This window comes from Heptranchias perlo, chromosome 2 (genome assembly GCF_035084215.1).
Source record: "Heptranchias perlo isolate sHepPer1 chromosome 2, sHepPer1.hap1, whole genome shotgun sequence".
NCBI classification, from domain to species: domain Eukaryota; kingdom Metazoa; phylum Chordata; class Chondrichthyes; order Hexanchiformes; family Hexanchidae; genus Heptranchias; species Heptranchias perlo.
Genome location: NC_090326.1, coordinates 31,309,100 through 31,370,047, shown reverse-complemented (window position 1 = coordinate 31,370,047; position 60,948 = coordinate 31,309,100). Strand labels below are relative to the sequence as shown.

Sequence of the window (60,948 nt, the reverse complement as noted above, 5' to 3'; positions counted from 1 at the left end):
TGGATGAGTGCAGCTCCAACAACACGCAAGAAGCTCCACACCATCCAGGACAAAGCAGCCCGCTTGATTGGGCACCCCATCCACCACCCTAAACATTCACTCCCTTCACCACCGGCGCACTGTGGCTGCAGTGTGTACCATCCACAGGATGCACTGCAGCAACTCGCCAAGGCTTCTTCGACAGCACCTCCCAAACCCGCAACCTCTACCACCTAGAAGGACAAGAGCAGCAGACACATGGGAACAACACCACCTGCACGTTCCCCTCCAAGTCACACACCATCCGACTTGGAAATATATCGCCGTGCTTTCATCGTCGCTGGGTCAAAATCCTGGAACTCCCTAACAGCACTGTGGGAGAACCTTCACCACACAGACTGCAGCGGTTGAAGAAGGCGGCTCACCACCACCTTCTCAAGGGCAATTAGGGATGGGTAATAAATGCCGGCCTCGCCAGCGACGTCCACATCCCATGAACGAATTTTAAAAAATTATAAAATTGATCGCTTTGTCGGTCTTCTGGCATCCTTCTAAAACAAATCTTCCTAAATAACAGATTAATAATGACCAAAAAGTTGCCTCTGAAGTCATTGATGTGGAAAACTATAAAGACCACATTAATGTAGAAATACGTGAACAGTTACTTGACCATAAAAAAGAGAAAAGCATGATGGGTATTTGACCAATGTTAACTCCTTGACTCTCATACATGGGGTAGTTACAATTTCACACTCACACACACAGAAAGACACAATTGTCCTTGGTACGTTGATAATTAAGTTGGCTGTCCAGGTGCTTGGTACTGTCTGGCCTCCCCCCTCCCCCCATGCAGATAAGGGTATTGCTGGCTTATAATATAATGAGAATACAGTTTCTTGAGAGGCCATGTAGCCTTGATTCTGACTTCAGCCCTACTGATTAACCAGCTTGGAATTTAGGGAGGTTGTGTTCTCATGCCTGTGAAGCCTGCTACATGCCAAAACAGGAATGAGCTATGGAGTCCAGAGGAGGCAGGCTCCCTGTGTCGAAAACTTAATTACCTATTATACACAATGCATTAACTCCAAACACTTAATTTAGACAAGTAAGAATTTATTAAGAAACTTGTACAAGTTGGAAGGTAGCTCAAGCAACGGTTGAGACTACGACTTCAATTCAAACTGTGGCGGGGTAAAACTGATAGGCGTTTAGTACCCTGTGTCAGTACATAGCTCAAGTAATGGACTTCCAATTGTCTAACCTATGCTTTCTTTTCTATGATTTGTTTTACATTCCTTTCTTATCAATTTTTTTTCACTGTAGCATTGTCTGTGTGTAAACTTATATTTCAGTCAATTGTAGCCTTTGGCACTTCTGAGTAATTGGGTCAATTTTAATAATATAACCTATACCAATTGTTACCTCATGTTCACCTGTGTAATGGTTAGCCTCAAACAGTTCTCAACCGACTGGGTCATTTCTATCTGTTTGAACTGCTCTTGGCATGACAGTCTGGCTTCTTGGGATGGAAGGGGTTAATCTTAACTTGCTCTTGTGTACACTATATTTTTTGCACACTATTTTTGAGATTTATTTTAATCATAGTGTTTGATCAATCACAATAGCACAAAATGCTTCAAAGATCAGTTTAATTTATAAGTAGAGATCATCCTGCAACTGTAACTTGTAATTCTCTAAATCTGTACTTTTTTTTTTACAATTAAACCTCATTTTGTCTTGGTGAATTGAAAACAGATGTTGGTGTCCTTGGAAGGGTTAACTTTTTAACAAACCGACGGAGTCAGATATCAGATTCACGCAGCGTTCTCAGCATACGTCAACGTAATTTGCACATAAATTCTTTTTAAAAATTCATACCGGGAAATAACATCTCCCATCGTACATTTTAGTTTATATCAACTTTTGTTTTAGGTACTGATCAACCTTCACATTGCTTCATAAGTTTTATAATTTGCTGTCCAATTAATTTTTTTTTCTACATACTTTTAGTGGGTGTGATTATAATCAACGCTCCGAGCTGTTCCAGCTTTCCGACTTTTCCTATCACGGTGATACCAGATAGCTTTTTTTTTTAATCTGTCCCATTAATTTTTTTTTTAAACCTCTTTTTTAAAACCACAGCCAATCACAAGATAAAAATTCAAAATGCCAATTTTTTAGAAGATCCCATGTCTGGAATTTAAGATGCTCACATTTTATAAGAACCAGAATTTAATAGGTCACTTAACCTCAATAACTCCAATTTTAATTCAGCAATATCAGAATTAAACACAAGACAAGACAGATACATCACACAAAAGAAGAAAACACGTAAGACGCAGTAAGAGGGGGCGTGGCCCACAACACCGACAAAAAAAAACACTGATCAAGACAGGCTTTTTAAAAGGGACAGTACACTAAAACAACAGAACCTTTCTTTTTCGGGCCTCTGTCTTTTAAACATTTTTCTAGTCACTTAATTCTATCCATTTTTAAATGTACCGTCTTCGGGAAAGGGATATTTCTTAGTTTTGGTCAAACTATCAACTCGTCAGTTGCCTCCCTCCCAAAGTCTCTGTACATGTAAGCAGCAGGTGTTCCCTTTGGAGGGATTTTGCTAGCGTTGGCGCCCATGGCTTATAGTTTATACAATCCTCCACACTGTAATTACACAACAATCAAGACCTATCTTAACTATCACAATTCTATATTGATAATTCAACTGATTGGACAAGACGGTGTGTGAAAGAAACGTCTGCACTTAGTTGAATCAGCTGACTTACGCAAGATTTTTTTTAAAAAAGTGCTCCTTCCCTTGAGCACTATCAGTGTTTCTACCTAAACACTTAATTCAGGTAAACCAGAATTTCACACTTTTCCGAATCCACGACATCCACATCAGTCTGCGTTTGTCGCCACTACAGACTTGCAATTTCACACTTTTCCGAATTACGCAACATCTAGTCTGCGCTTGTCCAAATTACAACTTCACACTAAGAATTTTTAAACAAGTCTGTAAACTGGTTTACCTCTTTTCTGGCGCCTCTAATCACTAGGAGCTGACAGTCTATCGGTCCCATACAGCAACCTCAACTTCAGTCTAGTATCACCGGTATCACAGATCTACTCCGTTATTGCTCTCTCTCAGCCCGTTACTACAACACCGCAGCTGACAATATCGAGTAATCTGTCGCGCGTCACACTCTGTCCCCTTTTTCTTTCCTTGTCTATACAAAACACATTTCCTATGATCGCCTTCCAATTCCTAAAGGCAAACAGAAGAATTAGTCATGTCAGTTAATGCATTTACTTGTCCAATCGCTGTGTTTCTGGGTTCGTACAGACAACTTGTATCCGTACTGACCGGAGATCACAAGCGATCTCGGTGGAACCTCCAAGAAACTGTCGAAAACTTAATTACCTATTATACACAATGCATTAACTCCAAACACTTAATTTAGACAAGTAAGAATTTATTAAGAAACTTGTACAAGTTGGAAGGTAGCTCAAGCAACGGTTGAGACTACGACTTCAATTCAAACAAAGAAACGTTTATCTTTTATACACTTATTTCAGTAATGTCTATCATTGAATATGGGCGTACACGTACACTCTCAGTGGTCAAGTGGTTAGTCAATCAAAAATAGGGAACCTGCCTCCTCTGGACTCCATAGCTCATTCCTGCTTTGGCACGTAGGCTTTGCAGGCATGAGAGAACCCTGCCTCCCTAAATTCCGAAGCTAGCTGATCACAGGGATGAAGTCAGTATCAAGGCTACATGGCCTCTTCAAGAACTGTATTCTCATTATTTTATAAGCCAGCATGTCCTTATCTACAGGGGGGGGGGGAGGGAAGGCCAGACTGTACCAAGCACCTGCACAGCCAACCTAATTATCAACTTACGAAGGACAATTGTGTCTTTCTGTGTGTGTGTGTGAGAAATTGTAACTACCCTATGTATGGGAGTCAAGGAGTTAACATTGGTCAAATACCCATCATGCTTTTCTCTTTTATGGTCAAGTGGCTGTTCATGTATTTCTACATTAATGTGGTCTTTATAGTTTTCCACACCTGCTTGATTGACTAACCACTTGAACCAATGAGAGTGTACATGTACGCCCATATTCAGACATTGCTAATTGAACTATATAAAAGTTAACCGCTTCCTCTGCTCAGCGAAGAGGTGGTTCTAACCATTGTCTTAGAACACAGCTTCCACTTGTACAAGTTTCTTAATAAATTCTTACTTGTCTGAAAATAAGTGTTTGGAGTTAATGCTTTGTGGATAATAGGTAATTAAGTTTTCCACAAGGCATGTCCAATGATCAAGCCTGTAAATACTGCACAGATTCAGATGACCTAGAGGTAGAAGCTACAGTATTAGGATTACAGGTTAAGAATACTTTGAAAGTACATTAGAAGGGTTATGAACCATCACTTCTAGAATTTACAATATTGGCTGCAAAATAGATATGAAGACAGATGTAGAAAACATCGAAATTGGCTGATGATGTCTACTGGTAGAGAAAATCTTAATCAAACCAACAAGTTTTGTGTATCTGGGAGGCTTGACTCCCATGTAGACCAAAAGGGCACTTGAACTATTTTCCCCAAGGTCAACAGTTGATCTCTGCTGGAGCTAATTCATACCCGATCATTGTTATTTCACCCAGTGGAAAAAACATCATTTCTTGAGATAGATTAAATATTTACTGTTTTCCTTTCAGTGTATTGTGTTTGAAAATGGTGGAAAACTTCAAAAAGTGTTAAATGCCAGCAGTAGACGCTGTTCCTGCAATTTACTTGGTTTTCCATTACTTTTAAAGCACGGCGCAGTGATCACTGAGATTACAATGCAGCAGAAAGGGTTTATTTATATTATTGTAAATTATTTATATGATGTACTATTTACACCCATACTGTGCTCCTGGCAGTTAAAAAATAAGGCGATTGAGAAGGAATTTGATTGATAAAACATAGTAAGGGTTTAGGAAAAGGAGAGCAAAGAGAGAGCACAAAATGCAACACTTAATTAGAGAGTGCGCTTTGATATGTGAGGATGTTAGATAAAACAATCTTCCAAATTCGTATGAATAAAGAAATTTGCCCCACTGGGGAAATAAATCAATGAAATCTGAACACAAAATTGACAATCCGCCATTCGATTTCAGGGCTTTTACCAACAAACACTTGTATGGAAATTCAAACTTTAAAACCCGGTTGAATTCAATTTCATCGATGCTCTCTTCCCCCTTCTCTTACTTAGTAAAATTAGTTTAGGCGAAGTGCTGATAAATACATAGCTACCTCCTAGCGAAGCTGCTGTGCCAGGGTTCTGTGGAAACCGTCGCGTTCGGTGCGCTGCGAAAAACAGCTAAAGGAGCACGGGTTACACATTTATAGGAGCGACCAGGAGGCTATTCGACCAGATCTGATTCACATAATATGTTAACTATTTTCTTTCCTGATCCTATTTGTATGAATACGGGTCCACGTATTTTAGTCTAGTTTTTCTAGAGTGAGAACTGGCATATAGCTAACTAAACTCTGGAAAGTGAATCTGAGGATAGACTATCCAGGGACTGTCCAGAGTGAGAGCATTACATCTGGGGGTTCAAATTAAGAAAGGGCCAAAAGGTGAGAAAGTGTAGTGAGTGCTGGGAATTTCCTTTCATTTAGTTAGTGGATCTCTCATAGTTAGAAGATACATGAGAGCTGGAGATTATACCATCCAACACTCAATACAGAGCTGAATTAAGATTTGTTGGGAACCTGGGCACCAAGAATATTCGCACCTTGGGTCTTTTGGAAAGCGCATTCCCCAATTCTCAGCACACCCTCCCTCCCAGAAACGTGTTCCGAAAGGCGGCGATGTGCCGGAGGGGAGCCTGGAGCAAGTCAAGCGATGCCTCCTGCAGCGTTCAGGGGCTCTGTACTGGCAGACAGTAATCAGCGGGATCCCCCACATTTGTTAAATGTGTAAATTCCTCAAGTCAACGTTAAACCTGCTGCCTCTCCGCTCTCAGCCTGCCCGAGCTGCGCCCTCTGTATTTGAGGTAAAACCCACTGAGACTTCTACGTGCCCGTGAGCACGGCGTCACACTAGACAATTCTGGCGGGGCCGCATATTTGGGAGTATGGGGAATGGTCCGTCCATTACTCCTCCCCTTACTGAATCGGATAGATTTTGGCCTGTAGCACCTGGGGAGGATTGCATGCCGTCAGGGTTTCTTCCATTAATTTAAATGGAAGGAAAGTTCATTATGGGAGTATGAGCCAATCTCCCAGATTTTCCTCCCTGTGCTGTGCCCAAATTATACTTTACACTGTGGGAAAAGTGCCTTAAAGGTGCCCAGTGGTGTCCTAAAAATGGTGTTTGCAACAATCCGGCTGAACACTGGGAAACGGTAAGAGTTAGTGCGAACAACCATGGGTGTTTCAAGATATCTGGGCAAAAGATCTTTCACAATTAGCATCTGTGTCACATCAAGCTAGGCATACTCAGGCTGGTCAAGGTTGAATGGAGAATTATGTAAAGGTAAGAAAGGCCTCGAATGACCTAAAGAAGAGCTATGCTAGGCTGGTACTATCTTGGGCCATGATTTAAGACCACAGAAAGTGAAAGGAGTTTTCACAACTGGAGCTGGGAGTGAGCTAATGCTTATCTGGATTGTCTTACCACAATTATTTAAAACCAGGCAAAGAGTTTGCAGATCTGGCTTTTCTCAAGTAATTAAAATCTGTTCATTATAAATTCTTGACATGTGCCTGTCTAAGGTATTGTCACCAAATAAGGGAATCCTTGCCATGAGGTGTATCATTCCAATTAGTCAGTATGTAAATAATTGATATCAAAGGAGTTCACTTTGAAAATCAAAGGTATCATAGATAATGTCTTTGACACAAAATAGCAGGGAAGTTGATCAAAGAAGCCAATGAAAAAATGGAAATAATACTTTTGTGAGAGAATGATTGAGATGATTCAGAGAAACTCAAAAACTCTACCAGCAAGAGGTAGGCAAATAATTCAGCATATCACTTGTATATAAGAGTTATGTTTCTGACAACAAGAGAAAGGTTAATGCTGTCAGAGAGAACAGACAGCGGAAAAAGGCTAAACTCCTATGATGACAGACAGAAATTCATAATTCTGATCTCTTGGGAAGAGGACTTGACATTCCAGAAGGAAGTGAGATCATCAATCCGACTACACTGACTCAGGAGGATGAGGTTATATAAGATCTGGGAATCTTTTCTAATGCAGTGAGCTTTTAAGCAATAAGCTGAAATAACTAGACTTTTAATATATCTGATAAACTGGCTATTCAAAACTATTAACTTGTCAGCTGTACATGGGACGTTTTACTGCGTTAAAGGTGCTATATAAATGCAAGTTATTGTTGTAAACTAACCTTGCTGACTATATCCTAATCTTGGAAATTGAGTATAATATAATCTTTTAACAAGTAGAGCTTAGCTGTTGCTGAATTATTGTGATGTACTAGAACTGCCATTCTTTTCTTCTCTGAATCTAACACTCTATCTTTCAGTCTTCTATTTCACTTGTTTTTTTTCTCTCTCTCTATGCTTATCACACACATTTTCCATTTTGGTACCTATCTTTATATTTCTCATTCTTTTTCAAACCCTTTCTCTCAGTCTTTTGTGCAAGTCTCCCTCCTTCCACATGTCTCCTCTCTTGCATGTCTCCCAATTTCTCTGTACTCAATTTCTATCTCACCTTTTTTAAAGTTCAATGTACGTAGCGAGATAGTACTCTAACCTGTACATAGCGAGGTAGCACACTAACCTGTACGTAGCAAGATTGTACACTAACCTGTACATAGTAAGATAGTACACTAACCTGTAGATAGCAAGATAGTACACTAACCTGTACTATGTCAGAGGTTTTTTTTATTCGTTCATGGGATGTGGGCGTCGCTGGCGAGGCCAGCATTTATTGCCCATCCCTAATTGCCCTTGAGAAGGTGGTGGTGAGCCGCCTTCTTGAACCGCTGCAATCCATGTGGTGAAGGTTCTCCCACAGTGCTGTTAGGAAGGGGGTTCCAGGATTTTGACCCAGCGACGATAAAGGAACGGCGATATATTTCCAAGTCGGGATGGTGTGTGACTTGGAGGGGAACGTGCAGGTCGTGTTGTTCCCATGTAACTGCTGCTCTTGTCCTTCAAGGTGGTAGAGGTCGCGGGTTTCAGAGTGCTGTCGAAGAAGCCTTGGCGAGTTGCTGCAGTGCATCCTGTGGATGGTACACACTGCAGCCACTGTGCGCCGGTGGTGAAGGGAGTGAATGTTTAGGGTGGTGGATGGGGTGCCAATCAAGCGGGCTGCTTTGTCCTGGATAGTGTCGAGCTTCTTGCGTGTTGTTGGAGCTGCACTCATCCAGGCAAGTGGAGAGTATTCCATCACACTCCTGACTTGTGCCTTGTAGATGGTGGAAAGGTTTTGGGGAGTCAGGAGGTGAGTCACTTGCCACACAATACCCAGCCTCTGACCTGCTCTTGTAGTCACAGTATTTATGTGGCTGGTCCAGTTAAGTTTCTGGTCAATGGTGACATCCAGGACGTTGATGGTGGGGGATTCGGCGATGGTAATGCCGTTGAATGTTAAGGGGAGGTGGTTAGACTCTCTCTTGTTGGAGATGGTCATTGCCTGGCACTTGTCCGGTGCGAATGTTACTTGCCACTTATCAGCCCAAGCCTGGATGTTGTCCAGGTCTTGCTGCATGCGGGCTCGGACTGCTTCATTATCTGAGGGGTTGCGAATGGGACTGAACACTGTGCAATCATCAGAGAACATCCCTATTTCTGACCTTATGATGGAGGGGAGGTCATTGATGAAGCAGCTGAAGATGGTTGGGCCAAAGACACTGCCATGAGGAACTCCTGCAGCAATGCCCTGAGGCTGAGATGATTGGCCTCCAACAACCACTACCATCTTCCTTTGTGCTAGGTATGACTCAAGCCACTGGAGAGTTTTCCCCCTGATTCCCATTGACTTCAATTTTACTAGGGCTCCTTGGTGCCACACTCGGTCAAATGCTGCCTTGATGTCAAGGGCAGTCACTCTCACCTTACCTCTGGAATTCATCTCTTTTGTCCATGTTTGGACCAAGGCTGTAATGAGGTCTGGAGCCGAGTGGTCCTGGCGGAACCCAAACTGAGCATCGGTGAGCAGGTTATTGGTGAGTAAGTGCCGCTTGATAGCACTGTCGACGACACCTTCCATCACTTTGCTGATGATTGAGAGTAGACTGATGGGATGGTAATTGGCTGGATTGGATTTGTCCTGCTTTTTGTGGACAGGACATACCTGGGCAATTTTCCACATTGTCGGGTAGATGCCAGTGTTGTAGCTGTACTGGAACAGCTTGGATAGAGGTGCAGCTAGTTCTGGGGCACAAGTCTTCAGCACTGCAGCTGGGATGTTGTCGGGGCCCATTGCCTTTGCTGTATCCCGTGCACTCAGCCGTTTCTTGATATCACGTGGAGTGAATCGAATTGGCTGAAGACTGGCTTCTGTGATGGTGGGGTATCGGGAGGAGGCCGAGATGGATCATCGACTCGGCACTTTTGGCTGAAGATGGTTGCAAACGCTTCAGCCTTGTCTTTTGCACTCACGTGCTGGACTCCACCATCATTGAGGATGGGGATGTTTGCAGAGCCTCCTCCTCCCGTTAGTTGTTTAATTGTCTACCACCATTCACGACTGGATGTGGAAGGACTGCAGAGCTTTGATCTGATCCGTTGGTTGTGGAATCGCCTAGCTCTGTCTATAGCATGTTGCTTCCGCTGTTTAGCATGTATGTAGTCCTGAGTTGTAGCTTCAACAGGTTGGCACCTCATTTTTAGATACACCTGGTGCTGCTCCTGGCATGCTCTTCTACACTCCTCATTGAACCAGGGTTGATCCCCTGGCTTGTTGGTAATGGTAAAGTGAGGAATATGCTGGGCCATGAGGTTACAGATTGTGCTGGAATACAATTCTGCTGCTGCTGATGGCCCACAGCACCTCTTGGATGCCCAGTTTTGAGCTGCTGGATCTGTTCTGAATCCCATTTAGCACGGTGGTAGTGCCACACACCATGTTGGATGGTGTCCTCAGTGCGAAGATGGGACTTCATCTCCACGAGGACTGTGCGGTGATCACTCCTGCCAATACTATCATGGACAGATGCATTTGCGACAGGTAGATTGGTGAGGATGAGGTCAAGTAGGTTTTTCCCTCACCACCTGCCGCAGGCCCAGTCTGGCAGCTGTGTCCTTCAGGACTCAGCCAACTCGGTCAGTAGTGGTGCTACCGAGCCACTATTGGTGATGGATATTGAGGTCCCCCACCCAGAGTACATTCTGTGCCCTGGCTACCCTCAGTGCTTCCTCCAAGTGGTGTTCAACAGGGAGGAGGACTGATTCATCAGATGAGGGAGGACGGTAGGTGGTAATCAGCAAGAGGTTTCCTTGCCCACGTTTGACCTGATGCCATGAGATTTCATGGGGTCCGGAGTCAATGTTGAGGATTCCCAGGGCCACCCCCTCCTGACTGTATGTCACTGTACCACCACCTCTGGTGGGTCTGTCCTACCCATGGATGGTGCTGGAAAAGTCTGGGACATTGGCTGAAAGGTATGATTCTGTGAGTATGGCTACGTCAGGCTGTTGCTTGACTAGTCCGTGGGACAGCTCTCCCAATTTTGGCACAAGTCCCCAGATGTGAATGAGGAGGACTTTGCAGGGTCGACTGGGCTTGGTTTGCCTTTGTCGTGTCCAGTGCCTAGATGGTCTCTTAAGGATCAACAAGGTCATCTATGTGCGGAACCACAAGAGATGGGTGAGATCCTAAATGAATATTTCACATCGGTATTTACGGTTGAGAAAGGCATGGATGTTAGGGAACTTGGGGAAATAAATAGTGATGTCTTGAGGAGTGTACATATTACAGAGAGGGAGGTGCTGGAAGTCTTAACGCGCATCAAGGTAGATAAATCTCTGGGACCTGATGAAATGTATCCCAGGACGTTATGGGAGGTTAGGGAGGAAATTGCGGGTCCCCTAGCAGAGATATTTGAATCATCGACAGCTACAGGTGAGGTGCCTGAAGATTGGAGGGTAGCAAATGTTGTGCCTTTGTTTAAGAAGGGCGGCAGGGAAAAGCCTGGGAATTACAAACCGGTGAGCCTGACATCTGTAGTGGGTAAGTTGTTAGAGGGTATTCTGAGAGACAGGATCTACAGGCATTTGGAGAGGCAGGGACTGATTAGGAACAGTCAGCATGGTTTTGTGAGTGGAAAATCATGTCTCACGAATTTGATTGAGTTTTTTGAAGGGGTAACCAAGAAGATAGATGAGGGCTGTGCAGAAGACGTGGTCTACATGGACTTTAGCAAAGCCTTTGACAAGGTACCGCATGGTAGGTTGTTACATAAGGTTAAATCTCACGGGATCCAAGGTGAGGTAGCCAATTGGATACAAAATTGGATTGATAACAGAAGACAGAGGGTGGTTGTAGAGGGTTGTTTTTCAAACTGGAGGCCTGTGACCAGCGGTGTGACTCAGGGATCGGTGGTGGGTCCGCTGTTATTTGTTATTTATATTAATGATTTGGATAAGAATTTAGGAAGCATGGTTAGTAAGTTTGCAGATGACACCAAGATTGGTGGCATTGTGGACAGTGAAGAAGGTTATCTAGGATTGCAACGGGATCTTGATAAATAGGGCCAGTGGGCCGATGAATGGCAGATGGAGTTTAATTTAGTTAAATGTGAGGTGATGCATTTTGGTAGATTGAATCAGGCCAGGACCTACTCCGTTAATGGTAGGGCGTTGGGGAGAGTTATTGAACAAAGAGATCTAGGAGTACAGGTTCATAGCTCCTTGAAAGTGGAGTCACAGGTGGATAGGGTGGTGAAGAAGGCATTCAGCATGCTTGGTTTCACTGGTCAGAACATTGAATACAGGAGTTGGGATGTCTTGTTGAAGTTGTACAAGACATTAGTAAGGTCACACTTGGAATACTGTGTACAGTTCTGGTCACCTTATTATAGAAAGGATATTATTAAACTAGAAAGAGTGCAGAAAAGATTTACTAGGATGCTACTGGGACTTGATGGTTTGACTTATAGGGAGAGGTTGGATAGACTGAGACTTTTTTCCCTGGAGAGTAGGAGGTTTAGGGGTGATCTTATAGAAGTCTATAAAATAATGAGGGGCATAGATAAGGTAGATAGTCAATTTTTTTTCCCAAAGGTAGGGGAGTCTATAACGAGGGGACATAGATTTAAGGTGAGAGGGGAGAGATAGAAAAGGGTCCAGAGGGGCAATTTTTTCACTCAAAGGGTGGTGAGTGTCTGGAACGAGCTGCCAGAGGCAGTAGTAGAGGCGGGTACAATTTTATCTTTTAAAAAGCATTTGGACAGTTACATGGGTATAGAGGGATATGGGCCAAGTGCAGGCAATTGGGACTAGCTTAGTGGTATAAACTGGGTGACATGGACATGTTGGGCCAAAGGGCCTGTTTCCATGTTGTAAACTTCTATGATTCTATGGTCCATCCAGTTTTATTCTTATTGTGACTTTTTTTAGCGAGATTTTACAACTGAATGGCTTACTCGGCCATTTCAGAGGACAATTAAGTATCAACCACATTGCTGTAGGTCTGGAGTCACATATAGGCCAGACCAGACCAGGTAAGGACAGCAGGTTTCCTTCCCTAAAGGACATTAGTGAACCAGATGGGTTTTTACGAAATCCGGTAGTTTCATGGCCACCATTACTGATACTGGTATTTTAATTCCAGATTTTATTTAATTAATTGAATTTAAATTCCCCAGCTGCCGTGGCAGGATTTGAACTCATAACTCCAGATTATTCGTCCAGGCCTCTGGATTACTTGTCCAGTAACATAACCACTATGCTACCATACCCTGAAGATACTGATCCATCGATTGGATCAGGTGGGAGAGGCTGCCCGGGAGCTACTGAGTGTTGTATGGCTGAGACAGAATGTGGGACGAAGGCTTAGTAGGGAGGAAGTGAGAGGTCGGTGGGACCTGAATTTGTTATGCGAGATAAAGGGGCCATGGCATGAGAGGAAGTGGGAGGTAGGGGGACCAGAGCCTACTTGTAAGAGATGAGGTCTAGGAGACAGGCATTTGAGGCTTGGGAACAGAAATTTTCTTTGAACAATTTATGAAGGGAGACTGTAGTGTAGGGTATTTAAGAGGCAGGAAGAGGGAAGGCTCTGGGAACATTGGGGATTCTGAGAGCAAGTGTGGTTTCATCAGAAAGCACTGGGGTCTGGGAGCACTCTAGGTTCAGGTGTCACTGGGAAACTTGGGACTGAAAACACTGGCAGAAGGTTTTGGCAATACTTGACAGGGGTCAGAGGGGGCGAGGGATTGGAAGCAATGTGGAGGCTGGGTGGTTCTGAAAGATTTGAGGGCTGGGCTTGGGAGCACACTAAGAGTTGGTGGTTGCATTTGGGATGGAATTTGAGGCAATTCCCCTGACACCTCCTGCAGCTGCTTCTGCTAAGCCTTCATTCTCATGGGATCGATTACAGCCTCCCCACATCCTTTTTCCCGTGCCTTTCCCTGCCACAAGCCTGCAGCCCTAGCCTGAGCCAATCTTGCACGTCCTCTGCTGCATCAGGATTGGAGTAAATGCTGTGGTTTTGCTGTGGGATGGAGGAGTCCTTGGATTTGGGCTCAGAGGTGGCTGGACCTCAATTCTCTTTGGAACAATTCAATTAAATTTAAGCCTTTCTCTCCAAAATTATCCAATTATGACGAATACAATAACCTGTATAACCTTGTATAAAGTACAGGTTAGAACTAGCCGCAGGAAACTCAGTAGTTGCAGTTAGGTTGCTAATGTCCAGATGCTTTACAAAAATCATCACGGCCCAGGTGAGCAAACTAAACTCTAGGATTAGCCCACAACCCAAGATCAGGCCAGAGAGAGGGAAGGGACTGTGGGGAAAAAAATTGCAACTATTTATAACAGTCCACAGGTACATAAATAGGGAATTTTAATTATATTTCACTGATTTGTTAAATTGTCTATATCCTTTATTGTTATAAATGTTACTTTTATCAGTACATAATGGGCTTCGTCCACATTTAAAGTGACAGACCAAAATGCTTGGAAAAAAATTGTTCAAATGATTTGATTGGTTTTGTGGTAGTCATTGGGTGTCTGACTGGTAGCTTTGAAAACTTAAAAATAATTTGGTCATTGATTGGTAGCCTTTCCTACCTGTCCAGTCAATGGAATTACATAGAATGTACAGCACAGAAACAGGCCATTCAGCCCAACAGGTCGATGCCAGTGTTTATGCTCTACTCGAGCCTCCTCCCCCCCCATTTCATCTAACCCTATCAGCATATCTTTCTATTCCTTTCTCCCTCGTGTTTATCTAGCTTCCCCTTAAATGCATCTATGTTAGTCGCCTCAACTACTCCTTGTGGTAGCGAGTTCCACATTCTAACCACTCTATGGGTAAAGAAGTTTCACCTGAATTCCCTATTGGATTTATTAGTGACAATCTTATATTTATGACCCCTACTTCTGGTCTCCCCCGCAAGTGGAAACATCTTCTCTACGTCTACCCCATCAAACCCTTTCATAAACGAAAAGACCTCTATCAGGTCATCCCTCAATCTTCTCTTTTCTAGAGAAAAGACCACCAGTCTGCTCAATCTTACCTGATAGGTATAACCTCTCAGTTCTGGTTTCATCCTAGTAAATCTTTTTTGCACTTCTCCAGTGCCTCTATATCCTTTTTATAATATGGAGACCAGAACTGTTTACAGTATTCCAAGTGTGGCCTGACCAAAGTTAAAACATAGAAACGTAGAAAATAGGAGCACGAGTAGGCCATTCAGCCCTTCAAGCCTGCTCCGCCATTCAATATGATCATGGCTGATCCTCTATCTCTATACCATATTCCCGTTCTCTCCCCATACCCCTTGATGCCTTTTGTGTTTAGAAATCTATCTAGCTCCTTCTTAAATATATTCAGTGACTTGTCCTCCACAGCCTTCTGTGGTAGAGAATTCCACAGGTTCACCACCCTCTGAGTGAAGAAATTTCTCCTAATTTCAGTCGTAAATGTCCTACCCTGTATCCTGAGACTGTGACCCCTCGTTCTAGACACCCCCCCCCCCAGCCATGGGAAACATGCTCCCTGCATCCAGTCTGTCTAGCCCTGTCAGAATTTTATATGTTTCAATGAGATCCCCTCTCATTCTTCTAAACTCGAGTGAATACAGGCCGAGTTGACCCAATCTCCCCTCACACGACAGTCCTGCCATCCCAGGAATCAGCCTGGTGAACCTTTGCTGCACTCTCTCTATGGCAAGTATATCCTTTCTTAGGTAAGGAGGCTAAAACTGCACACAATACTCCAGGTGTGGTCTGACCAAGGCCCTTTATAATTGCAGTAAGCCATCCTTGCTCCTGTACTCAAATTCTCTTGCAATGAAGGCCAACATACAATTTGCCTTCCTAACTGCTTGATGCACCTGCATGTTTGCTTTCAGTGACTGGTGTACAAGGACACCCAGGTCCCTTTGTACATCAACATTCCCCAATCTCTCACCATTTAAATAATACTCTGCCTTTCTGTCTTTCCTTCCGAAGTGGATAACTTCACATTTATCCACATTATACTGTATCTGCATTGTATTTGCCCACTCACTCAACTTGTCTAAATCGCCTTGAAGCCTCTTTGCATCCTCCTCACATCTCACCATTCCAACTCATTTTGTGTCGTCAGCAAACTTGAAAATATTACATTTGGTTCCCTCACCAAATCATTAATATATATTTGTGAATAGCTGGGGCCCTAGCACTGATCCCTGCGATACCCACTAGTCACTGCCTGCCACCCTGAAAAAGATCCCTTTATTCCTACTTTCTGTTTCTTGTCCGTTAACCAATTTTCAATCCATGCCAGTATATTACCCCCAATCCCATGTGCTTTAATTTTGCACACTAACCTATTATGTGGAACTTTATCAAAGGCCTTCTGAAAATCCAAATAAATCACATCCACTGGTTCTCCCTTATCTATTCTACCAGTTACATCCGCAAAAAACTCCAATAGGTTTGTCAAATATGATTTCCCTTTCATAAATCCATGTTGACTTTGTCTAATCCCGTTGATATTTTCTAAGTGTCCTGTTATCACATCCTTTATAATAGACTCTAGCATTTTTCCTACTACTGATCTTATGCTAACTGGTCTATAGTTCCGTGTTTTCTCTATCCCTCCTTTCTTAAATAGTAGGGTTACTTTTGCCACCCTCCAATCTGCAGGAACTGTTCCATAATCTAAAGAATTTTGGAAGATGACAACTAATGCATCCACTATTTCCATGGCTACCTCTTTCAGTACTCTGGAATGCAGATTATCAGCCCCTGGGGACTTATCGGCTTTCAGTCCCATTAATTTCTCCAGCACTATTTATTTACTAATACTAATTTCCTTTAATTCCTCCTTCTCACTAGTCCCTTGGTTCCCTAGCATTTCTGGGAAGTTATTTGTGTCCTCTTCTGTGATGACAGAACCAAAGTATTTGTTTAATTGCTCTGCCATTTCCCTGTTCCCCATTATAAAGTCTCCTGTTTCTGACTGTGAGGGACCTACATTTGTCTTCACTAATCTTTTTCTTTTTACATACTTGTAGGAGCTTTTACAGTACACTTTTATGTTCCTTGCAAGTTTACTCTCATACTCTATTTTTCCCCTCTTAATCAATCTCTTGGTCCTTTTTTGCCAAACTCTAAATTGCTCCCAATCCTCAGGCTTGCTACTTTTTCGGGCAACTTTATGTGACTCCTCTTTGGATCTAATACTATCCTTAATTTCTTTTGTTAGCCATGGTTGGGCTGCTTTTCCTTTTGTGTTTTTGTGCCAGAAAGGAATGTATAATTGTTGCAATTCATGCATTCATACCTTAAATGTTAGCCATTGCCTATCCACCGTCATGCCTTTTAATGAAGCTTCCCAATTTATCATAGCCAACTCATTCCTCATACCTTCGTAATTTCCTTTGTTTAGATTTAGAATTCTAGTTTCAGATTGGACTGCTTTACTTTCCATCTTAATGAAGAAGTCTATCATGTTATGGTCACTCTTCCCTAAAGGACCCCGCACAACAAAATTATTAATTAACCCCTTCTTGTTGCAGAATACCCAATCTAGGATAGCCTGTTCCCTGGTTGGCTCCTCAACGTACTGATCTAAAAAACCATCTCGTACACACTCCAGAAATTCATCCTCCACAGTATTATTGCTAATTTGGTTTGGCCAGTCTATATTTAGATTAAAGTCACCCATGATTACTGTAGTACCCTTGTTACACGCATCTCTAATTTCCTGTTTGATGCAGTCCCCTACATTACCACTACAGTTTGGAGGCCTATAGACAACTCCCACCAGAGTTTTATACCCCTTGGTGCTCCTTAACTCCTCCCAGACTGATTCTACATCTTGATTTTCTGAGCCAATATCCATTCTCACTATTGCTCCGATTTCATCCTTTACTAACAACACCACCCCACCTCCTTTTCCTTTTTGCCTGTCCCTCCTAAATATCGAATACCCTTGACTATTCAGCTCCCAGCCTTGGTCACCCTACAGGCATGTCTCCGTAATCGCAATTATATCATATCCGTTTACACCTATTTGCGCTGTTAATTCGTCTACCTTATTACGAATGCTTCGTGCATTCAGATACAGTGCCTTTAGATTTGTCTTTTTAACATTTTTAAACATCTTAACATTTTTTTGTACTATGGCCCTATTTGTCTTCTGACCATTTTTTCTTACCCAGACCCTATTTGTTAGTGCATTCTTTTGTTTGTAGGCTCTGTCCCTTCCTTACACAATCTGGTTATCCTTACCCCAATCACTTTTCTGCACTGTTTCTTTGTCTTTTCTCTTTAGCATTCTAGATTTCTCTCCACCAGGGCCCTCATCCCCCCCCCCCCCCCACTATTTAGTTTAAAGCCCTATCTACCTCCCTAGTTATTCAATTCGCTAGAACTCTGGTCCCAGCATGGTTCAAGTGTAGTCCGTCCCAATGGAACAGCTCTCTCTTTCCCCAGTACTGATGCCAGTGCCCCACGAATCGAAACCCACTTCCCCCACACCAATCTTTGAGCCATGCATTCATCTCTCTGATCTTATTTACCCTATGCCAATTTGCTCATGGCTCGGGTAATAATCCAGAGATTATTACCTTTGTGGTTCTTCTTTTTAATTTAGTCCCTAGCTGCTCAAACTCTCTCAGCAGAACCTTTTTCTTAGTCCTACCTATGTCGTTGGTACCTATGTGGACCAGGACAATTGGATCCTCCCCCTCCCACTCCAAGTTCTTCTCCAGCCCAGAGGAGATGTCCTTAACCCTGGCACCGGGTAGGCAACATAGCCTTCGGGACTCAAGCTCCTGGCTGCAGAGAACAGTATCTATCCCCCTAACTATACTGTCGCCTGCTACAACCACCTTCCTTTTTACTCCCCCCACTTGAACGGCTTCCTGTACCACGGTGCCGTGGTCAGTTTGCTCATCCTCCTCACAGTCACTGCACTTGTCCACAAGGGTTGCAAGAACCTCAAATCTATTGGACAAGCGCAGGGACTGAGGCTCCTGCAGTACTACCTCCTGGATCCCCGTACCTGCCTCACTCGCAGTCACACTCTCCTGTCCCTGACCACGTGTCAATTCTAAAGTATTTAATCTAAGGGGTGTGGCTGCCTTCTGGAGCAAAAGGTCCAGGTAGCTTTCGCCCTCCCTAATGTCTCGCAATGTCTGCAGCTCAGACTCCAGCTCCTCAACTTGGAGCCGAAGTTCCTCGAGCTGCTGACACTTACTGCAGATGTAGTCGCCCTGGACAAAAATGTCTACAAGCTCCCACATATTGCAGCAGCAACACATCTCCTGTTCTCCCATTATTTTATTTGTTTAATTAATTAATTTAGTGTTAATCAAATTATTTACCTCGTTTAATTTATTAATTAAATTAAGTTTAGTTTTTAAAATTTAGTTATATGCTATATATTAACTTAAAACTTAGCCCACAGTCGCTACCAATCACTTACCCGTCTCACCTGTGACGTCACACTGCAGTTTTCTCTTGTTGCAGGTCTGATGCTGCTTTTATCCCAGTTCTCGGGCTGCTGCTGCTCAGGTTTGCCGCCGCTCTCCGGAAAAAGTTAGGAAAAGCAAGGTAAAGCAGCACCTCCTTCCCCCACTTCACCAAACTCCCACACTTACAAACTCTCAAGTTGTTCACTCCGTGCCCGCTGCACTCAGTTCTATACAAAGTTTAACATAACTTCTCTGCTTTTCAATTCTATCCCTCTAGAAATGAACCCCAGTGCTTGGTTTGCTTTTTTTAAAATGACCTTATCAACCTGCATCGCTACTTTTAGTGATTTGTGGATCTCTAACCCCCGATCCCTCTGCTGCTCTACCCCATTTAGACTCATTATCCAAGCAGTATGTGGCCTCCTTATTCTTCCTACCAAAATGTAATACCTCACATTTATCTATATTGAAATTCATTTGCCAATTACACACCCATTCTGCAAATTTATTAATGTCTTCCAGTATTTTGTTACAGTCCTCCTTGGTATTAACTATATCCCCCAACTTTGTGTCAGTGTGACAGGGCATTTATTGTCTTTATATCTGTAATCCTTACAGTTGACCGTCAATAAAGAGTTTAAGTCTCCGTGGCCTTGAAAATAGACCATGGGATGCTTGTGAACAATGTAAACTCCAGCCCAGAGCATCTATCGGCAGACCTCGTGCACATGGGCTCTCTGCAGCCATCGGCTTCATGGATGCCTAAAACTGATTCTGGTCTGTAAGAGATATATCTCTAACCAGTCTTAACCTGAAAGACACTAAGAGCAATCTTTGCTTTTGTGATGTGTGGAGATGAGAGCCAAAAGTTGGCATATGTCCGTGAGATGTAACTAACTGAACAGCACCAATTTGGATTTTGATTCCTGGGGCATGATTTTGACCTAGAGCCGGGAATTGAGTGGGTGGGTAGATATTCTTGTGGGAAACCTGAAAGTGAGTTGAGTGCGTGGGAATCTGCAATTGCAATTGAAGGTAATTATTTTTGCTTCCGGGTTTTCCACATGACAGCCGGCCTGTTGGGAGGGAAAGCAGCTGGGAATCTGAGGGGGGGGGGGGTGCAGTGATTGTGGTCTGTGAAGGAAATCCGGGAAAGGTGGGGGGGGGGTCTGATGCCGTGGAGAACATGGAGGGGTGGGACCGTGGAGAAGATCGCAGGCCGGGAGGTGATCGAGTCATCAGAAGAGTTGGAGTTCGAGAGTCATCAGAAGAGTTGGAGGTGGGGAGGGTGGTCTCTAATCGTGGGGGGGATGGGGATCGATCATCGGTGCGGGGGGGGGACGGACATCGGGCGGGCAGTGAGCGGCTGATGGCAGGGGTCTGATTGAGGCAGGTAAGCTTGTTGGACCTGGAGTGACCACTCCTGCTCCTCCTGGCCCACAAGCAGTGTAATAAAGGCACTCAGCTGATGGATCCGGCCCCTCTTGTCTCCTTTTCACTGGTGAGATTGAGAAGCCACGTGCAGTTAAGGCAAAATTTGTTTCAGGTTCAGAATCCACAAAAAATTACCTACTGTAGGTATTTCAAGTAGGTAAATTGCCCGGTTAACGATCCGCCCATAGGCATTAATAGGGGATGCAACTTTGGGGTTTCGGCTGCATGAGTGCATCCAATCTGGGTTAAACCCAAAACTGGGTGCGTTGAACCCAGATTGTGGTCCTGTTACTAAAATCTACAATTTTGACCACCCACCCACCTGTTCTTTGGGGTTAAAATTACCCCCCTGATCTCTGGGGACTTTGAAAATCAAACAGTTAAATTACAGCAACATGACAAGCCATATAATGATGACTTAAAAGATTCGGCTTATTTTATTTTTGCAGTTCAATCCAGAATCAAATATTGGCAGATATGTGAAGCAAAACAAACCATCTGAATGGCTATGGTTTTAGTGCATGGTAAAATTCCACATTCTAAAATAACCATTAGCCACCAATATGTAGGGAAGGAGGGCTGATCAAATTAATCCAGTTATCCAATAGTATCTTCCTTCCTACCTGGATCTTAGTTTCTTCCTCTCACACACGTACAGAACAGGGGAGTAGAGAAGTCCATAAAACCATTGCAGGTGTCAGGTGTGGTTCCGCAATCCCCACTCCCAGCAGGCCAGTATTTTCCCAACCTGCAGGCTCCGCTCCCTGCCAGGATAGCCTGATCATGGAATCGCCCTCATTAACTAGTCTTTGTTACAACATATTGCTCCTAACCTAAGCACAGGTACATCATTGGAATTTAAACATTTCAAAGTATTTTATACTAGAATCATAGAATCTTACCACATGAAGGAGGCCATTTGGCCCATTGTGCCTGTGCCGGCTCTTTGAAAGAGCTATCCAATTAGGCCCCCCCCCCCCCGCCCCACCGCCGCTCTTTCCCCTTAGCCCTGCACCCTTTCCAAAGCCTCAATATCCCCCATAATGTGAGGGAATCAAAACTGGATACCGTATTCTAACTGAGGCCTCACCAAGGTTAGAATGGGGAGAACTTTTAGTTACACACAATTAGAACCAAATTATTTCAACTATTCTCTGCATTACTTCACTAATCAGCCTGGTTAGTAGTCATTGTGATATTTGTTAATTTTAGTAGAAGACAGTACCTGTCTTAAAAAATACTACATAGAGCTTGTACCTTAACTAGCCTTTTTGTGGCCCGATGCCAATGGAAATGTTCATTCAAATCATATTATTTTATCTCCCATGAGGTGCACAGATAATCATATACTCTGCAATATAAGCAGCTGAACCTGAAGTGGACCAAAGTATGATTTGCATTTGCTGTAGCATTTTAAATGAGCAACCACCCATCCAACTTGTCTTTTTCCATTTCTCCACCGAGTGTTTTCTTTTAACCTCGCCAACCACAGACAATGAGGTTGATTTTAGCACCTGCGATCGGGTGCGTTCCTGGCCAGGGGGGGCCACAAAAATTGGGGATTCACGGGGCGGGGCAGGAGCCCGGCTCCAACCCGCCTACTTGCGCACGCAGCCCCCGCATGTGGGACTCCCGACGGCAATTAAAGCCGGCGGGGTACCATTTAAGGTATTTATTTTGGTATTTCAGGTCGTTTACAGACCTGATTAACGAGATATTTTAGGAGGGTTGGGATTTTACAAACAACTGGGACTGTTTCCCGTACTGGGGGAAACACTCCCAGTTCAAATGGACGTGTTGCAGCCATCAGCCTGTGGCAGCTGCAAAGGTCCATTTGACAGGTGGTGGGGGGGGGAGATCCTCACTCATTGCAGGAGGCCACTATGTCACTTTGGACAAAGTTTGGCCTCCACCACCCTCCTCCTAACAATAAAATTCACCAACTTGCACACTTACCCCGGTGTCCAGACACATGTACCTACCTTGCAGACCCCCTCAGATGTACATCTTCTGGATGGGGGCCGCTGTAGCTGCAGTCATGACCTCCTCGGAGGGCGAACAACATCACCAGCCTCGCCAGCCATGCCGTCCACCTCTGACACATGGATCTCCAAAACACAGTGCTGTGACACATCCACCTGCACAGCAGGAGGGAGGGCAACCGCAGAGAGAGATGCGTTGCAGAGGGCACTACCCTCGCCACAGGGTCCACAGACCGAGGCTCAGCTTCTTGGATCTCTCTGAGCAGCAGTGCACATGGAGGCTCAGAGTCACTTGACATGTAGTCATGGACATCTGCAGCCTCCTTCATGCCGAGCTGCTCCCGGCTGGCCCGAGCACCATCTTCTTACCTGTCGCTGTCAAAGTCACCACTGCCCTCAACAACTTCTCCGCTGCATCCTTCCAGGGTGCCACCGGGGACATTGCCGACGTCTCTCAATCGTCTGCACAAAAGAGCCCTGCAAATACACCTACACCCACTCTGCAGTGACACAATGGGTGGCATCAGTTGTGGGTCTTCATGGTGATCCTCAGGAAAGGGCATTATTGCACAAACCAGACAAGATTCGCAAAGACGTGGCAGTAGTGGTGCCAATATAATATGTAATGTGAGTTGCTCAGAAATTAAATATAAGTAAAAACCATGACAAACCCTCAAACACCCTTGTGCATCCCCTTCATGCTCACAACACGTTTGCCTTACGCTGCCTACTGCACATATGTGATGCATGCCCTGAGGCTGCAGCACAGGTAGTGGCAGGTTGAGTGAGGCTGACTGTGAAAGAGATGCATGAGAGGGTGAGTATGAGATAGAGCCATGAGATTGTATGAGGATTGGGTTGAGTGGTAGTGGCAGGATGAGTACTGGCGAGGTGAGTAAGTGCAGGTAAGATGAGGATGAGGTTTGAGTGGGTGTGAGGGGTGATGTGACAGAGTAGTGTTGGCAGTGCAGAAGGAGATGTGGGGTGGGGGCGGTGATGTGGCAGACGGAGTGTAGGGGAATGAGTAAGTGTACTCACTTTGGCTGACCTACTTAGGTCATTACAGCACCTCCTGCACTGTATGCAGGTGCGCGATATGTTGATGGTGCAGGTGACCTCCTCTGCCACCTCGAGCCAGGCCTTCCTGGTGGCAGAGGCAGGCCGCTTCCTCCCGCCCGCCGGGGGGGAAGATCTCTGTCCTCCCCCTCCTCCTCACCCCATCCAATGATACATGGAGTGAGGCATCATTAAACTGGGAGCAGCCTTCCCCCTGGGCTGCTCCATGCTGTAATATTTCCTATTTCTTGCAGCATCAGTCAGTGGAGGACTGCCCCTTTAAATAGAGCTCCTCCAGCTGACAGACCTTACTGCGCATGCGCAGTCCGCCCGCCGCGCAGCTTAGCAGCGGGGAACCCGGAACAAGAGGTAAGTGGATCCAATCAGCCTGCGACTGCGTTCGGGGCAGACTGATTTCACCGGGCGCATGACCCACGCGCCCAATCGCTCCCCCGCCGCGAACCCGCCACCCTGGTAATATTGGGCCCAATGTATTAGGTTTAGAAGACAATAATTAATTTTAGTTTGATGAATAAGTCAGAAGTGATCAAAGACAATTTGGAACCAGTAAGCAATGACGTAGTAACAGAATATGAGAAGTAGTGGCATCACAAATCTGATAAACAGCCCTGATAATAAATATTTTTGAAGTGGACCACTGAATGTGGCTTTAATATAAATATAAATTTTCTTTGGTGCCACTCCAGCTGCAGAGCCTCCCTTAATGGGATTGTAGAATAGAGAATTGGGAATGTGCAGCATTCTTGTTTTTCCAATGATTCATTTTAGGGACCAGAAATTTGGGAACATTGCGAATTCTGCCCAATTCTCCGAACCATGATCCGGTCAGATGAGTCTCTGCATTGTATATTATATAAATGCAAGTTGCCTTTGTTGTTGTTTTAATACTAGGCATCGTACTCACAGTGTAATTTTGCACACCATAACTGTAATTAAAAAATGTAATAATACCTTCCTATGATACAATTATTCTAAACTAGTCACCATATAACAGCTTCTCAGACATTAAGCATCCACAATGCAGCCTTCACAGTCTGTTCACATTACCATATTGAGTAAAAATTAATTTATATTAATGGAATGCATTGCCTGAAAGGGTAGTGACTTTCAATAGTAACTTTCAAAAGGGAATTGGATATAGACCCAAAAAGGAAAAATGTGCAGGGCTATGGGGAAAGATTAGGGGAGTGGGACTAATTAGAAGCTCCCTCAATGAGCCGGCACAGGCACGATGGGCCGAATGGCCTCCTTCTGTGCTGTATGGTTCTATGATATCAGGTTTAGTTAAGTATTCTTTAAGACTGGTGGTTGGCAATTCAAGACTGTAATTTACTCAACTCACATGATGTCTGTGCACAGGGACAATTAAACTTGCCTTTACCAATCTTAGACATGAGGTGGGTTTACGAAACAAAAACCTGCCAACCAATGGCCCACGTTTGCAGCCAGTGGATTCAAACTGCCCACACTTCAGAGAGCTGGCCATTTAACCACTGTGGCTCCCTGGAATGTGGGAATTTATTTTCAGTTCATGGATTTAACCAGTTGCAAACACAGACAAATAGGCTGCCGTTGGCCAGCTTCTGATAACAAGCTCACCCTACTCCTCATAGCCCTTAGTGACACCGTGCAGTGCAGTTTCCGTAGTAGTCTGCTCACTGAGTCAGTACTTTCTCCTTCAATTTGTTCCTCTCATGGGGACCTATGTGCTTACCCGTGAGGGTAGCCCTGGAGCTGTATAAACTTTATATAGGAGGGAAAAGTGAAATCCCAATACAAACCCTTTATGTGGAATCTTTATATTTTGAGGATGAGGAGAAATAAAGCCTGAGTCCTGCTCTGCCAATTACTTGGTGTAAGGCAACACTTGACCATGAACTAACTATATCAACTATATCATTATGGATTAAGATGTCACCTGACTTTGATTATACTACAAATGTTATCATTCTTATTTTATATAAACTGATATTGAGGAGACTGTTACTACAATGTACTAAATCTGTCTTGCTTCTATCCATCATGGTGACAGCACTTCATCAGGAACTGGAAGCCCACGAGCAGCAGCCAAAGCATTTTCAATCATTCTCTCCAGCATTTTATCACTGGTCCTATCAGTGGCAGTTCCAAGATGGGGAGTCAGAGTGACATTTGGTAAGTGCAGCAAAGGATGATCCCTTTTAAAAAAAAAACACACACATAAGATAGTTGTGATATCAGCTGGATTTCTGTAATTGGGCTATTGACATCTACTTTTCAAATGAACACTGCTGGTATTTTGAGTAAGTGAAAGTGACAACACACCTTGGAAGTGGCTCTGGGTCAGTCACATCCAGAGCTGCTGCACGAATCAGCCTCTTCTGAAGCACTTTCACCAAAGCATCCTGATCAACCACTGCACCTTGAAACATCAATAAGACAAATTCTATTAGTTTGGACCTCATGTACTACTGAATGAGGAAAATGGATTGTAAATGTGGTAAAATCTTGCTTGTTGGGCAGCAGTTGTATATCTTTTAACACCAATTGCACTGCAGGAATCTATCCTTAGATTCTTTGACTACAATCATGACGGTGAATCATTAATTTGAACTGAAATAAATGTCAGAGAAACAAGTGATCTATATAATTAAAGGTATTGCATGTAGCACATGTCCATAATGTCAAATTTTTCAAAGATGTCACACCTCAATTACCTCATAAATCCGTAGGACAAAAAATGCACGATTGGTTCAGGTAACCACTATCTGTTAATTTAATGATACTGATAACATCAAATATCCCATTGACTAATAGCAAAGCAATGAAAAACCAGTTCCATTCATTGGACAGGTAGGAACACTTCCCCTCAGCATCACAAAATGTCCCAAATTAGTGAAACTTTTTTCAAATCCAGCAATCTTGAACCAGCAATTATCATGAAAAAATTATTCAAATGACATCTACACACCCTTTATGGCCATCATTTTCATTTTTAATTCAGGTCTGTGCACTCAGCTAAACACAACATTCATAAAATAACACATAATACGGAATTCCAATAAAATGCTTAAAAACTTTTCCATAAAATTGGTTATTTAACATTAGAAAAGCTTGCATGAAGTGCCCTAGGGTGGGGGCTGATGTCAGAAATTTTGCCTGAGCCTTGGGTGCTGAGGTGTGTGTGTGTGTGTGTGTGTGTGTGTTGTAGTTTTCATCTGCTCCTGTGCAATACCCAAACTGCACTATAACCACTTACATCATATGAAAAGCAGATAGGAAAGGACCAGGGAGTTATAGTCACATCTGTGTGTGAGAAAGATGCATCATGGAAGTTGTAGTTTTCACTCCTCTGTGGAACTACAATATCCTATGTCATGCAGAAAATAAGCCAGAAAATTTACAAGTGACTTTGGGGTGAGTCGTGGAAACAAAAAAAAAAGATTTTTTTTCGCTACTACTTGGGATGATTTTCTTGTGTCACTGAGGGGAACTAATCTACAGAACAGGAACAAAAAGGGATGTTTATAAGCTTTCATGCTGATCTTGGACATGCAGGATCAAAACGCTTCACTTAGCCCCCTTCCCCCACCCAGCTTTCCATCCTTAGTCCTCTACTTATTCACAGCATCAAACCATCACTATCCTCTGACATTGTTACTACCTCTTTCAAAACAGCAGTCTTCACCCCTTCCTCAATAAAACTACCTTAAATTCCTCCACCCTTTCCAATTATCTCACACGTTCCCTTTCGCTCCAAAGTCCTGGAATGTCACTTTACCTCACAGTTTTGCACTCACTTCTCCCACTACTCCCTGTTTGGGGCCTTTCAATCTGGTTTCCACCTTGCACATATTGCTGCTCTTATCAATTCCACTAATAATATCTGATGTGACTGTCACCATTGCTCAGTGTTTTTCATTATCCTTTTTGACCTCTCCACTGCCTTAATATCATTAATCATTCTATTCTCCTCCAATGTTTCTCCTTTGCAGTCCATCTTTGTAGCTTTTCTCTCTCCTGGTTCAAATCATACTTTTCCCACAGCAACACTGCATATAGAAAGAAAGAGCTTGCATTTATGTCGTATTTTTCACAATCTCAGGAAATCCCCAAGTCCTTCACAGCCAATTAAGTACTTTTGAAACGTAGCCACTGTTGTAGGAAAACACGGCAGCCAATTTGTGCACAACAAGGTCCCACAAATAACGATAAGATAAATGACCAGATAATCTGTTTTAGTGATGTTGGTTGAAGGATAAATGTTGGCGAAGACACTGGGAGAACTCCCCAGCTCTTCTTGGAATAGTGTAATCCGTAAACTTCACCCTCCCCCTCTGTAATCTTCAGCTCATCGCAAATTCTGCTGCCCCTATTCTGTCCTGAACCAAGACCTGCTCACCCATCAACCCTGTCCTTGCTGACTTGCATTGGGTCCCAGTCCCCCAATGCTTCAGATTTAAAATTCTCATCCTTTCAGGGCTTTGCCCTTCCCTATCTCTGTGACCTCCTCCAGCCTAGTATTGCCCCCTGAACTCTCCATTCCTCTGACTGACAGTTGATAGCACTCTTACCTGAGTCAGCAGGTTGTAGGTTCAAGTCCCACTCCAGAGACTTGAGCACAAATATCTAGGCTGACACTCAGTGCAGTAATGAGGGAGTGCTGCACTGTCAGAGGTGCCATCTTTAGGATGAGACATTAAACCGGGGTCCCATCTACTCTCTTAGGTGGACGTATAAGATCCCATGGCACTATTTTGAAGAGGAGCTGGGGAGTTCTCCCTGTTGTCCTGGCCAATATTAATCCTCCAACCAACATCACTACAAACAGATTATTTGGTCATTTATCTCATTGCTGTGACCCCATAAATTTATAATGAAAAAGTTGACACAAAAGTGAGACGAAAAGAGTGGCGACAGGAAGTTGTGTAATGGTGTTACGTTCCTGCAAAAAAAAAATAATGCCAAGTCCATGCATTATTGTGCATTTGACCTATTTCGTCTCAGAAGGCATTTTAGGAATGTGGGCAAAAGTTAGCAACCTCTCCATTAACAGTAACCACACAATAATGGATTATTACACTTAAGTACACAATTAGCATGTGTGGTCCCTCTAATGCACAAATTCCTCATTGTGCTTTACTATAAATGCATTGTTGTACTCAGGGCAATGCTGGGCAGTCACAAGGTGAAATATAGGTCTATGTTGTTCATAAAGTACTTTCTCAGAGGCAAACAACTGTGTGTGTTGCAGGATATTTTATTCATGTTTAAGCACATCTCTATCTCTCACATCAAATTTAGAGAAATGAACCATAGCTTTGTAGGATTACAGCACCCAAATTTTAAAAAAGGAAACTTGGTCAAAATGGAGAGAATCTGACAAGTGATTTGTAGATAATTTTCCAAAATAAACATTGTCGTGGGGTTCACCTACCTCGAGAGATATTGATGAGGGTGGCGGTGGGTTTCATTAGACAAAGCTCTCTTTCTCCAATCAGTTTGCAGGTTTGAGGATTCAGATTTACTACCAACATCACAAAGTCCGATTCCTGAAGGAGATCATCAATCTTTGCACAGTAACGAGCCCCGACCAGTCCCTCCTCCTCCTTGGTCCTAAAGATAAAGAGAAAGAAAGAAAGACTTGTATTTCTCTAGCGCCTTTCACGACCTCAGGATGTCATAAAACACTTTACAGCCAATGAAGTACTTTTGTAATGTAGGAAATGTAACGTAGATAGATTAGACAAGTTTTATAATTAATATAAAGGAACTCAATTTTGAGTACCTGGTCCTATGAAAAATCACCATTGCTCTTTTATTTAACTGTTTCGCTATCCAGCTTTGCTCAATGGGGTAGTCTCAAAAAGGCATTAAGTTGAAGTTGCCTCCAAATTCAGATTATCTGTTGCTTACTGCACTATCCCCCCACCCATTGCTAAAAATTTTTTTTTATTCGTTCATGGGATGTGGGCGTCGCTAACAAGGCCAGCATTTATTGCCCATCCCTAATTGCCCTTGAGAAGGTGGTGGTGATCCGTCTTCTTGAACCGCTGCAGTCCGTGTGGTGAAGGTTCTCCCACGGTGCTGTTAGGTAGGGAGTTCCAGGATTTGACCCAGCGACGATGAAGGAACGGCGATATATTTCCAAGTCAGAAAGGTGTGTGACTTGGAGGGGAACGTGCGGGTGGTCTTGTTCCCATGTACCTGCTGCTCTTGTCCTTCTAGGTGGTAGAGTTCGCGGGTTTGGGAGATGCTGTCTAGGAAGCCTTGGCGAATTGCTGCAGTGCATCCTGTGGATGGTACACACTGCAGCCACAGTGCACCGGTGGTGAAGGGAGTGAATGTTTAGGGTGGTGGATGGGGTGCCAATCAAGCGGGCTGCTTTGTTCTGGATGGTGTCGAGCTTCTTGAGTGTTGTTGGAGCTGCACTCATCCAGGCAAGTGGAAAGTATTCCATCACACTCCTGACTTGTGCCTTGTAGATGGTGGAAAGGCTTTGGGGAGTCAGGAGGTGAGTCACTCACTGTAGAATACCCAGCCTCTGATCTGCTCTTGTAGCCACAGTATTTATATGGCTGGTCCAGTTAAGTTTCTGTCAATGGTGACCCCCAGGATGTTGACGGTGGGGGATTCGGCGATGGTAATGCTGTTGAATGTTAAGGGGAGGTGCTTAGACTCTCTCTTGTTGGAGATAGTCATTGCCTGGCACTTGTCCGGCACTAATGTTACTTACCACTTCTCAGCCCAAGCCTGGATGTTGTCCAGGTCTTGCTGCATGCGGGCACGGACTGCTTCATTATCTGAGGGGTTGCGAATGGAGCTGGACACTGTGCAATCATCAGCGAACATCCCCATTTCTGACCTTCTGATGGAGGGAAGGTCATTGATGAAGCAGGTTGGGCCTAGGACACTGCCCTGAGGAACTCCTGAAGCAATATCCTGGGGCTGAGATGATTGGCCTCCAACAACCACTACCATCTTCCTTTGCGCTAGGTATGACTCCAGCCACTGGAGAGTTTTCCCCCTGATTCCCATTGACTTCAATTTTACTAGGGCTCCTTGGTGCCACACTCGGTCAAATGCTGCCTTGATGTCAAGGGCAGTCACTCTCACCTCTCCTCTAGAATTCAGCTCTTTTGTCCATGTTTGGACCAAGGCTGTAATGAGGTCTGGAGCCGAGTGGTCCTGGCGGAACCCAAACTGATCGTCGGTGAGCAGGTTATTGGTGAGTAAGTGCCGCTTGATAGCACTGTCGATGACACCTTCCATCACTTTGCTGATGATTGAGAGTAGACTGATGGGGTGCCAATTGGCTGGATTGGATTTGTCCTGCTTTTTGTGGACAGGACATACCTGGGCAATTTTCCACATTGTTGGGTAGATGCCAGTGTTATAGCTGTACTGGAACAGTTTGGCTAGAGGCGCAGCCAGTTCTTCAGCACTACAGCCGGGATGATGTCGGGGCCCATAGCCTTTGCTGTATCCAGTGCACTCTGCCGTTTCTAGATATCACATGGAGTGAATCAAATTGGCTGAAGACTGGCTTCTGTGATGAGGATATTGGGAGGAGGCCGAGATGGATCATCCACATGGCATTTCTGGCTGAAGATGGTTGCAAACTCTTCAGCCTTGTCTTTTGCACTCACGTGCTGGACTCCGCCATCATTAAGGATGTGGATTTTTACAGAGCCTCCTCCTCCTGTTTGGTGGTGAACAATTAAACAACTTTCACGAGTGGATGTGGCAGGACTGCAGAGCTTTGATCTGATCCGTTGGTTGTGGAATCGCTTAGCTCTGTCTATAGCATGTTGCTTCCGCTGTTTAGCATGCATGTAGTCCTGAGTTGTAGCTTTGGCACCTCATTTTTAGGTACGCCTGGAGGAAAAACATGGAGGTAATGTTAAATTTATGTAGACCACACTTGGGATACAGTGTGCGGTTCTGGTTTCCAACTACGAAAAGCATATTGAAGCACTGGAGAAAGTGGAACTCGCTGAACATGGAGTAGTTGAAGCAGATCGCACAGATAAATTTGAGGGGAGGCTTGATGCATACACAAGGGAGAAGGGAATAGAGGGATATGGGTGTGGGGAGCAAAGCGATAATTAGAATGGGAGGAGGCTCATGTGAAGTATAAACATTACACAAACTTTCATAGACCAGTTGGACCGAATGTCCTGATTCTGTGCTGTAGATTCTATGTAATTCTATGAGTTGCATCTAAAGACACCTGTAACATCAAAAATGGAAATGAGTAACCAGGAACTGCCAGAAAGCAATAAAAGAAACAAATTCTTTATTTGAATAATAAAGTGCTCTGTGAAAAAACAAGGTACCAATTGTCCTAAATTAAAATAGAATGGTTGTAGGAATTTTTCAAAAAGGGGAGGTAAGTTCATGTTCCTAGTACAGTTAAAAAGCGTATTAGGGAAGTGGTCGTACCTGATTTAATAGTAAGTTTGAAACAGTGGATAATTTTTAGTTTGAGCAGCACTTGAAATTTTGCAGATCTTTTAATTTGTATTCTATCCCTTTGGTACTACAACCCTGTACCTTATTTTTCCCCCCACTGAGGTCAAGCATTGTGCTGATGTTTCATGCTTATCTGCTAGAACTCTGCTGCTCAGCACGCTATATCACTGTTCCACTTAACCCAGACTCCCTCCTACATCATCTTGACTCAGTTGGTAGTTCAGAAGGTTGTGTGTTCAAGCCCCACTGTGCACTTCAGCATATAATCTAGACTGCCACTTCAGTGCAGTATTGAGGTGCATTGCCAGAAGAACTCCCCTGCTCTCCTTTGAAATAGTGCCATGTGATCTTTTTATATCCACCTGCTTCGGTTTAACATCTCAACTGAAAGACAGCATCTCTGACAGTGCAGCACTCCCTCTGCATTGGCATGTCAGCCTAAATTTTGTGCTGGAGTAGGACTTGAACCCACAACCTTCTGACTCAGAGGCAAGAGTACTACCACTGAGCCATGGGTGACACAAACATTGAGAACACCAAAGCCATTGTCTTGAACCCCCGCCACAAACTCAGTATCCTAGTCACCGGTTCCATCCCCCTCCCTGGCCACTGTTTCAGGTTGAATCAGGCTATTCACAGCCTCGGCATCCTATTTAACCTTGTGCTCAGCATCCAACCTCATATCCTCTCCATCACAAAGACCATCTCCGTAACATCCCCTAACTCTGCCTCGCTTCAGCCCATTTGCTGCTGAAATCCTCATCCATGCCTTTATCACCTTCAGACTTGACTAAGCTCTCCTGGTCAGCCTCCCTGTGCTCGCTGACGTACATTGGTTCCTGGTCCACCAACACCTCAAATTTAAAATTCTCATCCTTAAGTTTAAATTTCATCATGTCCTTGTCCCTCCCTACCTCTGTAACCTCCTCCAGCCCTGCAACCCTCCGTAATCTCCACATTTCTCCAACTCTGGTCTCTTGTGCAATCGCCACCCCTTCCTTGCCCTACCATTAGTGGCCGTGCCTTCAGCTGTCCAAGCCCATGTTCCGGAATACCTTCCTTAAACCTCTCTGCCTTTCCACTCCCTCTCCTCCTTTAAGATGCTCCTTAAAACCCAACTCTTTGACCAAGCTTTTAGTTACCCCTCCTAATCTCTCCTTCTTTGGCTTGGTATCCATTTTTGTCTTACAACGCTTTTGTGAAGCACTTTGAGATGTTTTTCTACATTAAAAGATGCTATATAGATGCAAGTAAAAAGAGAAAATGCTGGAAATACTCAGCAAGTCAGGCAGAATCTGTGGAGAAAAAGAGTTAACGTTTCAGGTCGCTGACCTTTTGTCAGAGTTCTGATGAAAGGTCATCAACCTGAAATGTTAACTTCAGTTTTCCAGCATCAGCAGTATTTTGCTTTTGATATAAATGCAAGTTATTGCTGTTGTGATTTATCATCTAATAACCATCAAAGCTGCTGGATTGTTGTAAAAACCCAACTGGTTCACAAATGTCCTCAGGGAAGGAACCAGCCACTCCTGCCAGTCTGGGAAGGGTGCACGTGAGCCCGGTAGTGGGCGGCACACCCAGCCAGGTCGGGGATGTTGAGGCCCTGCCAATCTTAATGGCAGAGGCTCCTTTAAATAAAACTTCCTAGACTCGCGCCCAACACCCAACCAGATTCATTACCTGGCCGGTGGGCGGGAGCAGGAATTTGGCCGCAGGAGGCCACAGCTGGGCACCCGTGGGAACGGCCCACGGTAATCAGTGGGCTGGGGAGTCCCTTAAGTTTGGGAGGGCTGGGGATTCCTTCTTCATAATGTGCGATTGATGGGATGCCATGTCTGAGGATTCCCTGAAGATCGGGGGGGGGGGGGGGGGGGGGGGGCGGGGGCTGAGGAGGCCCATGGACTCCTTGTGGGGCCTGGTGGGAGCACTCCTGCCACTCCTGGTCCACAAAGAGGTCCAAGAGAGGTAAAGTTTTAAAACGTACCATGGCCTTTTCTGGCCAGTCAGCTCCTCCAGCCATTTTTCTGCTACCGGGCAGCAGACAGCGGGGACTTCCCCAGCGTGGACATTTAAATTACGTTGTGGTGGCGATTACATCATCAGTGTGTACTTTTGAATCTTAAATAGGCCCCCACCTGCCTGAATCACCACCGTAAATATTATGGCGGCCGGGAACGCGGCGGGTTGGAGGAAGGATATTGATTTTAAGGATTTTAACCCCCTCGCCCGACCCTTTCCTGCCCATTGGGGTGGGGTGGGGGTTAAAATCAAGACTGATATGTCGATGTGTACCTCAATACACTGTTACAAAATGCTCCTCTCAGGGAACCTCTCGCAAATCCTACCTCCTGTTCCTGTTGTGATACAGAATTTTCATATTGAATCCTTTGGCTCTTTGAGCAACTTTGTATCCAATCCGCCCCATTCCAATGATTCCAAGAGTGGCACCAGTCACTTCTACTCCATACCAGTTCAAAGGATAACTTTTAGTATCTGGGGAAGTTGCAATCCTTTGACCTAAAATTTAAAAAGGAAACCGTCAGGAATGCTGAATCATGTCACAGAGCAGTGACTAAGTTGAAAAGCCAACAAACAGATTTTTTTGAAAAGCTGGAAAAAGGTGAAAACTGGTGAATGTTATACAAAAATCATCCCAGTGCGGCAATGAAAAGGCAAACAGTCTGCAACCTCTGCTGCAATGCTGGTTTCATATAAAGGTTAGCAATGTACCAATCCTTAACTTAACCAACTTAATACACACTTTCAGCACTGTAGCACCTACAAACCATCTTCTCCAAACAGCAAGTTGGCACTGTGTGAAAACCAGACAAAAAATGTGCACTACACTGCATTCTCGATATTATGCTCTGTAACCCATGAATAGAACAGGTGTTAAATGAAATACCAACAGTAATTTGCAGACTCATATATGAAGGAATTAGGCTTTCCTTTTTTGTAATCCAAATACTATAAATGTCTATTGCACAGAAAAAGTAACATAAAGATAATATATATCCTCAAAAGAAATCATTGATTTTGTTACATATAATGTTCCCTTACAGTAAGAAGTGCAGTCACTGACAGAATTGCCTCTTTAAATTCATCAAGCCAATGATATTGAACCAAACCTTAAGGGCAGTAGATACGATATAATTTTTTTGAAGACTGGAACGTTTGAGAGTTACCAATTTTAATCAGGATGTGGAGATGCCGGTGATGGACTGGGGTGGACAAATGTAAGGAATCTTACAACACCAGGTTATAGTCCAACAAATTTATTTTAAAATCACAAGCTTTCGGAGATTATCTCCTTCATCTGACGAAGGAGATAATCTCCGAAAGCTTGTGATTTTAAAATAAATTTGTTGGACTATAACCTGGTGTTGTAAGATTCCTTTAATTTTAATCAGATAAGTGAACCAACATTTTCATGTTTTGTTCATTTTTTTCAGAAGGTAACATTTGCCTGTCATCACTGTGATTTATAACTTAGTTATGCAATATCTTTTTAAAAGAATTATAAAAAAGAATCTGTGCAGTGTGGTGTTTCACAATTTAAGAGCAAATTCTGTATGAATTGCTGACACTTTGGGCCCTGAGATGATGATGGGTCACAGTTATGAAGAGAGATTTTAAACCAGAACTAATAAGACTATGGGGTGACCTGATAGAGGTCTTCCAGCATTAGGAAAGGTTGTGATAAGGTAAATAGTGATAGTTTCTTCCATTGGTTGGGGAGATGATTAAAAGAGGGCAGGAACTTAAGATAACGCCAAAAAGAATTAAAGGACTGGTTAGAATTGCACAGGGGGTGTTTAGAATATGGTGTTGTCTGTCACATGTTGAAGCAGAATCCATAAATTCATAGAATCATAGAAGTTTACAACATGGAAACAGGCCCTTCGGCCCAACATGTCCATGTCGCCCAGTTTATACCACTAAGCTAGTCCCAATTGCCTGCACTTGGCCCATATCCCTCTATACCCATCTTACCCATGTAACTGTCCAAATGCTTTTTAAAACACAAAATTGTACCCGCCTCTACTACTGCCTCTGGCAGCTCGTTCCAGACATTCACCACCCTTTGAGTGAAAAAATTGCCCCTCTGGACCCTTTTGTATCTCTCCCCTCTCACCTTAAATCTATGCCCCCTCGTTATAGATTCCCCTACCTTTGGGAAAAGATTTTGACTATCTACCTTATCTATGCCCCTCATTATTTTATAGACTTCTATAAGATCACTCCTAAACCTCCTACTCTCCAGGGAAAAAAGTCTCAGTCTATCCAACCTCTCCCTATAAGTCAAACCATCAAGTCCCGGTAGCATCCTAGTAAATCTTTTCTGCACTCTTTCTAGTTTAATAATATCATTTCTATAATAGGGTGACCAGAACTGTACACAGTACTCCAAGTGTGGCCTTACTAATGTCTTGTACAACTTCAGTAAGACATCCCAACTCCTGTATTCAATGTTCTGACCAATGAAACCAAGCATGCTGAATGCCTTCTTCACCACCCTATCCACCTGTGACTCCACTTTCAAGGAGCTATGAACCTGTACTCCTAGATCTCTTTGTTCTATAACTCTCCCCAACGCCCTACCATTAACGGAGTAGGTTCTGGCCCGATTCGATCTACCAAAATGCATCACCTCACATTTATCTAAATTAAACTCCATCTGCCATTCATCGGCCCACTGGCCCAATTTATCAAGATCCCGTTGCAATCCTAGATAACCTTCTTCACTGTCCACAATGCCACCAATCTTGGTGTCATCTGCAAACTTACTAACCATGCTTCCTAAATTCTTATCCAAATCATTAATATAAATAACAAATAACAGCGGACCCAGCACCGATCCCTGAGTCACACCGCTGGTCACAGGCCTCCAGTTTGAAACACAATCGTCAATCCAATTTTGTATCCAATTGGCTACCTCACCTTGGATCCCGTGAGATTTAACCTTACGTAACAACCTACCATGCGGTACCTTGTCAAAGGCTTTGCTAAAGTCCATGTAGACCACGTCTACTGCACAGCCCTCATCTATCTTCTTGGTTACCCCTTCAAAAAACTCAATCAAATTCGTGAGACATGATTTTCCTCTCACAAAACCATGCTGACTGTTCCTAATCAGTCCCTGCCTCTCCAAATGCCTGTAGATCCTGTCTCTCAGAATACCCTCTAACAACTTACCCACTACAGATGTCAGGCTCACCGGTCTGTAGTTCCCAGGCTTTTCCCTGCCGCCCTTCTTAAACAAAGGCACAACATTTGCTACCCTCCAATCTTCAGGCACCTCACCTGTAGCTGTCGATGATTCAAATATCTCTGCTAGGGGACCCGCAATTTCCTCCCTAACCTCCCATAACGTCCTGGGATACATTTCATCAGGTCCCGGAGATTTATCTACCTTGATGCGCGTTAAGACTTCCAGCACCTCCCTCTCTGTAATATGTACACTCCTCAAGACATCACTATTTATTTCCCCAAGTTCCCTAACATCCATGCCTTTCTCAACCGTAAATACCGATGTGAAATATTCATTTAGGATCTCACCCATCTCTTGTGGTTCTGCACATAGATGACCTTGTTGATCCTTAAGAGGCCCTACTCTCTCCCTAGTTACTCTTTTGCCCTTTATGTACTTGTAGAAGCTCTTTGGATTCTCCTTTGCCTTATCTGCCAAAGCAATCTCATGTCCCATTTTTGCCCTCCTGATTTCTCTCTTAACTCTACTCCGGCAATCTCTATACTCTTCAAGGGATCCACTTGATCCCAGCTGTCTATGCATGTCATATGCCTCCTTCTTCTTTTTGACTAGGGCCTCAATCTCCCGAGTCATCCAAGGTTCCCTACTTCTACCAGCCTTGCCCTTCACTTTATAAGGAATGTGCTTACCCTGAACCCTGGTTAGCACACTTTTGAAAGCCTCCCACTTACCAGACATCCCTTTGCCTGCCAACAGACTTCTGAAAGTTCCTGTCTAATACCATCAAAATGGGCCTTCCCCAATTTAGAATTTTAACTTTTGGGCCAGACCTATCATTATCCATAGCTATCTTAAAACTAATGGAATTATGATCACTGGTCCCAAAGTGATCCCTCACTAACACTTCTGTCACCTGCCCTTCCTTATTTCCCAAGAGGAGGTCAAGTTTTGCCCCCTCTCTAGTCGGGCCATCCACATACTGAATGAGAATTTCCTCCTGAATACACTCAACAAATTTCTCCCCATCCAAGCCCCTAATGCTATGGCTGTCCCAGTCAATGTTGGGAAAGTTAAAGTCCCCTACTATTACCACCCTATTTTTCTTGCAGCTGTCTGTAATCTCCTTACATATTTGCTCCTCAATTTCCTGTTGACTATTTGGGGGTTCTTTAAAAAAAATTAGATAGCTCCTTTAAAAACAGGAATATTAAAGGTATGGGGAGTCAGCAGAAGAGTGGGATTAATTTAGGTGAATAGCCTGTTTCTGTGCTGTAACATTCTATGATTCCAACCTGTATGTTTTGTACTTATTAAAACAGTGGCATTTAACCACAAATTTATAGATTCCCAAAGCCAGCTGTTGCCCAATTTTATACAAATAGTTTACATTTTCAGTCTCCATCTTACCTTCCAATACATTCCTGGCTGATGCTAACATTAAAGCCATGCCCATATCAGCAGTAGCTTCGTCCACCACATGAGGAGTGTTGGTCACCTTCACCCCAAAACTGGAGATCAAGGGTAGGTCGAGATGGTCCACTCCAACTCCAGAGCTCACAACGGCCTTCAGCTGAGGTAGAGATTTTAGAAGCTTTTCATCTATGGTGGGAGAGTATTCCCATATAAAAACCAGCTGGATTGTATTACCAAGCTCCTCTTTGTTTTTCAGCAATTCTTCAAGGTAGATGATGTTGAAATGCTTCTTGATGATTTCTGCATACCTTTCTGGGATACCCATTGTTTCACTAAGTTCAGAGACTAAAACATAAGCACGATCACTCATTGTCTGTGGGGGAGGAGGGGAAGAAAGATAGTATTATTCTGTAAATTATTTGTACGTCATGTTGCTAGATTTTCTTCTCCCCGTTTCCCCATATTTCATATACATCACGTATCCGCCTCCAGGCAGAGGGCTAAACAGGCTTGGACTATATGACCCATGTGCCTCTTTGTGACCAGTCTGCTGGAGGTCTGACACATGGGTGTGAGTCAGCCATGCCCATATCAGCAGAAAGTAATATACATTGCAACTAGAATAAGGGGAAGAGGTGATTGTAGAATGCAGTGACGAGAACTAGAACTCAATGTAAAGCTGTACAAATTGAACTAGGATTGTGTAGATGCTGTAGGTCTCGGTGACATCCATATTCAGACCAGGGACAAATGTATTGGATACTTTGGTAATGTAGTGGTTATGTTATTGGACTAGTAATCCAGTGGCCTAGATTAATCAGAGAGTTCAAATCCCACAATGAAAAGAGAAGAATGAGAGGTGAAATGATAGAGGTCTTTAAAATTATGAAGGGGTATGATAGGGTAGACGTAGAGAAGATGTTTTCACTTGTGGGGGAGTCCAAAACTAGGAGCCATAAATATAAGATAGTCACTAATAAATCCAATAGGGAATTCAGGAGAAACTTCTTTACTCAGAGAGTGGTTAGAATGTGGAACACACTACCACAAGGAGTAGTTGAGGCGACTAGCATAGATGCATTTAAGGGGAAGCTAGATAAACACATGAGGGAGAAAGGAATAGACGGATATATTGATAGGGTTAGATGAAGTAAGGTGGGAGGAGGCTCACGAGGAGTATAAGTACCGATATAAACCTGTTGGGCCGAATGGCCTGTTTCTGTGCTGTAAATACTATGTAATTGTATGCAATTTATGGCTAGAATCAGTATGTAAGGGACTAAAACAGACATTTTTCCAAAAGCATGAAGAAAGCCACCAGAAGTAGTCACCTTTGTAAATAATCAGAAGCTTATACCAACTATTACACTAAATTCTGGACAATTTGCCTTATTCCTTTTCCCCTTTGATTGATGGTCTGCAGCATTTTCATTACATTATTTACATTTGTCACATTTCCCTCAATTCAGGGCCTCTATCTGCAGACCAGCTACTTCATCATCCATTGCACGGGGCTGCTCTTCTAAATCTGAATTGCTTGATCACACAACTGGCATCAGTGTGAGTGGTCAAGCAATTCAGGGGACAGCGGCCAACAAATATCTTGCATACCCTTTAAGAGACATACTGCAAGTACTACCTGATTGTTCCAGACAACATGATCAAGATTTGAGCATATCAAATGTCCATTTAACCTCTGGCTTTACATGTTGCATTGCAATAATGCCCTTGATAGTTGGCATGAATATGTGTGATTATGTTTTCATAGAGTGGAAACTTTTTTGAATCATACAGGACTTAAGAATTATGCAGTGCTGTCAGTAGCGATGACTTGATATCATACCCATGGTAACCCAGTAACCGTGTATTATGTCACATCTCTAGGATAATTTGGACAAATCTCATTTGTTTTAATAAAATGAGTCACATGTTAACCCTGGCTATCTCCAGAGTGAGCTTGATGGAAATATGAAACAGCTGCCCAGTTCTGAGGCAGTGCTATCTTTATTCTTTCTTTGACTTCAAAAGAAGTTTTATGAAACAAAACAGACTGGCAAGATAATAGTATCAGTCACATACAAACTAACAAATATAAAAAGATATCTCTAGATTTACTTCTGTAAATGATGAGGTAATATTAACTAGTGATCCCTGGCCTGGGCAAAGTTAGCCAGAGCAATGGAGATTTGTTTGCACACAGTTACTATTGTGTGTAATGTATCCCTCCTGGTTGGTGTATTTGGCGTGTCTACCCCACAAGGTGCAGGAACTCCCTCTCAGTGTGTGCTTGTGCAGTTTCTGTCTCATCACTCGGGCCTGGGCATTCTGCTGCAAGGAGGCCAATTCACCATCACTGAGGTTAAGGAGGTGGTGGGGGGGGCCGCCTGCTCGAGCAGACGCTTTGTACAATAACGCCCCGCCCTGACTGATCCTCAGGAGCAAGCGGCTGGAGATCTTCCAGCATCTACCGATGCTCCAGGCCGGTCGTTCTCACCGGAGACTTCAGCTGCATCATCGATGCGGCTGGACGATCCAGCAGGAGCAGCGGAATACTGAACACATCCAATCTCCTGATGGAAGCGGTGAAAGACACAAAGCTTCACTACGTCTTCATCAACCCTGTAGACGGAGCAGAGATACACCTGGTCCAGGCCAGACGGGTCCTTCTGTTCCAGGATAGACTTCCTATTTGTGTCCCCAACGCTCAAGGTCAGATCCACCGACGTCCAGCTGGTGTTCTTCCCTGACCACTGCCTCCTACTGGCCGACTTTCAATCGCAGAAGGACCGGAAGGCGGGCAGGGGGATATGGAAGCTGAACGCGAGGCTGTTGACCGGGGAGAACATCGAGGAACTAAAGAGGGATTACACAGATTCGAGGACAGCGAAACCCCTCTTCGACTCCACGGTGCATTGGTGGGAAGCAATTGGATCCGACTGCTCTACACAGACATCCGCAGCGCAGTCCTAATCAACGGGTGACAGCCGGAGAGCTTTCCGATCAGATCTGGAGTCAGGTCTGAAGGTGCTGGGGACCTGGTTCGGGGGCCCCAGGCCTGCACCAAGAACTATGGGGAGCGGGTCGCCAAGGCCAAACAGAAGCTTGATATGTGGGTGGGGCGCACCCTCTCCATAGCTGGCAGGAACCTGCTGATAAGGCGTGAGATACTTGTGGAGTTGCTCTACGTGGCCCAGGTCTGGCCCATTCCCTGCCGCTCTGCCACCACAGTTGCCCGAGCCATCTTCCACTTTGTCATTGATTAGGACTGCGCTGCGGATGTCTGTGTAGAGCAGTCGGATCCAATTGCGGATTCCCTCCCCAAACCCTATTTTGGAGAGCAGATCCATCATGTACGTGTGGGATATTCTGTCGAATGCTTTCTCCTGGTCCAGGCTGATAAGGCAGGTGTTCACCTCCCCTGTCCTGCACGTAGGCGATTGTATTCCTGAGCAGTGCAAGGCTATCAGAGATCTTCTGATCTTCTGGTCTCTGGTCTCTTCTGATCCAGGTGGATCACCAGCTCCAGAGCAGACTTGAGCCTGTTGGCGATGGCCTCACACAGAATCTTGTAGTCGACATCTAGCGAGGAAATGGGTCGCTAATTTCCGATTTCTTCCCTCTCCCCCTTCCGCTTGTACATGAGGATGATTATGCCTTTCCTCATGCACTCTGACATGCTGCCTGCCAGAAGCATACCCCCGTACACTTCCAGTAGGTCTGGGCCTATCTGGTCCCACAACTCAATTGGTAAGCTATCGCTTCCGGGAATTCTGCTCTTCTCGAAGGACCAGACGGCCTTTGTCAGCTTCAGCTGCATCATCGATAGAATGTTTCCTCAGGGACAACATGTATAAGCCCCCAGACAAAGGGGGGAAGGGCGTCCCCAATGCCACCCTGATCCTGATGGTCACCTGTGTGTATGGCTGCCTCAGGATGTGTGTAGAGCCCCAGTATGCAAACACCAATTGTCACTACATGCTGAGTTTCTACCTGTCCACTGAGAAGATTGGGTCTGGCCACACTGGCCGAGCAGACGCAGGATGTCCCGTCCAGCTGGACCATACCCCATCACCTGCCCCAGGTGGAGAAGTTCCTGAGCAGGAACCCCTTTGGCCACAAGGTTGTCTGACAGTGGTCAGCATGGAACGTTCTGAGAGTCCTGCAGGGAAAGCAGAGGGTGGATCTGATCGTGCTGTTCCCCGACCAGACGGTCAGTGCCATTTGGCAGAACGTCTCATCGCCGGAACTGACCAAGAGGCACCAGGATGTAGCCTGGATGATGGTGAGAAGGGCCCTCCCAGTGCGGTCCTTCCAACACGTACGGAATCTCAGCGCCACCACGAGCTGCCCTCGAGGCTGCAGTGAGACAAGACCATCGTCCACCTCCTGGTGGACTGCCCATTCATGCAGAAGGTGTGGAGAGAGATGTGTTGTTCCCGGTTCATCCCCAACAGTTCGGTAACACAGGACGCTGTGCTGTACGTGCTGTTCCCCGGGATGCACACCGAGACGGAAATCAACTGCTGCTGGAAGACCATCAACTGGGTGAAGGAGGCCCTTTGGTCCACCTGAAATCTGTTGGTCTTCCAGCTGAAGCAGCTGTCCATGACCGAATGTTGCCAACTGGCAATCTGCAGGAGAGCGGAAGAAAGGCGGCCCAAGCGGACCTGCAGGAGAGTGGATAAAAGGCGGCCCGAGAACGGGGTAAAAGGGAGCGCGAGTGGGGAGAGCGGTAACAAATACCTAGAGCGACATCAGCACAAGGGAAGGAGCTGTTTGGTGAGTAGCTGGTGCGTGTTTTTTTTAAGTCTTAAGTTTATTTCTGGTAAGTTTAATTAGTAGTCTAGTAAATCGAGGCATGGCAGGGCACCTCAGTCCCATGGAATGCACATCCTGTGCCAAGTGGGAACTCCAGGACACTTTCTCGTGCAGTGCATCCGCAAGGCTGAGTTACATGGATAGCATGATTCAGGAGGTGGTCACCCCACAGCTTAAGAAAGTGCAGGCAAAGAGGGACTGGGTGACCGCCAGACAGACAAGGAGGACCTGGCCGGGAGTGCAGGAGTCCCCTGAGTGCATCTCGCACTCTAACCGGTATTACTGATGAGGGCGATGGTTCCTCTGGGGAGTACAGCCAGAGCCAAGTCCACAGCGCCATGGGTGGCTCAGGTGTACAGGGGGGAGGAGGAGAAAGGTCAGGAGAGCAATAATGATAGGGGATTCAATAGTTAGCGGAACAGACAGGCATTTCTGTGGCCGCAGACATGATTCCAGGATGGTATGTTGCCTCCCTGGTGCCAGGGTCCAGGATGTCACTGGGTGGCTGCAGAACATTCTGGAGGGGAAGGGTGAACAGCCAGAGGTCGTGGTCCATATCGGTACCAATGACATAGGCAGAAAGAGGGATGAGGTCCTGCAGGCAGATTTTAGGGAGCTAGGAAAGAGATTAATAAGCAGGACCTCAAAAGGTAGTAATCTCCGGATTACTCCCGGTGCCACGCGCTACTGAGTACAGAAATAGGAAGATAGAGCAGATGAATGCGTAGCTGGAGAGATGGTGCACGAGGGAGGGCTTTAGATTCCTGGGGCATTGGGATCAGTTCTGAGGGAGGCGGGACCTGTACAAGCTACATGGGTTTCACCTCAACAGGGCCGGGACCAATCTCCTTGTGGCGAGGCTTGCTAGTACTGTTGGGGAGGATTTAAACTAGCTTGGCAGGGGGATGGGAACCTGAGCGTAGATTCAGAAGGGAGAGAAGCAGAGCTGAAAATGGAAGGCAGAAAATTAGTGAGCGAGTTTAGAAGGCAGAGGAAACAAAGGCTAGAAAACATATAACAAAGGAGTTTGGCAGTGCTTAATGGTATATACTTAAATGCAAGGAGTTTAGTGAATAAGGCAGATGAGCTGAGGGCACAGATAGACATGTGGAAGTATGATATCGTAGCTATTACTGAAACATGGCTTAAAGAGGGGCAGGAATGGCAGCGCAATATTTCTGATTAAAGGGTTTTCAGACGAGATAGAGAGGGGGATAAAAAAGGAGGGGGGGTCGCAATGTTGGTTAAAGGATCAATTACAGCTGTGAGGAGGAATGATACGTTAGAAGGATCTAAAAAGGGGCAATCACACAGCTGGGAGTGTATTATAGAGGGAGATAGAAGAGCAAATATGTAGGCAAATTTCTGAGAAGTGCAAAAATATTAGGGCAGTAATAGTCAGGGATTTCACCTACATTAATATTAACTGGGTTACAATCAGTGTAAAAGGTATAGAGGGTGCAGAATTCTTAAATTGCATTCAGGAGAACTTTTTTAGCCAGTACGTAGTAAGCCCAACAAGAGAGGGGGCAGTTCTGGATTTACTTTTAGGGAATGAAGCTGGGTAGGTGGAAGGAGTATCAGTGGGACAGCATTTTAGTTGTAGTGAACATAACTCAGTTAGGTTTAGTGTAGTTATGGAAAAGGACAAAAATAGACCAGAAGTAAAAGTTCTCAATTTAGGAAAGGCTAATTTTGCTAAGCTGAGATGTGTTTTGGCAAAAGTGAACTGGAAACAGCTACTTGAAAGTAAATCAGTGTCAGAGCAGTGGGAGGCATTCAAGGGGGAGATTCAAGGGGTTCAGAGTAAACATGTTCCCACAAAGGGCGGTGGGGGTCTGGAACTCACTGAAAGGGTGGTAGGGGCAGAAACCCTCATGGCATTTAAAGGGTACTTGGATGTGCACTTGAGGTGCCGTAGCCTACAAGGCTACGGACCAAGAGCTGGAAAGTGGGATTAGGCTGGATCGCTCTTTTTCGGCCAGGACAAACACAATGGTCCGAATGGCCTCCTTCTGTGCCATAAATTTCTATGATTCTATGGCACACTCCAAGGTCGAGGAGTACATGCTGCGGGATGCACTGAAGCGAGGTGCGGCCTACGCAAAGGCTCTATTGGGAAGGCCACCCCACTCTGTATTGTATAGAATGAATTAGAAGATACGTACTGTGTTTTGAATTGTAATATTGGGATCACAGTGTGTACGATCTGCATTGTATTAGTTTGAACTGCATTGCTTGAAATTGTGTCATTTTACATTGAACTTTGTGTATCTTTAAATTTTATGAAATAAAGTATATTTTGAAATACAAAAGAAAGATTTCTGTCTCATCACTGATGGCATGGCAAAGTAAGTTGCTGCAGTGCATCCCGTGATAATACATTCTGCAGCCATAGTGCGCTGGTGGTGGATATTGAGTCCAATAGCAGGTGTATGAGCTCTGAACCAACCTCTCTCTGGCATTCTGTGGGTTTGACAGAAGCTTTTAAGGGAAATTCAATCATCAGCCCTGGCATGGGTTTGTCCAACTGTTCTAATTTTTTTCATTTTCATCTTAGTTTTTCAGTTTACTTTGGTGTATATATAGTTTGAAACCCCCCTTGGAGACCCCTACCTTAACTACACTGCAAATATTGGCAAACTGAAAAGACACTGTTTTTTCAAAGTACAATGTATTGCTAGAATTCGGTTCTGCAATGTGATCCTAGAGTTTGGAAATTAATTGCGAACTTTTCTCCTACAAGTTCCTGCTTTGGACAGGTGATCCCATTTCTTAATTAGTTATGCAAATGAATTATTTAAATCGTATTCTCCTCTTGTTCAAAAAAGATCATCGTTCTGCCCCCTCCCTGAAAAAGAGGGCCAATCTCCTATAAATCATAGGTGTTCAAATTGGGGGGGTGTCTCTTATCCCACAAAAGGAATTTCAGGGGTCCACAAAATCATCAGATTTTTGTCCATGTGACATTAGATTTCTGGATTTGTTGAGTCACTAACAGGCTGTTTCTGCTCCCTGTACACATAGATGTGCAAATGTAAGGAATCTTACAACACCAGGTTATAGTCCAACGTTGGACTATAACCTGGTGTTGTAAGATTCCTTACATTTGTCCACCCCAGTCCATCACCGGCATCTCCACATCATAGATGTGCTGCATTGGTCACACTATTTTCCTCTGGGCAGCCCAGAATTTTTAGCACAGTGTGTCAATATTTGCACACAGAAAACTTTTGTCAAAAACTGATCCAGATCCGCTAACTTGCCTCGCCCGATATATTCCTTCAGGAGAGTGTGTTCCGTGCTAGCGAATGAATGCATCCGGCCAGTCGGGCCCCAAATAAGGAGAACCAGTGCCGAAGAACTAAAATACTGTGCTTGTATGGGATTTGTTCAGCCCTCCCTTCGCCGGCCCCAAGACCGACGCATGTGGTGTGTGGAGTCCGCGAACAAATACCTGTCTGGGAGTCGCCGTGTCAGGGATCTCACAGTCGGCCTGTGTCGAGCGGGGTCGGAAGAGAGAGCCTGTGGATCACCAGCTGTACATTGATAGGAGAGGAAGTAGCCTGTGCTGAACCTTCAATATTAGAGTGTGACCCAAGCTGCCCTCCGTTATTTGCTCTTCAATTTCCAGGCTCAGTATGGGGCTCGTTAGGGGGGGTATTCACACTAAGGTGGCCATGGCTCCAGTCTCATTTTTGTGCCGATATTTCTCCTGATTATCCCACACATCCACCTGCTTTTTTTTTCTCTTCTGGAGTAATTAATGGGCCGGATTTGGCTGTTAGTATAATGGTGAGGCTAACAGCAGAAATCCGAAAATTGCTGTACCAGATCCTGCAGCTTTTCCTCCAAAAGCTGCAGGAAAACAGCATCTCGCTGTCTGGCTCCCCGTTCAGATGTATTGAACGGCGTGAAGTTGCTGTACTTACCTGATAGATATGGACTAAACTCGCCAAAAAAAGTTGTCATTTCAAGTCTAAGTACTTTTTGAACGGTGTAGTAAGTCTTAATTACTACCAAACAACGGCTATGACACTGAAAATTAGCTTTTACCAGTGTGGAGTTTCATTCCTTCAGATTTTAATTATTGTTGGGCATTTAAAAAAATGTAATTTTTAAAACTTTTTCCTTCTGTTTCATTTATTTCCGTCTCTTAATTCAATCTTTTTCACCCTCTCCTTATTTCACTTACTCTACCTAATTTGACACTGAATTGACTATTCTAACTTACACTTCCGGTTCAGTCCCTGTGCTGTTATTAATCATGCTTCAATTTGATAGGACAAGCAGCTCCTTAGCCAGTTCGCACAGGTCCCCCAAGAACTTGCTCTGTACTTGCTTAAAAACTTTAACTCTTCAATTTTTTTCCAGTTCTGACGAAAGGTCTTTGATCTGAAATGTTAACTCTGTTTCTTTCTCCACAGATGCTGCCTCACTTTCTGAGCTTTTCCAGCATTTTCTGTTTTTATTGCCCCAAAGAACTTGCCGTGCAAAAGCTGATAGACTTGCACTTGCTCGTAGACTTTCTAATGAAGGGCTTAAGGCCTTTCGTTCGCCGCTCACAGCAAAATCCAGCCCAATGTTTACCCCTGTTACTCCAAACAGGCCATCAGATTATTAAAAGCATGTCACCAAGATTTTATAATTTTAGCATCATTAAGAAGAGGTAGTTGTACTCCGTACACTGTGTGGTGTCATTTGCTAAATGTGCAAATTGTCTGCTCAACAAAGGATCCTGCTTGTAAATTCTGAGCACCGGGGAAGCTATCATGACGCCTTTGTCCTTCGCCACTCTGCCATCTATGAATTATTCAGCAGGGAGGGACAAGGAGACAGACAGATCCTGGGAGACAAGGCCTACCCCTGTAGCCGTGGCTGAAGACACTGTTCCGAGTCACGTACAATCATACACGCTCGCTGACCAGGCAGGTGGTGGCAAGGACCATAGGGATGCTGAAAGCTCACTTCAGGTACTTGGGCTGGGGGTTGGTGGGTCCTACAGTACACCCCCAATAAAGTGGCAAAAGCACTGGTGTGCTGCGCACTGCACAATATCACCCTGTGGGAAGGACTCGGGCTGGACTTGGCAGTCGAGGTGCCCGTGGAACTGGAGGATCCTGATCTGCAAGTCCCTGAGCCCAGAGGCGGTGGCCCCTCAGAGGAATCCACGCTGACAGCAGCTAGGGTAGCCAGAGAGCAGCTGGTGGCACAAGTGTTAGGTCAGTAATAACCCTCAACCCTCATAACCCTCGCACCCCCCCCCCCATGTCAAACCCGCCAAATCAAGCGAGATGAGGAAGTCTGAAACAACTATGTCACAAACTCGAGGAAAGACAGGCAAGGAAACAAACAGTATAACTTTTATTCAGTAAAAAACACAATTAAACATAGTCAGCAAACAACAGCAATGAAAATTGTGCTCCAAAAACAGCTTTAATAAACTTATATCCAACAAGCGACATCAGAAAAACTTTCATTCAACAACAACAACTTGCATTTATATAGCGCCTTTAATGTAGCAAAAATGTACCAAGGTGCTTTGCAGGAGCGTTATCAGACAAAATTTGACACGAGCCACATAAAGAGATATTAGGACAGGTGACCACAAGCTTGTTCAAAGAGGTAGGTTTTAAGGAACGACTTAAAGGAGGAGAGAGACGTAGAGAGGCTGAGCGGTTTAGGCAGGGAATTCCAGAGCTTAGGGCCTAGGCAGCTGAAGGCACAGCCGCCAATGGTGGAGCGATAAAAATCGGGGATGCATAAGAGGCCAGAATTGGAGGAGCGCAGAGATCGCGGAGGGTTGTAGGGCTGGAGGAGGTTACAGAGATAGGGAGGGACGAGGCCATGGAGGGATTTGAACACAACAATGAGAATTTTAAAATCGAGGCATTCCAGGACCAGGTCAACGAACACAAGAGTGATGGGTGAACGGGACTTGGTGCGAGTTAGGAAATGGGCAGCAGAGTTTTGGATGAGCTCAAGTTTACAAAGGGTGGAAGGTTGGAGGCCGGCCAGGAGACCATTGGAATAGTCGAGTCTGGAGGTAACAAAGGCATGGATGAGGGTTTCAGCACCAGATGAGTTAAGGCAGGGGTGCAGACGGAAGATATTACCGAGATGGAGAGGATATGGGGTTGGAAGTTCAGCTCAAGGTTAAATATGACACCAAGCTTGCGAACAGTCCAGTTCAGCCTCAGGGAGTGGGATGGAGTCGATGGCTAGCGAACGGAGTTTGTGTCGTGGACCAAAGACATTGACTTCGGCCTTCCCAATATTTAATTGGAGGAAATCTCTGCTCACCCACTACTGGATGTCAGTCAAGCAGCGTGACAAATCAAAGGTAGTGGAGGAGTCTAAAGAGGTGGTGGTGAGATAGAGCTGGGTGTCGTCGGCTTACACGAGGAGTCTGAGGTCGTGTTTTCGGATGATGTTGCCGAGGGGCAGTATGTAGATGAGAAATAGGAGGGGGTCAAGGATAGATCCTTGGGGACCTCCAGAGGTAACGGTGGGGGAGCGGGAACGGGAGCTTCAACAAGCTTTCATAGTGGCGTGTAAAGATTTTCAGGGTAACCCATTGGCAGCATTGCTTCTGAAATCTCTGATTCACCATTATGCTCTCTGTGGCATATTCATATTACTTTTCCAGGAAAGTTTGGAGTAAGTTCGCAACAGGAAGATCAGGGTGTGAAATGGCGTAATTAATGGCACTAATTGCAGGAAATTCTGGGCCATTATTGGAGAAGCATGGGGAAGAGACAGAAAAAATAATTTGTTTATAAACATTTCAAAATTATCTGAATGAAATAAAGTAATAGTTTATTTAATAGTTGACTTTTGATAGAAGATGCTCCTAATGATAGACAGGGGAATCACACTGGATGTGCCTCTGGTGCACTAAACTTCAAATTAGAGAAAGCTGCTACTGAATACACCAGCTCAGGAGAGTGGTGCAGAACTCAAAGCTGCTGTAGAGATTAGGAAAACACTTGTAAGCAGTGTTACCAAATAGACTTACTCAAAGGCCACTAAAAACATTGTCAAAAGTGACATGATTGTGAAAGATCATGGGAAAAAAACTGGAAGATCCAGGAGAGAGCAGAGAATGAGATAGAACCGTAAAATATCACACATTTATTGAAAAATAATTTTAAAAATTACCAAATTTAGGTTTATTTACATTTGCTTCAACCTCTTGACTTTAAATGATCAATTTATTGAGACCAGAGCCTAAAACCTGGAGTTCAACATGCGGAGTTGAACCCTTGTCAATGTACAGAGAACAATGTGCATACCAAGGGTGTGAAAATTGAATTTCACTGCTCTCCTTCCAGTGGTTTGGGTATGTTCTGGCCTCCCAAGGCTACCAAACACTAGCGTTCTCTCCCTTCCCCCCTCCCCAACAAAGTTCTCCCAAACCCTAATGCTTGCAGATCTGCTCTCCCACACCAAAGGCCTTCCAAACCTTAGGCCCTGAGTGCTTCTAAACCCAAGTGCACTACGTGATCCCAGCTTGCCTGAAATGCTCCCATCTTCAGACCCCAGCCTGCCCACTGCTCCCCAATCCCATCTGTCCTGAGTGACTCCCTTCTCTGTTCTCAGCAATTGGAAAAATAAATGTTGTATATCCAATAGGCCACTAGAATCCTACCCCTTCAGTGCTCTGTTTCCCTGGGTGACCTCAAACCAAGACCACAGCATTCTCATCCTCTGAAATCTCCATTTTCCCTTGAAGTGCTCCAAGACCAGCCCTCTCCAAGTACTGTTATACCCAGTGCTGATGAGAGTGGAGGGGTGGGTAGAGAAAGTACGTACAACTGTACTGTGACCCTGAGCTCAGGGTGAGGGTCCCAAATTTATGAATGAAACTGATCAGCAATAATAAAACATACAGTAAAGAAAATAGAAGAATAAAAAGAAGTTTCCGAATTTCCGTAAACTTCATTCAATTTGCAATGATGCTTTTCTTGCCATTTTCTCAGCAAATTAATTAATAATGTTATTTAAACCTACAGATCTTGTTAGATCACTTCCAATGGCAAGTGTTGCTAAGTCATTAACTCTTGACTAACCTATAGATGCGCAGTGGTAGTTCTTCACACGTTTGAATACACTAAATGATCTTTCTGCACTGATAAAAGTCGCTGATGTGCAGCAAAATATGCAAAGTGCAACAGTCAGGTTGGGGAAGAGGTTCTGAACAGAGATTTCATGCAGATTATGTAAATGAAGCAGCGATAGTATTTTTGGTCAATGTTTTCTTTGTATATGCGTTTGAGGAACTCTAATTCTTCTTTTATATCACCAGAGATATCAGTGGAATAAAAATTGAGAAAACGATTGAGATCAACTTTTTCGGTTTCAAGAAAGGTCCATCGGAATTTAAATCTTTTGCAGATACGTGCGAGTGCATCAAAGCTTTTTTTAAGACCACTTATAATGAAGTCCATGATAGGAATGAAAATATTGCCCCAAAAGTGGACCTTCACGGGTTTATCTTGATGTTCTGCAGCTGCATCATCACCTTCTCTATATCTAGATGGTGGGCATGAACAGCGTGATGCCACTGATACCTCTGGAGGATGGATGCCAAGATTTAATGCAACAAACTCACGTTTATTAATAATTTTGTTCCATTTTTCTCTCAAATGCACCAATTTAGGGATAAGGCTGTTGAACATCAATTGTAGCAATGTTCGTTGCTGAGGATTAGAATTTTTAGCCAAATTCATGCGAGTAAAACACATTTAAATTTAGACATGTATTTGAGTAGGCTCGCAACATTACTTCTGATTGTTGACATCAGGTTCAATTCAAGCAACTCATTCAATGCTACTTTTAAGCCTTTTAGATTCTTGGCAAAAGGACACACACAATCAATATTAGCTGACCACCGTATGTCAGACATTGAACGGAGTGAAACAGGAACATTTTTCCTCAAAAACTTCCAGCTTTGTGGACTTGCACTGAAAATATTGTACAATGACTGAAGGCACCCAAAGATCATGATACAATCAATTGATGACTCTGCCTGATCAACACCAACTAAGTTGCACAGGGAGAAACCCGTGGATTGTCAAAGAAGCACTGCCTGAGCTCCAGAATACTTTCCTGCCACATTGGCTGCATAATCATAAGCTTGTCCACGACTGGCTTTGAAAATCTAATCCGTCTTCAGCTATACCCCAGACTCCTATGTGCTCCCCAGACCCAATAATTGCCTTTGCTCTGAGGCTCATTGTGTGCTCTTAGACTCCATTGAGTCTTCACAGAACCCCCTTCCTGAGTGACCCTAGCACTCCTGAGTGCTCCTCATTTTTTCCACCTAGCCATTTTTTAGGGGGCCTGAGTAAAACTTTCGCCCACACCCCTCATGTCAAGAGAGCATGTCTGGCGGAGTTACATACGAACATACGAAAATGATGGTCAGGAAAAGACTGGCATGTCCATCAATACTGCTCCACATAGTCATGATTCCCAACAGTCCCCACCCAGCACAGCCGCATAATCTCCTAGGAGAGGCAAAAATCCAGATTAAAAACCCCAAGGCTAATTTAGAAAGAAATGAATCCGGGAAATTCCTCTCCGACCCACTAAGGCGATTAAAACTAGTCCAGGAGACCACATGGACCGTGATTTATATTACTTAGTATCCCACCTACTCTGGTAATTCTGGTTGTTTGATGCGTACGAGGCCACAGGAGAACACTCGCCAGCTGAGATCTGACGTGAGTCTTACAAAGGGCGATTTGCTGTCTTGAGAGCAGAAGATTTCATGACGATTTTCATTGGCCCCTTCCACAACCTCCTCTCCACCGACAGAGCAGCATAGGTGTTCTGGACAGTGGTTCAGGGCAGGTGCCACTGAAGTGATTTTACTGGGGCGATGTGCCCTCGCTGCATTTTCAAATGGACCATCCCCTTAATTTGGGACGGGGTTTGGGCTTATCCTCTTGAATGGACTTAGTGTTTGCTCTGCCACTTTTCCACTGGGCTCCACAGGAATTTTGGGCCCAATTTGTTTATTAATTTAACAATGTAACAAATAAGAAACAATGGCTTCTTTAAGCTTTGTGATTTGGGCAGGATAAGGAACCCATCATGACTAACCTTAATGGGGTCTTGAAATCTTATAGCTACCTTTCTCTGATCAACGTTATGATAAAACAGTGCTTTGTTTTGGAGGGACAAACAAAAGCCAGCCAGAGAACAGCCAGATGTGCTGTGTGTCATTTGTGTTACAGTGGCATTCCCTTTGATTTCTGTCACACAAAAAGGCTTGCCAAATGTGTTTTGGATAAAGAAAATGCTGCTTTAAAATTCTCTCATCATCCTATCTAGGCCTGGGTCTAGGCATCTGGGACCACAGGGCTTGGGAAGAAAAGGACCCCTTCTCCCTGTCCCCAAACAGGATCAGCTGTCATTTGCATCACTACACATACAGTGTACGGTATTACTATCGTATTTTATTGAGTACATCTGACCATTTATTGTATCCAAAAGATGTTGGATAGAAATCTTTTTAAAATTACTTTTTGTATTTTGTGTTACCGATATTTCAAACTTACAGCCATTTAAAAGTTATCCAAACTCTTACAGAACCAAGATTTTGGTGTATATCAAAAAACCCACCCTTGACCCCTCTGTCCTTGCAAACTACCACCCCATCTCCAAACTCCATTTCCCCTCCAAAGTCCTTGAACATGTTGTCACTTCCCAAATTCACGTCCACCTTTCCTGCAACTCCATGTTTGAATCTCTCCAGTCAGGTCTCTGCCTCTGCGTAGTACTGAAACAGCCCTTATCAAAGTCACAAATAACATCCGATGTGATTGTGACCATGGTAAACTATCCCTCCTCATCCTTCTCGACCTGTCTGCAGCCTTTGACACTGTTGACCACACAATCCTCCTCCAATGCTTCTCCTCCATCGTCCAGCTAGGTGGGACTGCATTCGCCTGGTTCCATTCTTATCTATCCAGTCATACCCAGAGGATCACCTGCAACGGCTTCTCTTCCTTCTCCCGCAGAGTTACCTCTGGAGTCCCCCAAGGATCTATCCTTGGCCCCCTCCAATTTCTCATTTACATGCAGCCCCTCGGCGACATCATCCCAAAACACAATGTCAGGTTCCACATATACCCTGATGACACCCAGCTCTACCTCATCACCACTTCTCTCGACCCCTCCGCTGTCTCTGATTTGTCACACTCCTTGTTCAACATCCAGTATTGGATGAGCAGATATTTCCTCCAATTAAATATAGGGAAGACCAAAGCCACTGTCTTTAGTCCCCGCCACAAACTTTGTTCCCTAGCCACTGACTCCATCCCTCTCCCTGGCTACTGTCTGAGGTTGAACCAGACTGTTCTCAACCTTGGCGTCCTATTTGACCCTGAGATGAGCTTCCGACCACATATCCGCTCCATCACCAAGACCGCCTACTTCCACCTCCGTAACATCGCCTGTCTCCACGTGTCCGCCCTCCCCCCCGCCTCAGCTTATCTCCTGCTGAAACCCTCATCCATGCCTTTGTTACCTCTAGACTTGACAATGCTCTCCTAGCCGGCTACCCATCTTCCACCCTCCATAAACTTGAGTTTATCCAAAACCAAGTCCCATTCACCATCAGTCTTGTGCTCACTGACCTACATTGGCTCCCGGTCTGAGAACGCCACGATTTTTATCTGTGTTTTCAAATCCCTCCATGGTCTGGCCCCTCCCTACCTCTGTAACCTCCTCCAGCCCTACAACCCTCCGAGATCTCTGCGTTCCTCCAATTATTGCCTCTTGCGCATCCCCGATTTTAATCACTCCACCATTTGCGGCCGTGCCTTCAGCTGCCTAGGCCCTAAGTTTTGGAATTCCCTCCCTCAACCTCTCCGCCTCTCGACCTCTCTCTCCTCCCATATGACATTCCTTAAAACCTACCTCTTTGACCGAGCTTTATAGAAACATAGAAAATAGGAGCAGGAGTGGGCCATTCGGCCCTTCGAGCCTGCTTGACAAATAAGCAAAAATTAATTTTTGCCAAACACTTTTTAAAATAAGATCATACAGTACTTCTTTAAGACTGATTTATATATTCTTTATCCTGAAAATATCCTGAAACATTCCAGTGCAATGAAACTTTATTAACTAACTCTCTGCTGTGTGCACATTGGTTTCTATGTTTGTCTATAAAGCAACAAGTGACTCCTTTTCCAACGTAATTCATTGGCTGTGGAGCACTTTAAAACCAGAGGATTTGAAGTGTAAGATCTTCCTTATATTCTAAAAAAGATAAGAAAAAACAAGATTTGAAAAATAGTTCATTATATTTTTGTATTCAATATGATCATGGCTGATCCTCTATCTCTATACCATATTCCCGCTCTCTCCCCATACCCCTTGATGCCTTTTGTGTCTAGAAAATCCTTTTGGTCACCTATCCTAATATCTCCTTATGTGGCTCAGTGTCAAATTTAAAAGTTAAAATATATAAGAAATGAGTAACATTTTATGAAAGTCCATGGCATGTGATTTGGGTCTCTTTTTTTCATGCTCGGGATATGGGTATCGCTGGCAAGGCTGGCATTCATTGCCTAACCCTAATTGCCCTTGAGAAGGAGATGGTGAACCCTCTTCTTGAACTGCTGCAGTCCATGTGGCGAAGGTGCTCTCAGAATGCTGTTAGGTAGGGAGTTCCAGGATTTTGACCCAGGGACGATGAAGGAACACCGATATATGTCCAAGTCGGGATAGTGTGCGACTTGGAGGGGACGATGAGGTGGTGTTGTTCCCATGCACTTGCTGCCCTTGTCCTTCTAGGTGGTGGAGGTCATGGATTTGAGAGGTGCTGCCAAAGAAGCCTTGGCGAGTTTACTGCAGTGCATCTTGTAGGTAGTGCATACTGAAGCCATGATACGCCAGTGGTGGAGGGAGTGGATGTTTAAGCTGGTGGATGGGGTGTTAATAAAGCAGACCGCTTTGTGCTGGATGGCCCATGAGCTGACCTGATCACTCAACAAAATTCTGAACGGTTTCAGATCAGCACTACCAGTGAAATATAAATTATTTCCCACAGGTCTTCATAAAATGTCCTATCCCCTATGCTTCCCCGGCCCAATTTTCCACATTCTTCCCCTGTAGGCACTGACTTCTGCGGTGGGGGGTGGGGGGGATACAATTCATGGGTGCTGGCACGCCTCCAGAATCTTGTCCAAGTGACCATTCTTCATACATAAGTCTAGATGAAGAGTGTCATCAGGCTGTTTAGTTGAGGATTCATCACATGCTGACTCAGATCTTGTATCCCTACAGATGCACTATTCAGAAAGGGTCACTGGGTGGCAATCAGGAGCAGCAACTTTGGCTTATTTTTCCTTTCCTAAAGCTTAGGGTCACAGAGATCAATTGTAGGCCCCCAACTGCTGCCCTACAGTGACTAGCGCAGGCCAGGGGTCAAACTTGGGGGCTTTATGGAATGTGTTCTTTTTATAACACAAACTGAACATCAATCTGGTGAGGAATTAAGTAATGTTAAATAGGCAAAGAGCTTTAAAAAAATTGGTGAAATTGTGCACTGTATTTCTTTGCATTGCGGTTCAAATGCAGTTGGAAGCATGTGTGAGAATCACAGGGGAAGTATGTTCCACCAAAATACCACACAATAAGCAGAAGGGTTTTGGTGTGCAGATGGACAAATCATTAAAAGGTGGCAGCACAAGTAGATAAGATAACAAAAATGGTAAACTGAATCCTCATCTAGAGCCTGGAGGTAATATTGAACTAATACAAGATTTTAGTTGGATCACAGTTCACATTGTGTGAAGTTTTGGGCAAACCATTAAAGGAAGAATATAAAAGCAATGGAAAAGGTGCAGCATAGATTCAGTAGAAAGTTACAAGGACAAGGGGTTGCAGTAATGAAGAGTTGAGAATTTAGGGCCTTTCTACTTTAGAACTGAGAAGGTTAAAGAGTGATCTGATAAAGATCTTCAAGATTATAAAAAGCTGTGATTAAGGTAAATAGTGACAGATTGTTTCCACTGGTTAGTGAGGAGGTAACAAGGGGACAGAAATTTTGGGCAATTGTGAAAGGAATTAATAGGGCAATCAGAAAAAAATTATACAGAGTGGTTAAAATTTGGAATTCTCTGTCACAAACCATGTTGAAGCAGAGTCCACAAACCTTTTTAAAAGGGAATTAGATAGTTGCTTGAAAAAGATAAATATTAAAGGGTCTGGGGAGCAAGATTAGTTTAGGTGCCACATGGACTAATTTCAGATTTGATTGGCCAAATGATCTGTTGCTATGCTGTTAAATTTTATGATGTTATAAAAAGAGAGAGTATGCAATTATGGTTTGCCTTTTAGTCATCCCTGATTACTTTGTTTTGTACTTTGGAATTGCTGGTAAGAGACATCCTGGAACCAGACATTTTGTGTTGATCCTCCCCTCATTTGCCATCATGATGTTTTGCACCAGTGATGTCACAAATGAGTAGTAGGGCTGTATAAAACCTAAGTCAGTCAGGGCTGGATTGGCTGCAGGGGTGGGAGGTGGAGGTGGAGGGGAGGGAAGAAGTGTTTAGCATGATGGTCTGGCCATCATAATGTGGGGCAGGCTTGATGGACCAGCTAGTCTTTTCTGCCTGTCGATTTCTTATGTTCGAATGCCTTTCATGCATTCTGGACAGGATACAAGAAAAGCTTGCCTAATGAGCATTCATCATGGAACCATCAAATCAGAGTGAGAATGACAGAATTAACTCTTTCTTGCCACCAAACTCTGCACTTATCTCTCCCATAGTTCCCTGTTTGAATCCTTCCAATTCGGCATCCAAACGTTCATAGAACCAAGACTTTCCTGGGGGAAATCACAATGACATCTTGTGTAACTGTTCCCACACCTCCTAATCCTGCTTGACCTCTGCGCTGCCTTCAACACTGTGCACCATTTATTTTTTTCTCTGTCCCCTCTCCTCTGTGGTCCACCCTCATAGCTCCACTCCCTCCTGGTTCCATTTATCTTCCAATGCAAACACTTCCGTTCCTCAAATGGTTTCTCTTCCTGTGCCCAAACTGTCACCTGCAGCGAGTCAAGGGGCTACATCCTCAGTCCCCTCCTGTTTATCTTCTAGTTGCTACTCCTCGGAGACATCAGGGATGATTTTCTTCTGTTTAATGTCCTGAGCTTAGTGGCTGTGCAGAACTGAGTTCCATGTGATGTGCAGCAAACTGAGTGCATCGTAGCTTCTATTCTCCTTTCTTGAAGAGATTTTGTTTTTTAAAAACATGCAAAGAATGTAAGCTCAGGCATTTTACATAAAGACATTATGTTTTATTAATCTGCTGTTCAGGAGGATTTCTTAAAGGAGTGTGGCATGAATCAGCACTCTGGAGTTTGCAGGCTTCTGGATTCCTGGCCACATTAACATTCAGAGAGGGATGGTGGGTTTTATTTCCCTTAAACAGCTGAGGCAAAATGCTCTCTTTAAATGGATCAATAGTCTATTTATAACAGGTCCAGTCTGATGCTTTGTAAAGGGCCCAATACTCTATATTGTTGATTCTTTCCATGTTTTTTTTAAAGATAAGTTCACTTCATCAGAAACTGCGGTTAGATGTGACCCTTTAAGCATTAAGGGAGGTGTTGTACAGCTGAAAATAAAGATCACCGCAAGACAACAGGTACTGTTATCTTTTTTTAAGGGGTACTCTTGGTCAGAAACTTTCTTCTGTCCTGATTAAAACATGGCTAAGAAGTGGTGAGTTTGCAGGTGTTGTGCCGAATCCCTCAGTCACTCATTCCGGACACAGAGCCAGATCTCAGAGAGTGAAGGGTGGCAGGCAGGTACAGTATAACTTTATCCCCACCTATGAGAGAGTTTCCAGAGGCATGGGTCAGCCCTGATAAGCAGATTACACTCAATTTTTTATTATCTAAGGGAAACTTTTTATTGTCATGATGAAAAGTATAGAGAACTACACTAGCATAATTATTTGCCATTTCCTTTCACTCTCCCATGGAATATTCAACAGAACACTTAAATTTTAGGTAACAGGTAAGTTGAAAAGTCTCCGCAATACTTCGGTCTGCTATAACAATTGAGATCACTTATCCCTGGGACAAGCGTTTTGAAATAAACAAATAAGTTTGAAATGTGTCAAGTGCAAATTAATGAAACAATTTCAGAAGCGGGAGAATTGACAAACCAGTAGTAGTGAAGTGTACTGTGATGTTTCATTATGCTGTGGTTTCCTTGATTGTGTTCTTTATGCAATTGTAAATTGAACTGTGAAGTGACCTCTTCCAACTGGAGCAGAATGCATGAGGTGAGTGGTGCAGTCCATCTTGGTCCGCCTAGCTAGAGAATGTGTGTAAGGATGAGCAAGAGGACGATTTAATGGGAGTAAAAATGTTACGCAAATTGAAATTGCACTTTGTGTGCAGTTCAGTTTTTTTTCCTATAATACATCTAATGGAATATTGAGTATAGCTGCAATTTAAGTCATGACAAGTTTATGTCCCACTGCACTCCCATTCTAACTACTTCTTTTCATTTGTCATACTTGAGCCCACTGGGTTTCTGTTTTCACAGATAAACAAACAGAATTACGGAATGTAATCCCAAAACACTAATAAAAATCTTGAAATCCAATTTTAATCAGGGCTCTTTGTCGGTAGTATGTCATTATTTTGTCCTGTCAGCTTTTTTGCGTGCTGTGTTGGTTTTATAGGTTGGCATGTACGCATTTGGCTTCCCCCAGGACATAAGCAACGATGGCTAAGTTATTAAATGCCACTCATAGTTAAAGTGGTTTATTGCTGAATGAATGATTGGAAAGGCTGTGGTCCAATAATTTGCAAATTTATTTATCTCCAGCGGTGGAAATCCAACCCTAATCTTGATAACATTTCTTGGCAAATTAGTTGCACGTCAGAATTCATCTCTATATCAAAGTTGCTCCATAGCCCACCATTTTCCTAAAAAGAAATGGTAAAGCTATTTTTGTTTTATACATCGCATCTGCTACAAGTTATTAGATGCATATGTACGGTAGGACTGTGTATTAGGATGTGAAACAAAATACCACAGAAATAATTTGCAGGTGACTCTTGAACCAGTTAATTTCTATTCATTTACCATAAACAGATGTGTACCGTTTATTCATAAAGCCTGTTTATATAGGTCTAACTGCTTAAATCCGGGATCCATCTGCACACAGTTAGATCGGGAGAGGCCCTACAGCAACATAGCAAGTAAACCTGGGGAAAATGCAAAGTGTGATTTATTTTTTTCATATCATCTGCTGTCAAGTTAATTGTTGTACACGTTTTTCCTAACCTGGCAGATGTAAAATACACAAAGGGGAATGAATGTTGATGTTGTTTTTCATATAATTTCAGCGCATAATAAGGGCAAGTAACTTTTTGTAGCAGAAGACGTTTATGCCAATTTTCCGCCCCAAAATCGATCCCCCC

The 60,948-nt window shown here is 44.1% G+C and overlaps 1 protein-coding gene across 1 annotated transcript; it reads right to left on the bottom strand.

The window, feature by feature from the left end:
• Positions 1-24,200: 24,200 nt before the first annotated feature.
• Positions 24,201-47,107, bottom strand: zgc:136493 (uncharacterized protein LOC692276 homolog). The gene is made up of 6 exons (XM_068001673.1): positions 46,936-47,107; positions 38,655-39,033; positions 34,381-34,552; positions 28,998-29,176; positions 25,886-25,982; positions 24,201-25,758 (listed from the first exon to the last, which is right to left on the bottom strand). Exons 2-6 carry the CDS (start codon positions 39,028-39,030, stop codon positions 25,602-25,604), a joined length of 981 nt encoding a protein of 326 aa, XP_067857774.1. The 5' UTR covers positions 39,031-39,033; positions 46,936-47,107; the 3' UTR covers positions 24,201-25,601.
• Positions 47,108-60,948: the final 13,841 nt, after the last annotated feature.

Bases quoted from the DNA above. Each gene is read 5' to 3' on its own strand.
- zgc:136493 (XM_068001673.1), bottom strand. From the start codon at position 39,030: ATGAGTGATCGTGCTTATGTTTTAGTCTCTGAACTTAGTGAAACAATG. The intron at 34,553-38,654 runs GTAAGATGGAGA...TTTAAATTTTAG, and splicing joins AGCCAGGAATGTATTGGAAG to GTCAAAGGATTGCAACTTCC. The intron at 29,177-34,380 runs GTAGGATTTGCG...CTTTATCTTTAG, and splicing joins TATCACAACAGGAACAGGAG to GACCAAGGAGGAGGAGGGAC.